The 70,168-nt window shown below is 32.0% G+C and overlaps 12 protein-coding genes across 13 annotated transcripts in view; 4 read left to right on the top strand and 8 right to left on the bottom strand.

Moving 5' to 3' along the window:
* The first annotated feature begins 1,061 nt into the window (after window positions 1-1,061).
* LOC106775595 (probable F-box protein At4g22030) lies at window positions 1,062-2,819 on the top strand. The gene has a single exon (XM_014662742.2). The coding sequence runs from the start codon at window positions 1,415-1,417 to the stop codon at window positions 2,714-2,716; it is 1,302 nt and encodes a 433-aa protein (XP_014518228.2). The 5' UTR covers window positions 1,062-1,414; the 3' UTR covers window positions 2,717-2,819.
* Window positions 2,820-4,424: 1,605 nt separating this feature from the next.
* LOC106774591 (B-cell receptor-associated protein 29) lies at window positions 4,425-6,867 on the top strand. Its single transcript, XM_014661629.2, has 2 exons — window positions 4,425-4,961; window positions 6,144-6,867. The coding sequence occupies exons 1-2, from the start codon at window positions 4,676-4,678 to the stop codon at window positions 6,524-6,526; spliced, it is 669 nt and encodes a 222-aa protein (XP_014517115.1). The 5' UTR covers window positions 4,425-4,675; the 3' UTR covers window positions 6,527-6,867.
* Window positions 6,868-8,885: 2,018 nt separating this feature from the next.
* On the bottom strand, window positions 8,886-11,029 carry LOC106774896 (mitogen-activated protein kinase kinase kinase 17-like). The gene has a single exon (XM_014661922.2). The coding sequence runs from the start codon at window positions 10,191-10,193 to the stop codon at window positions 8,886-8,888; it is 1,308 nt and encodes a 435-aa protein (XP_014517408.1). The 5' UTR covers window positions 10,194-11,029.
* Window positions 11,030-15,434: 4,405 nt separating this feature from the next.
* On the bottom strand, window positions 15,435-20,081 carry LOC106776241 (aspartic proteinase A1). 2 transcript variants are annotated; one of them, XM_022787064.1, is made up of 14 exons: window positions 19,977-20,081; window positions 19,468-19,815; window positions 19,309-19,369; window positions 18,693-18,785; window positions 18,441-18,555; window positions 18,186-18,354; window positions 17,807-17,846; window positions 17,613-17,677; window positions 17,299-17,412; window positions 17,129-17,193; window positions 16,871-17,048; window positions 16,659-16,778; window positions 15,963-16,051; window positions 15,435-15,854 (listed from the first exon to the last, which is right to left on the bottom strand). In XM_022787064.1, the coding sequence occupies exons 2-14, from the start codon at window positions 19,804-19,806 to the stop codon at window positions 15,770-15,772; spliced, it is 1,533 nt and encodes a 510-aa protein (XP_022642785.1). In that variant the 5' UTR covers window positions 19,807-19,815; window positions 19,977-20,081; the 3' UTR covers window positions 15,435-15,769. The 2 variants fall into 2 exon arrangements, with proteins under 2 accessions (XP_022642785.1, XP_022642786.1); XM_022787065.1 differs by having other exon boundaries at window positions 16,871-17,027; window positions 19,977-20,080.
* A 9,029-nt stretch (window positions 20,082-29,110) lies between these two features.
* LOC106776203 (probable WRKY transcription factor 31) lies at window positions 29,111-31,877 on the bottom strand. The gene is made up of 6 exons (XM_014663581.2): window positions 31,452-31,877; window positions 31,240-31,341; window positions 30,969-31,124; window positions 30,415-30,786; window positions 30,181-30,294; window positions 29,111-30,063 (listed from the first exon to the last, which is right to left on the bottom strand). Exons 1-6 carry the CDS (start codon window positions 31,755-31,757, stop codon window positions 29,404-29,406), a joined length of 1,710 nt encoding a protein of 569 aa, XP_014519067.1. The 5' UTR covers window positions 31,758-31,877; the 3' UTR covers window positions 29,111-29,403.
* An 11,759-nt stretch (window positions 31,878-43,636) lies between these two features.
* On the top strand, window positions 43,637-45,192 carry LOC106775467. The gene is made up of 3 exons (XM_014662591.2): window positions 43,637-44,545; window positions 44,809-44,853; window positions 44,944-45,192. The coding sequence occupies exons 1-3, from the start codon at window positions 43,741-43,743 to the stop codon at window positions 45,069-45,071; spliced, it is 978 nt and encodes a 325-aa protein (XP_014518077.1). The 5' UTR covers window positions 43,637-43,740; the 3' UTR covers window positions 45,072-45,192.
* Window positions 45,193-45,299: 107 nt separating this feature from the next.
* LOC106775459 (putative pectate lyase 2) lies at window positions 45,300-47,131 on the bottom strand. The gene is made up of 4 exons (XM_014662583.2): window positions 46,436-47,131; window positions 45,997-46,100; window positions 45,780-45,918; window positions 45,300-45,686 (listed from the first exon to the last, which is right to left on the bottom strand). The coding sequence occupies exons 1-4, from the start codon at window positions 47,093-47,095 to the stop codon at window positions 45,468-45,470; spliced, it is 1,122 nt and encodes a 373-aa protein (XP_014518069.1). The 5' UTR covers window positions 47,096-47,131; the 3' UTR covers window positions 45,300-45,467.
* Window positions 47,132-49,672: 2,541 nt separating this feature from the next.
* LOC106774895 (putative pectate lyase 2) lies at window positions 49,673-51,617 on the bottom strand. Its single transcript, XM_014661920.2, has 4 exons — window positions 50,662-51,617; window positions 50,369-50,472; window positions 50,143-50,281; window positions 49,673-50,043 (listed from the first exon to the last, which is right to left on the bottom strand). The coding sequence occupies exons 1-4, from the start codon at window positions 51,397-51,399 to the stop codon at window positions 49,825-49,827; spliced, it is 1,200 nt and encodes a 399-aa protein (XP_014517406.1). The 5' UTR covers window positions 51,400-51,617; the 3' UTR covers window positions 49,673-49,824.
* Window positions 51,618-54,320: 2,703 nt separating this feature from the next.
* On the bottom strand, window positions 54,321-57,616 carry LOC106774563 (pre-mRNA cleavage factor Im 25 kDa subunit 2). Its single transcript, XM_014661595.2, has 7 exons — window positions 57,296-57,616; window positions 57,004-57,049; window positions 55,825-55,918; window positions 55,652-55,725; window positions 55,450-55,536; window positions 55,232-55,342; window positions 54,321-54,929 (listed from the first exon to the last, which is right to left on the bottom strand). Exons 1-7 carry the CDS (start codon window positions 57,412-57,414, stop codon window positions 54,858-54,860), a joined length of 603 nt encoding a protein of 200 aa, XP_014517081.1. The 5' UTR covers window positions 57,415-57,616; the 3' UTR covers window positions 54,321-54,857.
* Window positions 57,617-60,693: 3,077 nt separating this feature from the next.
* LOC106774894 (stigma-specific STIG1-like protein 1) lies at window positions 60,694-61,271 on the bottom strand. Its single transcript, XM_014661919.2, has one exon. It carries the CDS (start codon window positions 61,257-61,259, stop codon window positions 60,786-60,788), a length of 474 nt encoding a protein of 157 aa, XP_014517405.1. The 5' UTR covers window positions 61,260-61,271; the 3' UTR covers window positions 60,694-60,785.
* Window positions 61,272-64,630: 3,359 nt separating this feature from the next.
* Window positions 64,631-65,054, bottom strand: LOC106775648 (stigma-specific STIG1-like protein 1). Its single transcript, XM_014662790.2, has one exon. It carries the CDS (start codon window positions 65,030-65,032, stop codon window positions 64,631-64,633), a length of 402 nt encoding a protein of 133 aa, XP_014518276.1. The 5' UTR covers window positions 65,033-65,054.
* A 2,528-nt stretch (window positions 65,055-67,582) lies between these two features.
* Window positions 67,583-70,168, top strand: part of LOC106775314 (pyridoxal phosphate homeostasis protein) — a 2,910-nt gene continuing 324 nt past the window's right edge. The window contains exons 1-7 of the mRNA XM_014662423.2: window positions 67,583-67,842; window positions 67,916-67,982; window positions 68,310-68,356; window positions 69,071-69,158; window positions 69,568-69,698; window positions 69,803-69,901; window positions 70,006-70,168. The exon at window positions 70,006-70,168 is cut by the window's right edge and continues 324 nt beyond it. Coding sequence (XP_014517909.1) covers window positions 67,636-67,842; window positions 67,916-67,982; window positions 68,310-68,356; window positions 69,071-69,158; window positions 69,568-69,698; window positions 69,803-69,901; window positions 70,006-70,086 — 720 coding nt within the window. The 5' untranslated portion in view covers window positions 67,583-67,635 and the 3' untranslated portion in view covers window positions 70,087-70,168. The remainder of the gene's footprint in view (window positions 67,843-67,915; window positions 67,983-68,309; window positions 68,357-69,070; window positions 69,159-69,567; window positions 69,699-69,802; window positions 69,902-70,005) is intronic.

The following is a 70,168-nucleotide window of genomic DNA, read 5'->3' as shown; positions in this document are numbered from 1 at the left end:
TCCACCTGCTTTTCATGGATGTTAGGAAGTACATATACCCAAAATAAGGGGTCATTGACCTGGCTTATAAATTTGAAACTTGAGTTAGTATGTACTAATATACTTATCATATTTTTATACGACAATTTCAACAAAACAATTAAGAAAGACCATGAGACACGATATGAATACTAATATACATACACTTGTCTTATATAACTTTTTCTACACAAAACTGTTTCTACCGGAAACTTTAGAAAATAGAAAGAGTATGACATGATACGAGTATTATTATTATTATTATTTTTGTTGAAGTTGTGATTAAATACAATATCCATCCTTTCATTTCCGTTGTCATCAAAATTTAATTGATGCGAAATAGTTCCAATTGATTAAACATTTTCAACATGTGAATTTCAGTATAACCAAAATTTGATTTTAAATCACACTACATTTTTAATGCCTTTATTATTAAATTTTGAATTTTAGACTAGTATAGTAAATATTTTTTATATGTTGGGCAACATATGAAATTATAACAAGTATAGCTGGTAAAATACTTCCTGAAAAACTGAGGTACAGTATTCAACTTGAAAAGGGTGAAGGATATGTGAACACGAGAGAAATATTTGCCTTATTTTACTGAAGTTAATCAAAAGTTATTATAATCACAATGCGTAAGGATTTTGTGAGGAACTGGTCAGAAAATGAAACCTCTGACCCTATTGAGTTATACCTGACAAATATGTACAGGCATTAATTTCAAAGTGATAGTATCTTGTGAACAACCGCGGCACTCTACAGTCATCAATTATGGAAAATCAAATTTACTCAACCCACGTGAAAGAATGCAAATAATATGAAAAAAAAGAAATGGACTTTGAGTTACACGTTCTTAAACTCTGTCAAAATGTTTTGATCAAGTAAATGCATGGGAATGCACTAAAATATTTAACCTTAACCATGTGTCTTAGTTTATTGTGGAGGCTTATGTATGTTTTATTATAGCAGATATTATTATCATATTATGGTTGTTGGTTGTCAAAAAAGAAAGTTAAAACATTTAACTAGATTTCGCAGGGTCATTAGCTAAACTCTTCTTCAGGGCACGATTTATTTTATTTAACAATTTCTTTTTTGTTGGTATTACAGGTTTGCAGGGTTTACTCGTTATTTCTGTTGAAAGTCAGCATAGGAGGGAGAAAAGCAGAAATAGCCAAAGTGAAAGGACAAGTAGTTTTCAATGCTCAGAACATTGTTCAACCATGTTGTGAAACTTCTCAGTTACATTCCACATGCTTATATATATGCATGTGCTGTAAGAGAAATTGGCACAATTCAATCCCCAACGTGTCTTCAATCATATACAATTACTGGTTAAGGCCTTCATAAACATAAAAAATACTGAATATTGATAAACTGGTGGTAGTAGCACATGGGAACCAATATGCTTTCAAGCAAATGTTCTTCTTTCTCATATTTCAGTGCAAGAAGGATAGCTTTATCAATCGATGTTCCGAAGATCAAGGTAACCAAGATCTCCACTGCAAGGCTTCCTAACAGAAGTTTGGTGGCAGAATTGGATTATCTACATAAATACATTCCAACCACCACCACAACTCATACAAAAGAAGATCCTTACTACTCCAAAATCAACACTGACGGTTCTACAACATCTGGAACAAGCACACCAAATTCCATGGAGGAGGTCAAGCTTCGTTTGATTATGGAGGTAGTAGCAGATAGAATAGAGATGCACAAGAATATTGGAGCACAGCGTGACAACTGGAACCGCCTTCTAATGACATCTGTTAATATGATCACTCTTTCTGCTTCGGCTATGGTTGGGCTTGCAGCTGCTAGTCCAAGTGGAGCACCTATTGTGGCCTTGAAGGTGTCCTCCACAATTCTTTATATGGCAGCCACAGGGTTGATTTTGGTGATGAACAAAATTCAGCCATCACAGCTTGCAGAGGAGCAGAGAAATGCTGCTAGGTTGTTCAAGCAGCTTCATGGAGAACTCAGAACAAGGCTTTCTCTAGGGAATCCTAGTGAGAATGATGTTGAAGAAGCAATGGAGAAAGTGCTTGCATTGGACGGGGCATACCCTCTTCCTCTATTGGGCTCAATGCTCGAAAAACTCCCTCGAACTGTGGAGCCAGCAGTGTGGTGGCCTAGACAGAAGCAAAGGAGTCGAAGAAAGGAAGAGTTGGGTGGGAAACTGAAAGGGAAAAATGGATGGGATGCAAGGTCAGAGGGTGAAATGAGAAAGATTGGGATGATTTTGAGAAAGAAGGACATGGCAGAGTACTTGAGGTTGGGTAAACAAGTTTTGAACTTCAACAAGGTATTAGCAGTTTCTGGTCCTCTACTATCTGGGCTTGCAGCATTGGGTTCTTGCTTTTTGGGTTCTGTTAGTTCATCTTGGCCGGTGATGGTTGGGGTTATCGGAGGAGCTTTGGCAAGTGTTGTCAACACATTAGAGCATGGGGGGCAAGTGGGGATGGTGTTTGAGATGTATAGGGCAAATTGTGGTTTCTTTAAGCTCATGGAAGAGAGCATTGAACTGAATATTACTGAAGAAGATCCTCATAAAAGAGAAAATGGGGAATTGTTTGAAATCAAAGTAGCTTTACAGCTAGGTAGGAGTCTCTCAGAACTCAGGCAATTTGCTGCTGCAGTTTCATCATCACATGAGGAGAGGGATTTTGAAGAGTTTGCAAGCAAGCTTTTCTAGTATTATTACCAATTTTCTTGTTAGTTGTAATTGTCAAGCTTTCTTTTGTAAATATTCTCATAGCTAGAGAATGCTTGTGAATAGTTTGTAGCAAGAATTATTTTATAACTATTAAGATTTCTTTTTTCAAACAAAATTTCTACAGATTAACGTTGCTCCTATTATTCATTAGCCAGATCCACAGCAAATCAGTTTTTGATTTAATCATTTGCATCGCCTGAGAGCGCCGGAAACAACCAGTGCAGTATACATTTGGCATCACGACAAAGATGAATGTGACTTAACAAGTATGCTTCCCATTTCGACAGCGTGGAATTTCAGACGTGTTGAATACTAAATATTAAATCAGAATGGTTATATCTGTTTATGTCGAATGGTTCTTCTTCTGGAAAGCTCTTGAAGCTATCTGCAATGATGCATAATGGTAAAGATAAAATAATTTGAAAATATTAAAATAAATACCTGGTTTGATTCTTATTTTAACATGTAAATGAGTGAAATACGACCTGTGTAGTTATCTACTGGGATCAGGGATGACATTCACGGATAAACTTCTAATCGCAGGTATTATCTTGATTTATCTTTATAAATGACAGAAAATATGCAAATTATTCGGCAATAAAAGACTAATCAAAAATAATATTGGGCAATGAGGGTTGTAAATTATGACTCTTCGGTCAGTTCTGGAAGGGATGTTATAAACCGTTAAACATGATTACCAATTATTTCTACAAAGAACCTCTTATACGGATAAACGACAAAAATGAATTATAACGTAAAAATAATACTTAAACCCATTGCAACTCATTACAATGAATCGTTGACCTCAACAAGATTAAGAACCCTAATTAGAGATTTTCTGAAAAAGTATAATAATTTCAAGAAAGAGTCTGTGTAAGATGGCCGGAGTTCAACCTTTCAGGCTTTGAAGTGTAGCTCATCCTTGTTTTCCCACGACAGTAACGTCATCATCTACTTCAAATTTATCCCTAGGTTTGAAACTGCTGCTGACTTTTCCGGATTGGTAATGTTTGCTTTAAAGAGAGAACATAATCTTAGACACTTTGTGTTCCTTACACAAAAGGGACAAAAATGAATTTTTTTTAAAAGTTGAAAGTGCATGATGAGATTGGTGAAATGCAGGAGAATAGCTAGCTCAATGGTGATTCCCACGAAACATGATTGGTTAATAGTACCTCATCTTTAGTTTAGGTGTCTGTGTCTCGCTTCAAATTCATACAGTTACTTCAGTGTAACTCTCCTAACTGAACTGAATTCTTGTCAAATTATGGTCATGCTACTTTTCTACTTTTCTTTAGAAAATGAGAAAAATTATGCATTAATTCTCTAACTGCATAAGCAAAGTAAAAACATTTTAGTTCTTTAGAAATTACATGCTTGGAATCCAGTTCTCATTTCATTTTTGTGTACGCTACTCTTCATCCAACATAACATCAATTAAAAGCAAGGGGAAACAAATGTGAATAATAAGTTCCAGGAATAAGTACGATAAAGGTAATAGAAAATCATTTAATTTGTAATGCAAACTATTAGGGACATAATAAAAATAATTAAATTTATTGATTTTTGTGAAAAAAACTCACTCTGTACACGAATTGATCTATGCATGTAAATATAAGATAATACCATGGAAGTGATGCAAAATCAGAAAAGTTAAAAACCTTAAAAAAGGGAAACTACGAGGACTTAGTGACAAAACAAAATGTTTTTGAAGGTCCATGCCTTGGAATTCAATTGTCGTTCTCCTTTTGAAAGGGTCTCGCTTCTCTTCTCTCTGTCTGTCACTTTTTTCTTTTTTAATTTTTATGATTCTCCAATCTGCTGTGATTGAATATTGATGACAGTTACGCACAACCTCTCACGGGGCCCATAAATTTGTTATTTTTCTCTGATCCCCTTTGAATTGTGCGGGTGAAGTGAAAGATCTGAATTACCAAGATGATTCAGCTTCTGTTCACGTTGATATTTTCGGAGGGTGCGATGATAGCTTTGCTGCTGTTCAAGACCCCGTTGAGGAAGCTTGTGATAATGGGGTTGGATCGGTTGAAGCGGGGTCGTGGACCCTTGGTTGTGAAGACCGTTGCAGGGACCATTCTCGTGGTGCTCTTGTCGAGTGTGTACAGTATGGTCAACATTCAGAAGCATGAGATCGAGGATGGCGGTGCCATTAATCCCACCGATCAGGTTCTCATGGCCAAGCACCTCCTTGAAACAACACTAATGGGTATTTGTCTTCCCTTTTTCTTATTTTTCTATCATTTGATTTGTTCTCTCAATTCCTGATCTGACTCCTTTGTGTATAATTACTTGCATGGATAATTAAATCGATTTATTCCCTGCGTTAGGTTTCTTATATGTTTTGTTGGGTCCTTATTGGAATGTCTAGGTTTCTATTTATATGCTACTTGTTGAATTCTTTTCTTCTCTAGTTTTTATGTTGGAGCAACTTGAGTAATGTGACTTTGAGAAAAGGATGACTTCTTTTGTGGGTATTTTAACTAGATATGTGTATGGTTTTCTATGTTGGGGATTTTTTTTCTATCACAACTAGAAAGCATTTAGCTGTGCCGTTGTCTGTAGTGTTAAATTTTTCTGTTCAGGATTGCTGTTGATTATGAATGTGAGCTTGTATGGTCTTATTGTCTGGGAAATGTTAACAAACGAGTCTTTGTTTTGTTGACTCCTTTTCTGAGGCATTGGAGTCAAATCCATGGAGAAATTACTTTTCTTCCTTCATTTTCTTTTGTCCACAAGGAACAAATTGTTTTCACTTGCACTGTGCTAAGTTGGATCAACATTTTTCAAGCCATCTCAGTCAATGAATCGGAATCATCGGATGTAGATCAAATGATTCAATCTATCTAGGTAAATCAGACTAAAGATACTGATTCTAGATATAATCCCTCTCATTTCATCCGACAGTTCAATTCACTGACTGCATGAACGCGTGAAAAGGGGATCCAATTTGGCCACATGGATGTAAATGAAGCTCAGCTATCCTACTGGTTTCACAGTGCTCAATTCTAGTGGCTTCTTCTATGGGGTTTTTCTGGCTTCCTGTAATCCTCTTTTGTAGCCAAAAATTCTTACAATGTGCTCTTTCTTTATACAATATTTTCAGAAACGAGTTACTCCTGTTCAAGAAGCCCCCGGAAGTATGTTATATGAATTATATCACGGTTAACATAATTTTCTTTGCTGTCTTCGAAAGAAGTTTTATGCCATTGATTTATCATAACCCTGGTCACAGCTTAAAAGCATCATGACTAGAGTGAAAATGCAGCTTCAATCCAACCAGATCATACAGTTCTGATTTTCTGGACCTATTTTCTCTGTAATGTTTCTGAAATATTATACCTGCTCTTTGGCTGCTGGTCGTCATTCATCTTTGGTCAATTATTTGCAGGCGGTATACTTTTTCTTGGGCTTATGATAGATAGACTACATCATTACATAAGAGAACTGCGGATTCGAAGAAAGGGCATGGAAGCTGTCAAGAAACAAACCAGAGGGTCTGAAGATGGGAAATTTACCTTTTCAGAAGAAATGAAAAGCGTGGAGGAAGAAAGAACTAGATTGAGAGCAGAACTTAGGCGCCTAGAATCTGAACTACAGTCAAAAACTAAAGACGCAGATGTTGCAGAAGCCAATGTATCTGCTCTGAGAAAACAATCTGAGGGGTTCCTTCTTGAGTATGATCGCTTACTTGAGGAAAACCAGAACCTCCGCAACAAACTACAGTCCTTGGACAGGAAATTGTCACATTCAGGTTCTAAGAAGAATATTTAAGTAACATTGCTGGTAGGAATTGCTTCTTCTTGTATACTCTCTTCCGGAGTTCCATGGCAGTTTGTTCACAACAGCTTGTCAATCCTTGCATGCTTGTTCCTCAAGGAATACGATTTTCACTTCTAGTTGAACTTGGATCAATTTTGTCCTGATAAATTGTGAATTTTTTGAGTGATGACAAGAAATATAGTGCTGATTTGTTGTTTCTGCACATATGTAACTTTTGTAACAGATGTTTTCACTATTCAAGATTCGACAAACTGATGGAATGTGCCCACTAATAGTGTTTGATGGTATTAAAGTTATCTCTTAGTACTTAATTTTGATTGTCATTTATCCTATCTTGGTCCAGAGAGAAATCTCTTCTTGGCTGTTCACTTATTACTTCTCCATTTCTGGTGTCATGCATTTGTTCTAAATCCTCTATACACCCACCATATGATGTACTAGTTTTAAAGGCTCTCCCCCCCAAAATTGCCTCAACAAATTTTCTCAGACATCATTATTTTTTTTTTTGGATTTGGATAATTTTCTTATGAAAAAGCATTATGTTGTACCTTGTAAATGGAAAAGACACATTATTTCTGAGCAAGGTATATTCACCATAGTATATTATGAATGGTGAGTTCTACACAAGAAAGATTATCCTTTGTTCTCATAACAGGATAAACGTTATGATTTTGAAGAAAGGAAATGGTTCAAATCTTTATTCACTTTTTACATTTATTCTTCTGTGGCGTAGAGGATTTGGCATGAAAATGAAGGTTGGGATCTATGTATTCATACAAATGGAGAAGAATACAGGGTTATTGAAGCTGCTTCAGCATATCATGACGTATGTCTTATTTGGATTGGCTTTTAACCTGAGGGAACGTTTGAATTGGAATAATGGAGTGGGTGTTGCTTTCGGTTGGAATAAAAATGTGGTTAAATATTAAAAAAAAGAAGTAAATAACTAAAATGGGCCAAGTCTAAAAATAGTAAGTAATAGAAGAGTCCTGAGAAGTGTGCAGTTCTAAGAATATGAGAAAGGAGATTACACAACCATACATCGGACATTTGGCCATTTGTCCTCTTCTATGTTCATAAACAATTTTATTGTATAGTAGTTTCAATGTCTGAATGGAATGAAATTTAGCTCTCATTTGAAGAATGAAATGAAATGATTGAAAATGGAATAAATGTCATAAAACGCTTCCACACACAAAATAAATTTAAATAAGGAATTATTTATACAGATAGCCAGCTCGTTTAGGCACACAAAAGTAAAGGAAGTTCCCTAGGGTTGGTGACTTTTGCTATTTTGGATAAAGGGGAGGATCTTCTCACTTTCTGAAAGCATAGGTAGGCATATTGCTTTAACATTCATAATGTTAATTGTGTGTTTGCATCAATGTCAATGATCCATGTAGTCTTTCAAATTCACATCAAAACAAGTATAACATTAAGTATACACATCTCATGAAACACAATGTCTAACCAAATAATAACTATATAATTTAAATTATGATCATATTTCGTCTCATTGATTGATTTTAGATACTTAAAGGTGGTATATTTTTTAATTGAGAAAATGGTTGTTATATTTTCAACGATAAATGAATTTTGAATAAAAAAATTATATTGTAAATACATACATACATACATATATATATATATATATATATATATATATATATATATATATATATATATATATATATATATATATAGACACACTTACATGTATATGTATATATTGCATTGATATGTTAAGATAATTAGTTAAGTAACCTTACTTTTGCAGTAAAATTAAAAAAAAATGTCATTAAGAGCTTTGTAATTAGATAACATATAGGTTATTGGAGAGTTTCATTGTATTTTACAATAGGCCACAACAATACTTTTCGTTTTGCGGTGAAAGTTGTGGGAACTAAAAGAAGCAAACGGAAGTGGTGATGCATACAAGAAAAGAATTAATAGAACCAAAAATAAGAAAGATCCTAGCTCAGTGCTTTTGAACAAGTTAGGATAGGGTCGAATAACTTGCTGTCACCATCGGAGGAGCCTATGACTATCAATGAAGTGCCAATATTTTGAATGAATTAGAGATAACAAGCCTTCTTGTTGTAGCAATTAATTCTAGATAGAATGCTCGTGTCTACATTTAACAACAGAAATTTTAAGGAAATACCTGTTGCTCTTTTAATGAAAAGACCAAATTAATAACATTTAAAAAATTATCTGATATGCATTAATAGAGCTCACTGTGCGTGATGATTCACAAAACCAGGCGCAGGCTATTGTTAATAATGGATGGGATTAAGGTAATACTGTCTATATATATATATTAATTATGTGGCGCGCACATTATCCCGTATTATATTATAGTGATGAAAATGAAAAGCGTTGAAATAGAGAGAGACAGAGAGAACAGTAACAGAAAGCAATGCATGATAAAAATAAAAATTCCCATCTGAGGAGAATCGAATTTTTCATGGAGAACAATCACTACAGACACACAAACTGACAATAATGATTCTCTGCAGCGACAATCACAGTTTCTGCCTCTAAGATAACAATCATCACAAGTGATAGCATTCCATCTACTAAATTCTACTACAATTTTAGGTTCACATAAAGTAACGAATCCGGTTTCCTCATCACTAACCATATTAAAAGTAGTGTCTGTTTTGTGAAAGGATAATTCTTCATGGAACTCATTGCTCCTCACCGTCACCCATTGCTCATCATCATTATCATCATCGTTTTTCCATACCCAAAGGGGTTCATCCGAAAACAAACTACGAATTCTGTCCGTAGGAGAGGGACAATCACGTGCTCCATGCTCGGTTGTCTCCAAGGAATCCCAAAATCCTCGTTCCAACACACCAGTGGGAGTGTCTGAATCCAACAAAAGCAACTTCAATTCCGTGCATTCCTTAACAAAACCGTGTCCAAGAAGCTCCTCCACCGACCACCTCTCATTCGGGTCCCTCCTCAAACACTTTCCCAAAAAGTCCCTCCCCTGCTCTGACACACAGCTAGGAATCTCAGGCAACTCATCGGAGAATCCGATCCTGTAAACCACTCCCGCCGGGTCTCCGCCGCCGTGCCACGGTGGCTTCCCGGTGATCATCTCCAGCACTGTGCACCCCAGAGCCCACACGTCAGCAGGGAACCCCTGCTGCTCCCCACGCGCTACCTCAGGAGACATGAACGCCGGCGTGCCGGCGATGACCGACACCTCCCCCACCCTCCGAGCACAGCCCAAGTCCGCAATTTTCACTCCCTTCTCCGTCACCAACACATTCTGCCCCTTCACGTCGCAATGCACTATCCCACTGGAGTGGAGGTAGTGCAGCCCCTGCAGAATTTGGCGGGTATAGGATCCCACCACCGCTTCGTCCATGCCACCACCGCGCTCTGCCAGCGTCCCGTGAGGCGCGTATTCCATGAACATGTTGAACCAGTAAACACCGTTCTCAAACGTGGTGTCAAAACCTTGGTACGCAACAATATGAGGACACTTGAGAGTGGAAAGAATCATCTCCTCCCTTTGGAGGAATTCCGACCGGTGTAGCTCTGCCGACTTGACGGCAAAGACTTGACCGGATCGGCGGGACTCGGCGATGTAGACGGCCGCGGTGGAACCACGGCCGAGCATGTGGCCTCGAGTCCAGTCCATGAAGATGTCGAAAAGTTTAATCTTTAACTTGTGACAGTATAGCTGTGAGGGAGTTTAAGATGAGAAGGGAGTGAATGATGTTAATTATAGTATTATAGTGTGGTTTGAAGTGGGATGTAGTTGGGAGATAAGTTTCTGAAATTGAAGATTTATATATATATATATATATATATATACATATATTTGTGGGAAGGTTAAGGTAAAGGGGTTTGGTGTGTTGTGGTTGGCTTAACGCAGAGGGTAAGAAAAGAAGTAATGATGATGTGGAAAGGGTTTAATTTTTGTTTGCATTGCACTTTTTTGCTTGTGTCCAATGGACGGCCGCCGTCTTGTCCTTTCACGATCTTGTGATGGGAGAGGTCCACGTGTCAAAGGGATGGTGTTGTTGGCCGGCCAGGCTATGGCTGTGGCTGTGTGTTACCTGGCTTTAGACAGGCATGAATAGATGAATGATGAGTTGATGGATGAGTTAGCTAGGTTTTAAGGTGGCGGTGCACATGCTGGCACGTGCTTCATGGTGAGCCAGAGATTGCGGTGTTAGTGAGTGAGCGTGCTTGGTGAATGATGAGGTGGTTTAGGGCCATTGTTAAAAATGTTTTGTTATATCTTTGAGGACCCACCAAGGAAAGATAAAAAGATGCGCCTCAATTTCTGTGTGAAGCTCCATCTGTCGCTAGTAAACATTAAACAATGTAATGGTCCCTGCTGTCAAATATAGATGGCTTGTGTTGTGCCGAACAATGCTTCAATCCTTGGATTGATACCAGCATCTGGAATATACTGTATGAAACGGAAAGCATTAGATATGGTGAATTGGTTATTGCGAATTATATTGACTATAGAAGTGGAGGATTAATTCTTTCTTCCATCCTAATATGAACCACATGCGTCTTCTGGATTAGTTTTGAAGTCAAAGGAAGTAGATGAGTTAGGTGGATTGTATGGGAAGCAAATGAAAGAAACCGTAACAGTGAAAGTGAATTTAAAGGCAAAAAGGCTTAGTAAGAGAAAGAAGTTAATTTGTGATGATGAGTGTAAAGTGGAAGGATATTGGACAGTTGGAATGCGGATAAAGGAGAAAAGGCCAAATCCAACTAACTGGCTGCACCACTAACTAAGCCTAATGAAAGCAGGAACCAACCAGGCTGTCCAATCACATTCACATTAACATTCAAATTTACATTCACATTGGTACAAGTGTTGTTGTTGAAAGGAATAAGGTGAAAGTGGGAGAGGTTGACGCTTTGCGTGCGTAATGTGAGGGCATCGGAGGAAGAGTCAATACGAAGGAAACCAATGATTAAAGTTTGAATCGTATGATCACATCACATGCCGCCAACCATTTTTATACCCAAAACCATCCATCCTGCTTTGATTCCTCCGTTTCTCAGTCTGCAATTCAATTCAATGCAATGCATGCATCGGATCACGCTGCATGCTGTACGCTGCATAATCCACTCTATCCGCTTTACCTTTCCAAATTAATTTAAGGAAAAGGTTTAATATATAATTTTGCTCCTTCTTTTGGGGTTTTGGTTTAAAATGATCTCTTCAGAGGTCTCATATTTTATTAAAAAATGTTCAAAATGATTCTTTTGGCAGATGGCGTTAAAATTCTAACGGTGCAGATACTAGCGTGATAGAACATTAGTGAGTTGTTTCAAATGAAGCTTACGTGGCTATCTGAAGCCATTTAAAATATATTAAATTAAAAAAATAGGTTAAATTAAAAAAAACCCTAACCCCAATTTGATTACTCCATTTCTGCCGCCATCATCAGTTCCGACCTCCTTCTGCTCCAATCGCCACCAATTCTCGTTCCTTTTCTCTGGTTCGTATCTTCATTTTTCCTTCTATCATTCATTCTATTTGATTAGATTCACAATTCACCATCATACACACAAACAGACTGTCACCAATGAAGCGCTTAATGTTATGTTTTTGGGGTTCCCGCTTCTGGCAAAGGCACCCAGTCCCACCTGGTTTGGTGCATATTGCTGCTAGAGATTTACTTAGGGCAGAAATTGTCACAGTAAGTGAAAATGGAAAGCGAGTCAAGCAGTATTTGGAGAAGGGGCAGTTGGTCCTTGACGAATTGGGGTTAGGGTTTTTTTAATTTAACCTATTTTTTAATTTAACCTTTTTTTAATTTATTTTTTTTAATTTAACCTATTTTAATTGGATTCCCATGGCGGAGGAGAAGAGGGCGTCGTCGTCGTCATGAAGAAAGGTGACTGGCAAATGTTCATGGTGGAGCTCCGGCCTGGTGAGACGACCATAGTTTCGTGGAAGAAGCTGATGAAGGACTCCAGCAAGCCTAACGGATCCAATTCGGCACCGCAACAAGTCGCAATCACTCCGGGTGAACCTGTTGATGTTGAAGAAAATGATCCCTCTCAGCCAAACCGTTTCAGTGCTGTAATAGAGAAGATTGAACGCCTTTACATGAGCAAGGATAGTAGTGATGATGAGGATCTGCTTGATGTTCCTGACGATGATCAATATGATACCGAAAACTCTTTTATAGATGATGTTGAACTGGATGAATATTTTGAGGTTGATAACTCTGCAATCAAACATGATGGATTCTTTGTAAATAGGGGGAAACTGGAATGCATAAATGAACCTGCTGCACCGCCTAACCAGCAACCAAAGAAAAGGCACATAAAAGATATAATGAAGAATGGTGAAAACAATTATGGACAGTCACGTAAGATAAGTTTTAAACACCTCACTAAAAGTTTGCCACGCTAACATATGCTCCGTTAAAAATTTAACGACGTCTGCCAAAAGACTATTTTGAACATTTTTTAATGAAATATGAGACCTTAGTGTTTTTTTCCAAAGGTGAGATCATTTTGAACCAAAATCCCAAAAGAAGGGACCAAATGATATATTAAATCTAAGGAAAATGATATTTTGACAACACTTTTTAACAATTATTTTGATAATAGAATACATATCATCATTTTATTGGTTTATTTAAATTTATATTAAAAAAATATTTAAAAAATCTAATCACAAACTAACACATATACATTGTAAAAAAGTTATTAAAACAATGTTGTTAAAAGAAATTTTCGCTTAATTTAATTCATTATTTCTTTACCTTCCATCCCAAACGGACCCATGCTTCCCTCATGCAAACCTCACCTTCTAAACACCACTGCATCACTCCATTAATAATAATAATAATTTTTTTTTTTGTAAAAACTAAAAGTTTATTTATATAAAAGGACTATATAACAAATTACTTGTTATAGCAAACCTCCTTATTATAAAAATTTCAATAAATCAATGGAAATAAAGTCAAGAGTATGATTGGTGCGGCTTGGCTCATGATAAAGGAAAGGCCTTATAACATTATTTAAAATAAACTTCCCCCTTAGATGCACACTGTGCCTTGGAAGAAAACAAGAAAGAAAAGACTTTATTTATTCGCAAATTGTATTTCTTTCATTGACCTTTCATAAACATTTTATAATAGTAATATATTAACATCTACTCATTCTTATTTGTAAAGTAAAATGGTTAATAATAAATTCATCGAATATTGATTCTATTATCTTATACACAACTTGAATTTCGGGTTTGATAGATTTTTTTTTTTCTCTTGGTGTTAAGAATCTGGCTTATCTTAATGGGACAACCAAATGTATGAGCTCAAATTGATTTGATTTTTCCTAACACTACCCCCTTTAAATTGAGTTTTAATCATTTTAAGCATTTTTTAAACTTGTAAAATAGTTCAACTTTTACTGACTTGTTAAAACTATTTCTTTTTCTTTTGTCAACTCTTGAATCCAGAGAAATTAAATATCAATGTGTTTGCAATGTCTCTGAAATACTATGCTTTTTTTTGTAACACAATTGTGAATTTGTTGACGAAAAATATTTTTGTTTGCTTGAAGCTTTACTTTCAAAATTACTATTAAACATATTGTTTGAGTTTCAAAATTAGTTTTTATGTATTCTTTATTAATGCTGTAACTATATTTACTTTTGTAAGACCATAATATTGCACTACTCTTCTTTTTTTATTTATGCATCTCTTCTCCAATTACTAAAATCATTATTTTTAGTGTAAAAAAATTCAGTCAAAGTTCCTTTATATCTGGAAATTCTTTTTACACCATGTGACTCTCCGTTCATATACTAATAATTCCAACTCTAAATAAAATAATTAGGTCAAACAACACGATAATTGAGGTTTCCCCGTCACTTTCTCTTCAACTGTTGTAGAACCTGCCCTTGAAATTTCCATTTTGAATCTCTTTAACATATCTAAGGTATACTTATTACTTAACAATTTTAACATGTAAAACCTCTAAAGTAAACTAAAAATAACAAGACTTTTATCTAAAACAAACCTCCATAATTATATCCTAAACAAAAGTTGGAATACAATATTTCTTCTCTCCACATTACAATATTTCACTGTATCACATCCATTTTAAATCCAAAACAGACAAATATTGTATAAGACTTATGGTCTTAAATTTTATATTATGTCAATATACTATCATGAAATTTTTTATAATACTTCAATTTTAAATTTATTATTATTGGAAATATAAGTATTGAGACACCTTTACTAACTATAGAAACTCTTTTTAAGATGTGCTCTTCTTTATGTGACTTCAAATATCAAGATGATATCCGTCTGGTTTTTCTAGAATTACGTGTTACATTATAGAAAAAACCAATCACTACCCATTTTCGAAAAATTATTTCTGCCACCATCTCATTGTCATCAATAATATACTTTGGTCCTCTCTTTACCATACCAACTACAAAGATCAGGTTAAGGATAAAGAAGTGCTTGCTGTTATTTGATATAATTAAGAAGATCCAATCTATTAATTATAATATACAAAATAACTTCCTTGATGCAACTTCAAAAAGAAAATAAAAAATCGGAATTGTTGTTGATTCCTTTTCTTCTTTTAAAAAGATTTACCGTTTGCTTAATAAAATTAAAAAGTTCTTATATCATCACTACACACTTAGCTATTAGAGAATGGTGTACCATTGAGCTGTGAACAAATTGACATTATTAGTGTAAAATAACTTCCAACGTCATAATTGTAACATAGTTTGAAGCATCTAAATCTGACACTCGTTCCTTTTTTAATCTTTTTTATATGCATTGTTCTCTTTATTTATAGCAGTACTATTTATATGCAGTTTGAACTTTGAAGCATCTAACATATGATACAAAGCATAAAGAACTGAGAGAAATTAAAATAAGAAACACAAAAGTCACATTTACACCATTCAAGAAGCAAACATACATAGCAGAATCCCTACATGGCCACAGCTCAAGAGCCCCACTACCCCCCGACAGACATATGTTAATGTGTTTAATACATATGGGGAGGGATTAAGATAATCTTAATATATATACAGCCATAGCTTTAGGCCCATTTTGATTGCAAAGGTATACAAACTATAAGCTGATGATGGTTGCAAATATTCAATATAACGAGGTAGTTTCAGTTTTTTTTAACACGAGAAAAAGAAAATAAAAAAAACAAGACAACTACTGTTGCCATTGTGCGAGACACGAGAATTCTCTATGCTGCTTCAGCAAACCCGACTCTCTGCTGACCATAATCAAAGATGGTGTGATAGGGCCCCATGAAGATATCTCCAAGGATCCTGTGTTTATGATGCCATGCGTAATGAAGTGAGAATCATATCAAACGCATCACAATAAAAAGGAAAAATCTACAATGTGCGTCTCAAGCAAATTAAAGTTTAATGTACCATAGAGGGCCACGAGGAGGAGGCACATCCAAAGCAATGAAGCCACTGATGCATTGGGCTTGGGGACCTTCTCCCACCTTCAGTATATACTGAAGAAACCAAATACAAAATTGAAACAGGGAGACAAAATACATGAAACATGGAAATCATTCATTCATAGAAATTGCCATATTAAGTGTAATTATCACTATTGTAGCAGTTTAAAACTCTGCTTCTCTATGCTTTAGTTCTGCCTGCTGCTCCACCTTTTATTTTATTCTAATTTTATTTTCACCAATTTATAAAGCAACAAATAGAAAATATTATTCAACCAACAAATTCAAAAGGTTATTGGGTCTTTCTGGATTAGTCCCCCACCCCATTGAATCAATAAACACTAGTCACTGCGCGTATTTAAGGGAAACTAAGGAAAACGATGTTTTTCTAATGGGCTTCAAAGGATAAGGTTGTCTTTGTTTGATTTAAACCCTTGCGATTCATCCCATTATTTCAGCAGTGAATTGTTATTGCAAATTGAGGACTTTTCAAAGCAGAATTTAGCTTCACAAACTCAGTTTATCTTTTCCAGTTCGTTCTTCTTTACCTACAACAATTAAATTCCTTTTTTCTAGTTACAAACTCTTACACAAAATTAAGCACAGTCAATGATCGGGCATTGCAAAAGTAACTAAAAACTAATATGGTCTGAAACTATACCTCATTTGGGGAAAGGTCAAAAACTTTTCCACCAATAGTAAAGGAAACAATAGGCATTGAAGAGATTTGTCCACAATCAACGGATGATTGTCCCATTGGGCTGGGCAACTTATCACAAAGCTGAAATATTATCACCAAATGGCATTAACCATTAACGCTGGAATCAAATGCAGGATTTGAGTACTCAAATAACAGAATTAAGACTAACTCACCCCATTGACATAATCTATTATCTGCTCTTCTGTCTGGTTCTGCCTCAGCTGGTTTTGAATCCAAATAACAGCCATCTCACATGTTGAACAAGCAGCACCCCGAATGCCACCAGATGATTCTCTTTCGACCTTATCCAACACACTCTCAATGCCCATGCTAGAGGGAAAATTGGAACCCCTTAGTAAAATGTCAATCAGAAAACATTAAATATACTTGTCTCTGAGCTAATGAGATGGTTTATTATCTTTGGGGCATACCTAACAGAACGAGTCCCATCAAAGGAACACAATCCAATTTGTGAGCAGATCTTTTTGGGCTTTTCCTATAGGATCAAGAGAAAACCATAAGAAAACTCATTCTAAAGGATAACCACATCACAATACCATCAACCAAGATATGCAAAGGATGAATTAAAAATGATACTTACTTCAGCCAAGAGCAATTCCAAGATTGTTTGTCCATACTGTTCCACAACAGACTTGCACTGTTTGCTTACAACTCCAGATGCTCCGATTGCTTGATTTATCTCAGTAATTATAGTCTACAGTGACAAAAACCATGTAAGACATTTTTTTTTTCATTTGTATTGTTAAAAGGGCAATCAGAAAAATGGGCCTCAGTCTACAATTTTTAGACCCGCCCATCAGTTAAAAACGACCTTTAAAAATTACCAAATCATGAAACTCTAAATGGAAATGAAAATCTATATAGCAGCCTGCATTTACAAGCTTTTATTCATACCGTTGGACCAGCCAACAAAGAAGTTCCAGAGTCCGCAATGGCAGAACAGTCACTAGCACAGAACCCTGGAGGACAATATGATAAATAAAGTCAGTACCAATGAAATTAAAAACTGAACCATTTATGGCAGTGCTATCAATATCATGCCATAGAAGAAACAAATAGCTATTTCGGCTAACTTGTTTTCTACCTACCAGTGGGTTTACCGGCAATAAGCACCTCTCCCATGTCAAACTGTTCAGGAAAAAAAGTTAACAAAGAAAAACTATAGTAAACAAAACAAAAACACGTGTTGCATAAGCTATGGAAATACTGTTATGAGTCTCTGTTTTGCTTTGCTACAAAACATTAGGAGATATACCGTATAGAAATATAAAAACAAAAACAAAAAAGTACAAAGATTACAATGTTATGCATGAACTAAAAGGTACTTGATTGATAGGTATTGGGTACAAAACCATGTATACCCAGTTAATACCGGTATATAGTTAAAACCAGGTATNCCAACTATTTAAGGTTACTATACATCAGAAAGAACAAGTATACTATAAAAACAAATATGTTGATACTGACCTGCCAGTATCCTTTTCTTGTCACTGGCACATAAGTATGTTTGCCCCTGTAGTGAGCAGAATCAGCACCACCAAAAACAATCTCACCCNCATTCTCTTCTTCTGGTTTACGATTTANCCAAAATGAAAATANTGGATCCTTTACAAGACCTTGTTCAACCATATTGTACCTATGACATGAATATGCCTCATAATGACAACGAAAATAAAAATAATAACAGAAATGATAGCTTAAAGTTAAAATGTGAACTCATACCACACTGGAACAGCATTTCCCACTNAGATCTCTTGAAATCCAAGTCCTAGTATACCATCAAACTTAGCTGCCACAAATGTAACTCCAGGTTCTCTAGTTGCNTCAATAAATGCCTAATGGAAATTAAAGAGTAATATATATTAATTGATGATTAATCAACATATTATGAAAGAAGCCAACACAACTGACATCATACTATGTTGGTGTGAAGGAAAAGAAAAAGAAAATAGGGATTGATAATCANCATTANCTGNTTATTTACAACTACGTCTCCAACTCTGACATTGTCATTGCTAAAGAAACCAGAAATACTTCCACTACCGTATTGAATTGCAGCAGAAGTCCCTAAATAACAGGATGACAAACCCGAGTTTAGAATAAGGACAACATCTTGGCATCACTTCTTTAAATGTCAAGTTACCCAAAGTAAAAGAAAAATGACATTTGACTTCGTAAGTTATGAATTATGTTATGAAATCCAAATTAGATATATTCAAGAAAGAAAAAGAACTTCTAAACACTGCTATTGCCAATAATTTAAAAAAAAAAATTGTAATGCTTTGTGTAATTCTATGAGGTGAAAAGGCTAGACGGTAGAAAGCTCTCAATTAGATCCTTTATATGATAGAAGCACGGTATTCAGACCACCCCCCCTCCAAAACCAATTTTCAATCGTCTGAAAGGGTACGTAGTTTTTTGTCTTGAAATTACATAAATCTTGAGAATTAATCAGATAGAAACTTCACAAGATAATCAAACACTTGCACAACGCATTGTCGAATTAAAGAACTACAAACCCTCCATAAATTCTGAACAAGAAAAAAAAGGTAAAGCCTCATAATCAGAAAAGGAAAAAAATGAGACAAACCATTTTCCGTGTAGGTACTGGATTTGCTGGACTTGTACTTAGCATGCGTGTAACATGCAAGCTGCACCGTCATGCAAAACATCAGGATTAACAAGTTTCCATAAAGAAGGAGAAAAGAACGGACACGCCTTCATATGACGGTTACGAAAACAAGCTCACCGAGAGGTAACATTTAGAAGACGGCACCCACAAATTAGAGCTACCGGTGTCAAAAATCACAGTGAACGTCTGAGGAGGGGTGCCAATGGCTATTTCACCATAGTACTGAGCATCCAAGTAGTTCTTCAGCGCAACAATATCGGCGCCGTCAGCGCCGCGAAGAATGTTCTGAAGAACGTTCTTTCTCAATTCCTTAAACCGCATAACGTCATCGCCATCCAATTTGATCTTTTTCAGTCCAATCCGGCGCAAGCCATCGTTGGGTGCAGACGACGCCAGATAAAAGAAGAGGGTCCAGAGACAGAAACAGAAGACGATCACATTTGACATGCTTCCCATTTTGACTACCTGTTCAACCATAATGAAACCAAAAAAGTTACGATAGTTAGGACAAGAATGCAGATGTTTCATAAAACGCATCGATTAGAGATGAGAGAAAACAGAGACAGATGAGATATGGAAGAATGCATGCATGCAAAAAGTGAAAAGAAGATGAAGAATGGGATTACCAAAGGAAACGAAAGCAGAGAAAGAAGTTATGGAATTGAAATGAGGAAGAGAAGGGGAATTTAAAGGTGGGAAGAAGAGAAAGTGAGTATCTGGGTTTGGGTGGCAGTATGGTGGGGCCAGCTGAGGTTTTAAGCTAATCTCGTACTCATTGTGGGTCCCGCATCTTTAACCGTTCATCAAACTAAGATCAGGAATTGGGAGAGTGGGTTTTCTCGTGACCCTCCGATGTAACGGATTCGCTTTCGTACCTCAAAAGTTAATTATGGTTAGTTTCCTTAACACGCCACACAACACAACTCATCCTCCTTAATTATCCCCATTTTCTCTTTATCCAGCTTCGTTTAAAACCTAAATATAAATTATCGTTAAACATGTTAAATATATATAATAAAATTATTTCATATTTTACTTATTTTTAATTAGTAATTATTTATCAGTTAAAATTAAATGAGTATGAATAAACCGAATTCAATCTATTCACACTTTGTCACTCTTGCCGTTGCTGGTGCTAAGGATCTAATTTAACGCAAGATTTTCTTTTTTTTATATATGTTTCAGCTTTCAGTTTCAGCTGATCAATTTAATGTTCTTTAACGATTAAATATATGAATTTTTAATTATGCTTAAGGACTATACACAGAACAGATTTTTATAATATTTGAGATGTAACTTTTGAGGTGCTTAAAAAAATGTGATATTCTCTCTTTACGTGATGGAATAAATGTATAAACGTGAGGATTCCTTTTCAAATTTAAACACCATAATTTCTTTCGAATTGTTATCAATTTCGTATATTTGATTTTTTTAAACTACCTTTTAATCCGTTCTTTTATATTTATGTCTAAATTAGTTTTTTTAAAAAAATCATTAAATAGTTAAAAATATCTTTATTTCAATATATAAATTATTTATTGTAAATATAAATATAATCTATGTATATAAATAACTATATGTTGTGAATTTGATTAAATTAACTAATGCATAGTTTAAAACTAAAAATTGAAGAAATCAGGCGTAAACTAATTTTAATTTGTAAAAGACATGATTATATATTTTTTTCTTTATATTTGTCTTTATTGAAAGTTTTATTAAAAAGTTAGTTGAATCGTATTTATATTTTAAAACATTTAATGTTATACATTTTAGTTATATAAAAAAATATTTACACTACGAATATACTGACAAGACAATGATAAAATTAATTTTCACAACTTTAAACTTGCCTATTTTAGTTAAAATTTACATTAAAAGTAAAGCTTAGAATAAGAAACTTAAACATAAATAGAAGCTATTTGATAAAAACTTGCTAGAATGAAAATTTAGGATATCTCTATGTCGTATTAGTTAATTTAATATATATAAAAAAAATAGGATAACTATAGTGTATCTGTATATGATCGGGAAACTGAGTTAATTTGTAGAAACTTTTTCATTTAATTTATCTGAATTTTTGTTTTTAACTTTTGCTTAAACTAATTTTAGTATATGAGATTTCTTTTTTTTTAAAAAAAAAAAATATTTATGGAGAATTTTGTATAGACAAATCCTTAACTATATGTACATATTCTCACATTTTCGATTTATTTATCCAAAAACTGCTTTAATTTTTATTAGTTCCTCGTCTTCTTTTTTTTTTTTTAAATAAGCTTCCAAAATTTACACAAGTACATAATTGATTTTCATATTTAGAATAAGATTCTTAGCATCTACAAGTTATATCACATTTTAATCAATTGAATTAAAGTACATAGTTGATTATTTAAGAAGATCCTAGAAAGCAAAGCACTAATGAAACAGGGGCAAGAGATTAAAATTATTATGTTTATAAGCGAAACAATAATTTAGAGTTGTTTTTCCTAGAAGCATTGATGAGTGGTGCTTGCAAGCATCAACAGAATCATTAATTATCAAATTAAGAAAAACTAAGGAAGGTGTCAAATCAATGTTTTCTTTTATGGGATGAACATCACTAGCTTACCTTTAATATGTCAAGAAATAATACAAGAATAGAGGAAAGAATGAAAGGGAAGTTGAAGAAAGAGTGGAAAAAACGAAAGAGCAAAAAAAGCAAGGATGGTTGAAGACATTGCCAAGAAGCAAAGACAGTGTGTCAAGTTGCACATAAATAGAACCCACTTTACTCAGCTTCCCATAACAAACAAATTCTTTTAAAGTTTACCAATCATTTATGCAACAATTTTACTTTTAATGCCAATAAATCATATTAATTAACCATGTTATTTTTAGCAAAATCACTAATGAAGGAAAATATATTGTTAATAGGTTATTTCTCATAAAGAGCTGGCCATTATAATTAATGCTATTCATTTCCATCTTTTCTTTTAATTCTAAAAAAAATGTTTCCGCTGTCATACCTAATTTCAGTTTTCTAATTTAAATTCTTAAATATGTTGTCGAATCTCCATGTCAAATAACTCGTTAGACTCTTATGATTTTGTTTATATCTATTTAAAACTCATAAATCTCATTTTATCCGTATTTAAAAAGTTAATAAAAACCTTAAAATGCTGTCCTCTCTTCACTGGGAATCAGAAACTATAATAAAATACAACAACTATTTAATAATTAGAAGAGCAAATCAGATGACAATGGAAAAGACAACATGCTTGGAGGCCCTTTAATGCAAAAGTGGGGAGAGCCTCCACTGCCAATGGCCTCCATTCTATGTTCTGAACTATAAAATTTGGGTTTAGAAAATTTTCATAGAAACTAAATTTTAGATTCACCGATTTGGAATATTTTCTTTTTAAAGTCGTTTCTGTAATTTGGAAATGTTTTATAAAATATTCAACTCAAAATGTATTCTTTAAATATATTTCTGAATTTAAAAATTTGTTTCAGAATCAAAATTTCAAAATATACTTTTAGAATGCATTTCAGAAAACATATTTATGAATTTGAAAATATCTTTCGAATTATGTATTTCAGGATGTAATTTTTTTTTTCAAAATGCATTTTAAATTATACAATTAAAAGATATTTTCTCCAAAACGTATTCTCAATTCTGAAATACCTTTTGATTGCAGAATTTGAAAAATAATAAAAAATTGAGGAGCAGATGTAACTTTTACATTTTTATTGTGGTTTTAATAAAGGGTAATTTGGAGTTTAAGAGTTTTACGAGGATTCAGGAAGAAAAAAGCGAGGTGCAGCTAGAAATAGCCTTAAAGTTTTGGGTTAAATTAATAGGCCCTCTAAAGATAGATTGTGTAATGGGCTGGCAAAGATGCATAAGGTTTATAGTGGTTGAAGTTAATACTTTCGGAAATCGGGATATGAAAGTTTTTATTTTGTAAGTTTCTTAGATTGTGTAATGGACAGAAAAACTTGATTCAGATTGCCTCCGTTACTGCCCTGCCGGATAATATATGATACATAAGATATTTAGATCAAAATAAGATCTAAGTTTTAGGTGGAAAAGATAAACAATTTTATGAGTTTGACGTCATAAAACAATGCTCTAGTTTAATCAAACAAACAAATCACATTAGCCATCTTGAAAGGTACAGAGGCCAGTAATTTGTCAATATGAAATCAGACTTCATTCTATTATGACAGTTTCTCTTCATAATAAATCTCAGCATGACTAAACTTTCCCAAGTGCACAGAAATCACATCCTCAATTTATGTCACACCATTATAGGACAATGAGCAACAACAATTCCATTAGATTTGAAACAAAATCCACATTAGAGAAGGAAAAGTTAGTGAAAACAGGGGTGCAGTTCATATAGTAAAAAAATGGTGGTGTTCTTCTGCATCTCACCAATCTCGGCATATTTCACATTTTTACCCTTTATTTTTAACTTTTATTATTTGTTAATATATTTCTGTTTTCTATTTGTTATTTAGTTTTAAATATTTTTTTTGTTATTTTGGTGAACAGGAAAGTCCTCGTTAGTGCGTGGACCCGATTTTGGTAAATGGGAAAGTTTTACATTGGGATGTAAGTCCGGTTTAGGTGAACAGGTCGTGTGTGCTGGAGTACAAAAAAAACATATGATAATAGTGATTGAGAGTGAGGAGTATGGTTTTTATGGGTTGGAGTTGGATTAATAATGTGTTATTGTGTTGTGAATTTGATTTAATTAAGAGTGTTATGAGGTTATACTTCAATTGATAATTGTATTATTATAATTATATCATTATAATTATAGCTCACCCTTGCAATTATTGTGGTTGTATTTCCACCTGCAGTGATCGTATTGTCATACGGAAGTACATAATGATACAGGTAGTCAAGTTGATTAATGTCTTAAGTTGTTCTAATTAGTTGTTTGAGTTTTAGTTACTTATATTCAAAAAATTTGAATTAATATTTAAAAAACATTTAGTTTTAAGCTGTTCTAATTAGTTGTCTGAGTTTTAGTTATTTATATTCGAAAATTTCGAATTAATATTTACAAAAACATTTAATGATATATATCAGTTATACAATAAAAATGTTTCCTCGAAATGTCCGAGAATGGAATGTTATAGAAACAAACTCAAAAAAAAAAATACATAATAATTAATATTTAAATAAATAAAAAATATCAATTAGAGATTCAAAAACAAATTAAGAAACAAATAAAAAAACAAAATAATTACATAATAAATAATATTTAAATAACTATATATTATAAAAAAAATTACAAATTAAAATTAAATTAACAAACAAATAAAAAGGTCAAAAAATACAACAAATAATTAAATAATAATTAATGTTTAAATAAATAAAATATATCAATAAATAATTACAGATTAAAAAAATAACAAACAAATAAAAAAATTAAAATAAACAAAAATTAGTTACATAATAATTAATATTCAAATAAATATAAAAATATAAAAAATATAAAAAAACATTACAAATTAAAAATAAAATACGAAACAAATAAAAAAGTTAATAATAGCAAAAAATATTTATATAATAAGTAATATTCAAATATATAAAAATATAATAAAACCTTGTAAATTAAAAATAAAATAACAAACAAATAAAAATATTAAAAAAAAGAATTACATGATAAATAATATTTAAATTAATATAAAATATAAAAAACATTACAAATTAAAAGTAAAATAATAAAAAATAAAAAAAAGTATAAAAAAAACAAAAAAAATTACAAAATAAATAATATTTAAGCATAAAACAAAAATAATAATAATAAATAGAAAGATAATAAAATTCTTCTGATATAAAAAAGTAAATATAAATTATTATCAGAATACTTAAAGCATATATTTTTTAAAATAAATTTTATATATAAATAAATATCTAATATCTAATAATATAAAAAGGTTCAAAATTTAAACATATAAATACAAATTAAAAACAAATCAAATTAAAAATAATAAAAACACAAAAATAAAATAAAAAACAAAAAAAATATAACAGCATCATGAAACATAAGGAGACCTCAATCGAAATTCGTTCGACAAAACTTTAACTTCACTTTAAAATACTAATAAGGATTCATCAGTAGACGTGAATTGAGACCTTGTTGTATTTTAAACTATGATGAGTCCTCAACCGACGTTCGAACGCCGACGGACCATTAACTATGTTTGGAAATGCGATTAAGGCGTTCGAGATTAGTCTCCAAATCCATCATTTTCATAAAACAGTTTTATTCCCAAATCCTCAACAATCTTACAAATCTATCGTACTAACCTAATTTACAAATCATGATCTACCAATTTCATACAATCAACCATGTACAACATCTTCAAACATTAAATAATGAATTAACTTGGATTCCAACCTTATGCACACGAAAAGAAAACATGAAAAGAAAAACATGAAAGAAGCACCAATGCATATCATAGAAGAACCTCGTCACCATTAGATTGAATATGATCACGAGGGAGAAGTGGGAGAAGAGAGAGCTCGAGAAGGAGAACTCAAATTACAGGAAATTGAAAATGAAGTACAAAATCAAAATGAACGCAAAGAGAGAGGAGAGGTGGATGGGGTATAGGATTTTAAAAATTGGAAGTGCAGTCTAAGAACATAAATCAAAATTGAGCTTTTCATTATTTCTTATTGATGATTTTTTTTTAATTAAAGATAAATTTATCTTTTGGAAGTGCAGGACGAAATTATTGAAGCGCGGAAGAACTCTTGGAAGGGAAAGAAAAGACGCACAACAGATGCAAAAAGCCAAATTGAAATGCAGACAGAGAGTATAGATAAAACCGAAGGCGTATGGTATAGGAGATAAAGACAAAGAATGTTGAACGAATTTGCTACCTATAAACAATTATAATAATTCATATGCAATGAACATGGAATACGATGACATGTTTGGGAGCATCACGAGACTAAGGTGACTTTATTTGATGCATCACATGAAACTTATGAATCCACACACTAACAACACGCTTTCATCCATCGTCATTCTAATTACTATTAAAATTTGTTTCCAATATCAATTTATATAATTGTTTCTTTCCTTCTTTTTTTACCTAAGAGAATAACTTTATTTAAGTATATCAACAATTTTTCTTCTCATCGTTACTTTTCTTTTTCTTCAAGAATTTAATTAGAATAGTTTTGATAATTTATTTAAATATACAAGTGATAAATTAAATTCACTATCAAAATGTACTAAATAATAAGATAGGGTTAACTTCATAAAATATTGAATAGATATTCTCAAACAAATTTCACTTAACGTGAAATGTTGTCAAACACAAAATATATAATAGTATATAATATTTTGAATTAAATTAAATTTTTATTTTTATAATATTATTGGTTCCCATTGATATTTAGAAACTCTTTTTGTTTTCATTTTTACCAAACTAAAGTTACGACAAGATATTTAATAATATATATATATTTTTTACCTGTTTAACAATTTTTAATTCTTTTCTACTTTTTAAATAATTTTTTTTGCCATATCTTTTACTCTTTGATTTTGAAGAAAATTGAAAAAATATCTATTTTTATTTTCATCTTTACCGTCTATGTGCAATGACATTTATTCATCACACAACAGGTGATAAAACAAATATAAAAATATTTATGACAATCTTGATGTCATGCATAATACTACTAAAATCCTCCATTGTCAAGGTCAAAAGAAGAACAACACATAGAGATGATTATTACAATGATAATTGTTATACATGTCTTTCTACATTTATTGCAAATAAAAATTGAAGTAAAAAGGTCATTTTAAGCTTAATCTTTTGCTACTTATTTTTGTCTCATTACATTAGCCTGTGTTTTATTAGATATCAATAAAATTATCATTGGGTCTAAAATTGATGTAAAATGCTAAAAGTGTTTTATTTTATAACTTTTGTTTTAATAATATGAGTGTATATAAATTAGAAATGATAAAATAGATTACAGGATGACCAATTTACTAAACTTTGATAGTGTAAATTTTTAACTCACTAGTTCACTTTAACTCGATTAATCCATCAAATTGGTGAACCAAACTAGAAATAATATACACTGACCTATTTTACCATCTTTAATATAAGTCTGATAAATCTTTTAAAAGATAATTAATATATGTATTGTCATTAAATTTACTCTTTGAAGTGCAATACAATAACACATAATATATGAAGTTGAACTACAACTTATACTCACTCTATATTTTCTATTATGTTTTTTTTCCCTTACCAACTCAGTGCGGAAATGTCATTCACAAAGTGAATTTAATTTAGTCTTTAATTACAATACTTTATACTCAACAAAAGTCTATAATTTTTTTTTTCACAAAAACTAAATGTTATACCTCATTAAGTATTCTGTGAAATACATTTTAAATGGTATAATACAGACACGCATATGTATATATATATTAATTATTTTAATTAGTGTGCACTAAATATTCAAAATAAAACATCATTTTTGTTTTGTTTTATTACGTGTTTTTTTTTATCTGTGCTTCACTTCGCATGTAATGACAATGATGTGTTTTTTTTTCATTGATTCTAACAATAATGTATTAGTCAACGTAACTCTTCCTTTAAAATAAAAGTAAACTATAATTTAAGAAATATAAAATTTACACCGTGACACGTCATAATTTATAACACATACTTTGAAAGGAAGTCATTGTTGTGTAGTTAATTTTTTTTATCAAATCCAAATATTTTTTAAAATACATTCATATCACTGGCATAAATCATTGAACCACGCATGATTAAAAAATCTTATCCTGAACAGTCATTGAAATTGACTCAAATGCTCCAGCCACGTTACGCTCAGTATGTTCTCTATACCAAAAAATGGTATCCGTTATAGTTAGTTATACAGAAAGAAACGTTTGAAAGTATGTGAATATGAACACTTTGAATCAGCATGCAGTGCGTCTTTCTGAAACACGTAGTTTTCTTGCATCCGTGATAAGGTTGGGGAAGGAAAAGGAGTTGATCGGAAATCGAAAAATAGTCTCCTCCTTCACATGGAAGCACATGGTGGTATATTTGAAGTGTATGATAGAAAAGAAAATATTATCTATGGGTGATTCACCAATCACGCAAGTCACCCGTTGGTTTGGATAGAGTCAAATAAAAGGTGATGAAGACCCATTTGTACGGTGTGTGAAGTACGGTGCGTGCAAGTGCTCAAACACAGAAACAAGGTGACATGTCTGGCTCCATTCCTAGTTTTAAATATCTATAGATATCATCGTTCGTCCAATGGCCTTAACGTGGACGCGACGTCCATCTACTCAAAGTCAAAAATTGTATCCAACTTTCTCCAATCAATGTCCACACTCTCTCTCACTTTTCCATTTCCACCACATACATTACTATTAAGTTGACCCCATTCTTAATTTATTACTCACTTCATTATTTCAATTACTCTCGTCTACACGTACACCCAGGCCACACGAAGTTGCCTAGAAACTCACTTGCGTTTGCTAAAGTCCACCTATCCATTACTACTTCCTATCCAACAACCAGTCATTTACGTGTCATATCAAGAGTAATGGCCGTATTTCTTGACCAATGGGAAAATTCGAATATTCCTCGCAACACGTTCAATATTGGCTGTTAGCATATCAGTTTTTTTCTTTTCATTCTTTTCTTTTTTGTTTTTTCGTATGGGTTACCATCTAGGTTGTTTTCGATATTGTCACAAACCATGCTGGCCAATATAGAAAAGAAAAGATAACCACATGACAAAGGAAGAAGATAAAAGACGATTCTTCTTTTGCCCTGTCTATTTACTCCCGAGAATTTTTGAATCAAATATACAACATTATTCAAAGGAAAAGAAATGGTACAAAAAAATTAAACATTTTCTGATCTAATATATCCCTCCCTCCCAAAACATGGTCTAATAAGAATATGAACATTTATGGTGTCATTTTCCCTTATACCCATGTACAAAAATACAAAGTTTAAGGAATAATAGTATTAACCAAAAAATGGAACGATGAGGAAAAAGGTTCAGTTTCCTGAAAAGCTGCTGATGGTAGTCCTGCTTGTGCTGTTGTTGTTATTGGTGTTATTGTTTGCATTATGAGCACCGCCTATGATAGAGGAGATGGCGGCGGCGAGGACGGCGGTGAAGTTTGGATCGGAGGTGATAGCGGCCGCGGCGGCACTGACTGTATCAGCCGACGAGGGTTGCTGGCTAGACTGTAAAGGTGGTCTAGGAGCTTGTGCGGCCAACTGGGAAGAACCTACTTCCTGAGATAGTTGAAGACCGGAGAATTTTGATTGATTATAAAGTGCTTGTGCTTGTGCAATTGGGGTGGCTCCGGATCCAAAGTTCTGAGGCTGTCCTTGGAGGAAGGGCACTTGGAATGGGGTAGCTGGTCTCTGAAACTGCAACGGGTTCGGGTTATGTGTGAGGTCCAAAGTCACAGTTGGAAATGGTGCTGAAGCTGATAGTGTTGCCATGCTAGAATTGCAAGGAATGATTGCTCTGGCTAGCAAATTGGGGTTCATAATTCCATCTGCACTGGACATTGACCCTGACAGTAACATGCTAGCAGCAGCTGTAGTGGTTGACGCCATGGCCATAGCGGCAGGTGGCAGTGGATGGTTATGTGTACCTTCATAAGTTGTAACCAAAATTGTTCTATCCTCAGCACAACGTTGAACCTAATAAAGACCAAGAAATTTCAATTAGCCTTGGCCGCAATGCTTGACACACTTAATACATGGTTAATAGATCTTGTTGATAGTACTAATATAAATTGATCAATCAGAAAAACTCACTTGTTTGCGAACTGGGCAACCAACTGCCATAGTGCATCTATAATATGCTCGAGGACATGGGTTCCCCTTGGCCATTTTTTGTCCATATTTTCGCCATTGGCACCCATCGCTTATCTGCAACAACGATCCATTGAGTTAGAGAAGCAATTTACTAGTCATCGCTGGCTTTAATAGTTTGTAAATTAATTAACAAACTGATAAAAACATACTATATAAATATAGTATCATACGTACCATGGGAGCTTCTGATCGGGCACGAACTGAGACACGAGCTTTTCTCATCGTGGCTTCTGTAGTGGACTGATCGATAGCATTGGAAGGGTTAACTTTCTGAAGCTTATTAGGACCCCAACCTTGGGATTCTGAGTCTGGGCTCTCTTCCCTACCCAACTCTCTTTTGGCATTAACATTTCTCGCACCGTCTCTTGTTCCAACTTCAATGTTATTGTTCTGAGGTGTGCTCGATCGTGTTCTCTCATCGGAAGAAGAGTCAGACACTTGGTCATCTGCTTCGGCTGCGCCACTGGGACCTATATCAAGGAACTGTCTTGGAACCTTTCCTCCACCAACAGCATGATTTTTATCCTCCGCCTTTCCCTGAACAACCTGAATTTCAACATTATTATTAACATGTTTCAAATCCAATCCAGATCGTTTACGTAAACAAAATAAAATCATATTATTCAGTGTATGCAAAGCAATTTAAGTCTCTTCACTATAATTATAAAAAAAAAAAAAAAAGGTAGGGCAATTCAAGAAAAGTATTTGTAAACTTAATTTATAAGCACCTCATTTTCTGTGTTCACTGTGCGCTGGTTCTGATGCATTAATGTCATGAGATGCATCTGCAAGGCCGTGTAGTTACCGGTCACATGGCTTAGCATCTCTTTCAGCTTCTTGTTCTCTTCGTTCATGCGTTGAAGCTCCACTTGCATCTGTGCAAGCTGGATAAAAAAACAAATACTTATCAATTTCACAATTTTAAGGTTAATAAAAACTTAAATAACCACAAACCCGACATATATTAGTTGGATTTATAAATTAAATAAAAATATGCACCTCGGTGGTTTTGGCTCGCTTATCTTCTGCATCCGATGAAACCCCATCATCGACGGTCGATTGGTCACTTCCGGTGTTTGCAGTAAGGAGTTGTAAACCAGTCTAGAGAGAGAGAGAAAGAGAGAAAAGGTAATTTAGAAGCAGAAAATAATAAATAATCCGGGAAAAAAATAAAAAGAGAAAGAAATAAGGAGTTTAGGGAGGTTAATTACATTAACGTGGAGAGGTGTTTCAACAATTTCCTTCTTGACGATGTTGGGTTTAACGTGTTGGTCGTGGGAGGGTGGGGAGGTTGGTTTGGTGATTCTATCAGAGAAGAAGTCGACTTCACCGACGACTTTGCGGTTGTGTTCGTCGTCCTTGGCAGCTGGACGGCTAAGGTTGACGGGGAATCCGAGGAGAGGGAACATGGTGTCGCTGGTGAGTTTGGAGAAAGAAGTGGAAGTGTGTTTGGAAGGGAATAATGAGAGAGATTGAGAGGAAGAGGTATCAAGGGTGAGTCCCCATCCTTTGTCCATAAAACAAGCAGAAGAAGGGAGAAAGAGTTGAAAGAGGTAGATGAATATAGAAATGAAGGGAAACTGGAGAGAAAGAGAAAGAGAGGGGTGGGAATGGTATCAGGAAATGAAGTCTTTGTCCAGTGCAATGGGGTTGGGTATAAAAAGGAAGGAGCGTGGACCAAATGGAAATCGAAATTGGACATTTGTGAAAAATTGAACAAATTATTGCGCCAGATGGTGCGTCATCCTGGACAATGTCTAACTCTCCAACATGTACCCGCCCACAGTTCATACCCAGTCCACCTACCCAGTTCACACCTCACAACCCGACCCGGATTTCATCTCTTCTCTTTCAAACCTAAACCATTTCCAACCAAAATTACTAATCCTTTTCTTTTTCTTCTTATGTTACTGTATGACAAACATAATTAATATTATTTCTTAATTAAAAGCACCGTTATTAATTTTTTACTGCTTACTATTTTTATCTTCTTGTTTAAGAGAAAAAAAGTTACAATAATATGTTCCCAAGAAATCCGTACTTTAAGACCGTAGTCACGTATAGGAGTACGTGATGGAAATGCAATCCCGAGGCAATATGGTAATTGAATAGATTGTGGAAGTTGTTGGATGAAGGTGGATCCATTAAAAAAAAAACCCGACCCGAGGAGTGAATTAATTGGATAGTAGTGTGAGCAGCAGTCTTGGTCTCCTGATTTAAAAAAGGGATAAAAGAATCGACGTGCGGGGGGTTTCGTCTGGGTTTCGTGAAGAAAGGATTTGACTGACTCATAAATAAGGAAGAAAAAGAGCCACCGCCCCCGAATAGTGCGCGAACATACACGTGATGAAAATAATCCATTTCTCTTTTTCTCTCTCAGCATACACAAATTCAACAAGAAAACACAATAAAGGAAAAGCCAAGTCAACCAATTTGACGGCCCGGCTCTCTCTCTCTCTGTCGTAGGGTGACTGAAGACTGGTTGCCCAAGTAACTTAGTCTTTGCATGGCCCCACCCACCTCCTTTCAGATCCCAACCCCCGGGTACCTTGTTGACTCTTTACTTCTGGGACCCTCCTCTTCTCCCATTATTTTTTTATCTATAATCTCTTCATTTCTATAATTATATTCTCCTTCCTTTACTACAACCTTCCACTTATTTCAATTTCAAGTACTCTTCTACAGCTGAACTGGATTTTTAGTTTAGTAACACAAAACCCAAAAATAATTATGCAGCTACCGGATCAAAATAAATGTATATATTTTAATAAATTCATGTCTTTAATTCGGTCCAAGTCATCCCTTTAGGTTGTAGCATTTTAAAAAAGAAAAACTGTCCTCCAATTTCAAGAAATTGACATTTTCACAATTTGAAGGCGTAACCAAGCACCTAATCTTAGATAACATAGTATTTGCTTATATTTCAAAATATTGATGCAACAAACAACATTATCACGTTTTCTTATTTTGGATGGATCATTATAGACTTTTACGAGGATTCTTCTGTGCATAATTAAGTGGTTAATTTCTATTCAACCTGACTCTTTCTTCCAATGACCATACAAAATAAATAAAACAACTATTTACTATTTATGGATAAAAATACCACACAAACATTAGTGTCCAATCTTATAATTAGTAAAAGGGATTTGTTACAAAGTGAATCAGTAATAGAAAAATCGAAGACTTCTCAACAAGGAAACTCTCTTAATGATGTCAGACATCCATGCCAAATATAGGTATATAACTTCATCTTTCACTGCAACAAAATAATGTCAAAATTATTAAAAAAAATGTTGGTCACTACAAATCCCTTTTAACAAATAAAATTTATAGTGTCTTATAATATATTTATTTCCATTCACTAATCTAATTGGATTAAATACATATATGTATTATGATTTAATGTCATTAGTTTATTTTTGTATTTTTGTGGTCTGTGATTTTCATCTACGTTAATTAATTATATATATATATATATATATATATATATATATATATATGAGTAGATATTTCATAAATAGTATATTAACAAAAACATTGTAATGTTTTAAATGAAAATGTACATATGTATATATTTATGTGTTCATGTTCTGATAATTCTCTTCGTTAATAAAAAAATATTTTTAATGAAAAAATTACTTATAATTTTGGAGAATTATGAATACATAGTATATAAATTTACGATTTTGTACTTAATATTATTATTTAGTAATAATCTTATTCGAGTCGTTATATCTTTTGCATGATATTTATTCTAACAGTAACACGTAACATTTTCACGGTCACATTATCACTATCATGACTGAATTTCTCATTTAACATGCTATAATTTTTTTTAAAAAAAACTACAAAGTTAAACGTGACAAATATAATTTAATATCGCTAATATAATACTATCATAAAGAACTAAATTGTATCACATTTTAAAAACTAAAGACCAAATTGAGATAAATTAAAATTTGATAACTTAATTGAAATTTTATATATAAAATGAAGACTAATAGAGTGTTTAAACTAAAAACAAAAGAAAAAAAATAATCTCTTAATAAAATAAAACTTTAAAGAAAATCATTTCACAGCAAGACACACTTCGTTAAAATGGTAGACTAATATAAAAAATTTTAAAATTTTAAAATTATTCCATATCTTTATATATCATACTTGTTTAAATCATCATTCAAATAAATAAAAGTTTTTGACATTATTATTATTCTTTGAAGAATCGAGAAAATTTTGACACCAATAAATCATAAATAAACTCATGGAAAAGATCTTCACTCCAAAATCTTAAAACATCATATTTGTGAATTATTATATATTAATTTTTTTTCTTTATAATTATATGCATATTTATTTCTTCTTGTAGTTTAAATATTTTACATATTTTAGCGTTCAATATGAGTTACGAACGTTCTAAGTTAGAGTTTTTATTTTATATCCTTTTTATACAATATTTTTCTTTATGTGTTAAATTTTATAATATGAGGTGTCTTCCAATATTTATAATTTTAGTAGATATCTTCTTAAATTTTAATTTTGTCATGTTATGATAAAATTGTGCGTAAACTTTTTTTAAATATGATTACTTTTAATTTTAACCGTTAAAAACATTATTTAATTTTCATAATTTTTAAATTTTTAAAATAAGTTTACACGATTGAATTGAATTACTCTAAAATAACCACAGAGTAATATGATCCCGTGATAAATGACAATAGGAGTCATTTTAAAAACATGTGATTTTGCGCAATAAAAATAATGAAAGTTAAGATTATTAAAATGAATTTCATTTGATTTTATAAAGATTAAAAACGATTAGATGAATATTTTTTTAAAATTCAAATGGAAATTAAAATCTATAAATCGTGAGAGAGGAAACTATTAACTCAAGGTTACCTTCTGAGCCGTTCTATTCCCCAAAGTCGTGAATGGTAATTAGAAGGAGAAAATACGAGGGAAATACTAGTTTAATATACAGTATCCGTACATACAACTTTTTCTTGCTTCCATGCATCAACGAATTTCAATTCGTGGCGACGTTGTTCTTTGGCTTTGGTCTCTTTCAAATTGCCTTTAATACTTCTTTTGAAAAATGGCTAAAGTTGAAGGGGAAAAGGCAATTCTTGATGTTACCAGACAAAGAAAAAAGAGCACGCACGAGCCAAGCTTCCTTTCTTTACCTTGACTACACACACTCCTTCTTTGAAACAAAAACTTCCATTTTACCCCCAAACCATTGAACATAACCACATTAATGGAAACACAACGTCCATTGAACGTTGACTAACCACTTTCAACACTTCATCTCATTTTTTATAACATATTTTCCCACTCATTATCTCATCATATTTTCATATCACTTCTAACCAAGAAAATAAAACAAGTTTGAAAACTAATTTTGTTTCTGCTGTAATGGGATGAGGACGATGTCTGTGTGATGTTTTTGTCTCTGTGTATAGGGAGTGACCTGCATAATATATTCTCACGCTCAAGTCATAATTTTTCTTTAGAGGTATAAAGTAATTCAATGATGAATAAAATGAGTTTATCTCGAAATTAAACCTATATTTATAGAGTTTATAAGAATCTAATCAATTAATTTACTTTTTAATAATCATTTAATGCAAACCTTAATCACTCAGTAGCCGTTATAATATTCATTGTGTTTTAACTCTGTTAACTGTTGTCTGGACTGAGCGATTGCAAAGCTCTTTACTGCACACCTACCACTCGATCCTTTCGAGCCAGTAGGTCACCGTACCTCATCACCCAACTATAAGTCCAAAGTAACACATTTATTATTCATTTGAGAGAAAAGTTGATGAGTTCTTCCTCAAACTAAGTTGGGTCGAAATAAAAAGATAAAACTATAAAAATGAAGTTGACTCGAAAATAAAGGATGGATGGTGGTGACTACTATTGGTTTTGGTGTGTTTGTGGTAGAACAAAGGTGTTTGATGACTCCATTAAAATGTTAACCCTATTTTAAAAAGATGATCCAATATGATTTAAGAGATAGTCTAAATCTTTGAGAGAGAATATTTCAATTTTTCTTAAGCGTATTTGATCATAACGAGAGGATATGTCATCAAAACTAAAATAAAAGAATTAAAAGGATTTCTTTTTATTTGAATGTGACCAATGAAAAGTAATATAATATGTATTTGTTGACGAATAAAGAAAATCCTTCTTTTCTCATCGCGTAAGTTACTTTTCTACTTTGCATTTTCTCTGTGAAGGTATGTTTAACGCATAAAGCAGAAAATTATTTCCAGACACCCGTAACACGTAGATCTTACATAAAAGTGTAGCTGTTTATGATTTAACAGCATCTTTCTTTTCTTTCTTTATCAAATAAAGTATATGAAATAATAAAAATTAAAGAAGATAAAAGTTAACACCCCAGATCATGTAACATTATTTAAGGAATTAATAAAAACTGCTTATAAGTTGTCTGTTTTGGATAATAATTTAAATTTAAAAAAATAAATCTTTTCTGAATCAGAAAATTTGTAATTAATATATATATATATATATATATATATATATATATATATATATATATATATATATATATTCAACCTACTCCCCATTAAGACGAAGATTCCTAAAACAAACAACGTACATGCGTATAAAATAAAAATTGCTTACCCTCAGACTCAGTTCACATGGAGTTATGGCCTTTTTCTATATTTTGACTGATAATTTGATTTTTTGTTTTCTATTGATTGCTGTCCGGGAAATTCTCAACCGCTACCAAGTTACATCGTGGGACAAATTTTAATTAATTGATTAAGTCATTACCATTGTAATCGTTTTGATTTTTTTTATCTGCATTGTAATTGTTTTAATAATTTTTTCATCTTAACTTAATTATTCTTTGATTAACGCTGTTTTATGCGTTGATCTGTTTATAAAAATATATGTAGTTGTATTATTAAAAGTGACAGCTCAAAGAATTTCTTTTTTTCATTCTTGAAGAAAAGAACAACAGTAATTCTTCATCTTTTACTCACTCCTGCCATTAGCTTAATCTTTCACTATAAGTTTCTACACCTCCATATCATTCTTTTAACTATATAAAGTATTTATATTTACTTAACAACTAAACTTTAAGCAATTATTTATAGTGGGTCAAAAGTTCAGAAAGCAAAAGTTTACTATAATTAATCAAAGTGTTGGATTTATTTTGACTTTGAAAGGAGAGTGTTATTTTAAATTGATTTTTAATGTTTAAAGCCACATTAATAAATCGTTGTATAATCTCATCTAAATAAAATATGTTTATAAACTATATATATATATCTGAAAAAAATAATTGTAGTTAAGCTAACTATAATTTACTCAAATTTGAAGTTATAAGTTAAGTTAAAATAATAATATCGAAACTACTTTATAAGTTTCATTAAATCTTCGAGATATACTTTAAGTATTTGTAAGTTGCATTAAAGGTTATGGATATCTTTTAAGTGTTCTACTTATATAAGGTCATATTTGTAGAGTGTTTTAGATTTAAGGTTTTGTTTCAACCTGGAAAGGAGTAAAAAAAGGAGAAAAAAAAGAAAGAAAGATTAAGAAAGTAAAAAAAAAAAATGTACTTAATTTGATTCATATGATAAAATAAAATAATCAAATAATAATAATTTAAATTACTAAAATATCCTTAATTATATTTAAGAAAAATTCGTACAAATTAAAATTAAAATATAACACTGATTATGAAGCAGCCATTTTATAAATTAGAAATAATATCATAAAATTTTATTTTGAATTTATTTCAATAATGGTTTTCTGTATAATAATAAAAACTGACAAATGGAAAATGGAAAATACACATTAATTGAACTGCATAAAAATATTTTTTAACTAATTTACATTTAAATAACGGTATATTTAAGTCATGTTTAATAAAATTCTAATTATAGTATCTGAATTTATATATTTTTATTCAACACATTTCTGTTTTTTTTTTGGTTAATAGAATATTTTAGATGTGTGAAGAAAAAAAGACAGTCAGGTTATTTTTAAGATATATACTCCTTTTCTTTATTGAAGATTCGAAGCGTCAATGTTTTTTTTTTCATGTACAGGATAATTGAGTTGATAGTTGATCGTTGATGAATACACCCTTGAAGGAGGTATTCTAAATTGATTGAATTTAAAATTTCTTATAAAATTATTTGTTAAACAATATAAATGTATATATCATTATTCATATTTTATTTTATTAATCCAAATAATTTTTTTTTTATAAATTATGTAAAAATTGCCTTAATAAAGTAAGAGGTCAAAATTGTTACAAGAAAATCATATAATATCCATTAATTAAATTTTGGTTTTATTATAGTATTAATACATTGTTAGAGTACATGCATACTCATTCAATCATAGCAACCATTCAATGACTTCAAAAAATTTTATAATTAAAGCTCATTTCAAAACACATGAAACAAGCAATATTGGATTGAAAAGGTAAATTGGTCAAATTTCTGTCTCCAGCTGGCTTTCTAGGTAGATCACCTCACATGAGAAGGGACAAGGGAGCCATTGTCGTAGTGGATCCCACAACAATTTTCTCTACAGATTCACACAAAATCCAAAAAGAAAAATAAACAAACTATATCCCCGCCTTTCAAATTTGTTTGAAGGATGTCATATACATAAACAAACACAATGTGAGTATTAAGGTTATATATTAGTAGAAAAAAATATACAGTAAAATAATAAGCTTCACTGAAATCATTCAAATATTATCGAAATTCAAATCATATAAAATAATACTTATTATACCACATGACACCTTGCCCATACCGGGAGGACGGGAACTATCAGACAACCCTGCAACCACCTGCACCATTGTTAGCCGCACCTTAACCATAGGGTCACGGTTTGCCCACCAGACACGTGTTAGAGCTTAGAGCTTAAGGACGTAGAGGAGCGAACCTATAGAACAAATCCTGTTTGGGTAAGGCCGTTCAGACATGGCATGTCACCGAATAAACGGAGCGACCGGTTAGTTCGTTCGGCAACGTATCGAGACCCTTGGACCTTCCCGTATTCCATAAAACATAACCGACTGACGAAGGACGTCCGGTTAAGGAATGGTTCGAAGTGACAGGGTAAGATTAAGATAATAAACCTAATTAATGAAATTGGGCAAGTATTGGGTCGAGATTAGGGTTTTGCTAATCATGATTCATGCCAAAAACTATAAATAGAGGTTAAAGGTAAGAGGTAGTTGGGTTGCACATTTACCCTGAACTTTCTCTTTCTATCTCTATCATGGAACCAGAGACTAACTTGAGCGTCAGAGCGTCTTTGGCAGGTACCTCCGGCCGGTTGTTATCGAAAGGGAATTAAAGGATCGAAACAAGACAACTCAGATTACTCGTGAAATAGAACCAAACGGCTAAGAGGAACTAAGAGAGAAATTGTATAGGTGTTAGAGTCATACCGACCGTACAACCGAAACATTTATATTTAAATTATATAAAGTTTTAAACTCAAATATACAATATAGAGAACAAGTGGTATGTCCATCGCTCTGTTAATATAATCAAATTTTTAAATATTCAATAAATGTAACTATTTATCTTTTTATTTTATTTTAATTATGTATTTTTAGATTTTAAAGTGAAATTTTGATCAAAACTCACTCAACTGCGGCCAATATTTTTTAAATATATTTTTACTTTGTTAATAAAAAATAAAATCGTCTTTTAGAATTGGAGTTGGACCATTCAATTTACCGAGTTGCAATTTTTATGAGAGTTTACTTTTCTGTATGGTAAACCGAATGGTGAGCATAGTCCATACAATACAATATACATAAAAAAGCTATATATCCAATTCGAAACATTAACAGTAATGTAATTTTATTTGAAGGAAAAGAAAATAAAATGAAAAAACAACAACGTAGGAACGTCGTTTGTTTGAAAATAATTTTTAGCAGTCATATTAAAGTATAATAATTGGTGTTTTATTTGTTATTTTGTTTGGTTAATTATAATTGAATAGGAAAACTCGTGGTTTGGACCGTGAAGCCAACAGCGGATAATTGTCCACGCATCGATTTGCAGACAGTAGCAGAGTGAAATGTCTGCGTTCAAATAATTTCCAACGCCCAAAGAAAAGTATCCATGAGGCTGCTGAGGGAGAAAATAGAATCCCGTGAAGAAATTGTTTTCTAACCCATCTGAAAAAAGTTAACAACGAAACCAGATGTTAGGCACATGGTTATATTATATATATGAGTGGCCGATGCCGACGTAGAAAAAAAGAACACCTTAACAAATTTACAACTTCCATAGATAGAGAGTATACTACTCGAGGAGGCTCATTAAAAGCAGCAGAAGGCAAGTTCAAACAACTACACGTAATAATTCTTGAATTTAAAGCGTTAAATTTGAGGGACCTCATAAGCTCACAACTTGATCAGTGGAAAAATTGTTGTGATGAGCATAATTAGTCAGACAGGGTTGGTCGTTGGTCAGCAAATGCAGGTAATATATAGGTTTTATTTTCCGAGAAATATAGACAGTCTTATAATAAGGGAAATAGTCAATGACGTACGTATCGCACATTGATACATAATTATTACTAGTTCACTATATACCTCACCGTCAGGTCAAACTGAAATCTTAAATTTCAAAAATTGTATAAAGAAGCATAAAGAGGAATTATTTAAAGAGTAATTTGAGTTGAATTATTGATGGTGAGAGAGATGTTAGTAATAAAAAGGAGAAAGAGAAGAGAGGAGAAAAAGGTTAGGGTTGACTAGGATATTGGTTGACGATTAGATCCTGCCCCACGTGGCTTACTTCTGTTGAAATAGAAATATGGTGAGAGGTTAGGTTATGACAGCAGGGATTGTAGAAAATAAGCAGACCAAATTGCATTCAGAGCCATGCGGCGAACGGCATCATGACAGCTATTTCTTGCGTACGCTCTTTAGACACCTTTTGATACCTTTCACATTACAATTATTAATTATCATCATTTTTTCTTCCTTAAATACCTCTTTGCATGCTCTTCAACTTCCTTCAGATTCACCTCTTCCCTCTCTTCTATAACTCATTACTTTTATCAATTTAAATATTAAACGTTCTTTCAAATTTTAACTGTAAATAGCTTCAGTGTACCCCCTCACTAGGATGGACTCCAATCATAGCTTTGATATCATGTTAGAAGTGAACCTTAAACCTAACTCAACCCTACAAAACCAATTTGTAGGGTAAGGATTGCACCCACTTATATACACTTAAATGACCTCATTTCTAGTCGATGTAGGACTTCCAACGTAATTATAACTTGAAAGTCTGGATATACAATAATTTGATTTTATTTAGGGATGATAGATCTAGATCATACAATCACTTATTAATAGTTTGATCAGGACTCATTTTTACAAAAATCATATGCAATTTTTTAGTTATTTTAATTATTTAATATATAGTAAGATTCGGTGGTCTGTATATTTATTGTTCACACTTGTTAATAAATTTATAAGTGTTTTCACTTAAGTAATGCATTATCATGTTTTGACTACTTTATTTATAATAAATGGAAAATTTGTTTTATTTGTCATCTAAATATAATTTTATCGAATTTCAATAGAAATTATCCAAATATGGGTTTCATTGATTTACTTGGTTTTGTTGGCTAGCTTTGATGTCACGTAGTTTCGTGTGTTTGATGAGTTTTTTGGTCTCTTTTCTCAGCCGCAAGGGAGAAAATGTCGTGAACTAATAATATAGTTTTCAGTGACATTGAATGCATGGCACTGCCATTGCCACAATTATATAAATATATATATACACATACTACATGATACCACTTAAATAGTTTAGACCTGTTCATTTTTTAATATTTGATATATTAATAAAATAATTAATAGCTGGGATTCATGGCCGAATTTTTTAATGGTTTTGTAGTTTAATTCCAACATGAAATTATCATTTTTTGGTTCAAAACCCAGTGAAGTGAGTGATGATGACGGTGTCTCTGTTGATGTGGAAATAGAGGTGGTGAATAGTAAGATAGACGGTGTGTGATGATATCTCTCATCACTGTTTTTTTTCTTCAGCAACCATTAAACTATTTTTCCAGTGGGCTTGGAGTTTTATTTTGCGTTCTCCAAAATCGTTGAAAGCCCATTTGCTTTCATCTGTCTCCAGTGACTTCAAATTGCTTTTGTTATTTCCTTTATCTTTGGGCTTATTCCATTATTTCCCCCGTCGCAGTCCAGTTCAATTTCCTAATCTGGGCCAGATTTCTATTTCGAGCTCTGTACTTGGACTATTATACTTTTGGATCCAAAAGAAATTGTAGCCTCAACAGTTTTTTAAGTTTCGGTTTTTAAAAACTTCTTTACGGATTAATGAAAGGAAAATGATATTTATTTGAACACTAATTTTTGACACCATTTTGATATTGTATACTGTTTTGGATGAGGACCAAGACACCGATCGCCTATGGATTACAATGACGAACTGGACTTCTCTGCTCGAGTGTTTGAAGATTCTTATCTCACTTTACCCGAACGGCTGCAACCTGCACGTTAGTACTCCGACGATCAAGTCAGCCAGGTTACAGCTATGTTATCAAAGTAATGAGTAAAAATCTAACCCTTTACCTGACTGCTTACCCTCCTATTTATAGGTGATAAGTTTGGATATGGACTGTAAGATATGGGCTGTAACTGCCTGCATAGTGGCCCACGATCCATGAGATTCTCCTGTAACTGTCCGTGTTCAGAGGTCCATGATCCCATGGAACTCGCCCCACAACACGACTGCTAATCACACGCCCTGGTATTTCGGCGGGACTTTCGCCCTAATTTGTGCTCACATCTCTACATTTCAGCGTTGCATCACTTCTTCTGTTATAGTAGACTCCTTTCTCCTGCCCCGATCGTACTGTCGGCTGTCCCGACCATTCAGTCGGTGTGACCGATCTTCTCAGCTGTTCTAACTCTTTCATTGCTAACGCGCTCATTGCTAACGCCTTCTCCCACCGCACTAGGAAACCCGATTACACTGCCGGTATGACCGATCATACTACTGGTATGACCGATCACTCCAATATGTCTGGTTACCCTATCGTACCGCACTAGGGAACCCGATCACACTACCGGTATGACCGATCATACTACCGGTATGACCGATCACTCCAATATGTCTGGTTACCCTATCGTACATATACTGTGTATTACTGAATCAAGTAATCAAGTAATCGTGAGATTAAACAATTTCACGATGAATTGTTTAATCTGACGATAATTACTGATCGAGTAATGGATAGCTTAAGAATGCAGAAAGCAAAAGCAAAAGCAAGAAGCAGGCAGAAGAAAACCAAAAGGGAATAAAAGCAAAAGAACACTATAAAAGCAACTCTTCACTAATATTCTTATTTTCTTCCGCTCTCACCACCACCTATACTTCTTACTTGTGTCTACTTCTGATTCGAAAAACCATCAAGTGATTCAGAAAGTCTCTCATGGCTATGCTTCTCATTCACACAATCTCATTATCACTACTCATTTTCTCATCATCTTTCACTCTCACAACATCTCAGTCCAGCGTGTGCAGAACATCCTGCGGGGACATCCCCATCAAGTACCCCTTCGGCATCGACGACGGATGCGGAAGCCCATACTACAGACACCTTTTTGCATGTTCCAACTCGGGAAAACTCGAACTCAGAACCCCTTCGGGAAGATACCCGGTTCGCAACGTTAGCTACGCTGATCCACACGTTGTGCTGACCGATCCCTTCATGTGGAGCTGCGAGGATGGTGAGAGGTTTCGTCCCACCAGACCCTTCAGCTTGGATAGCAGCACCCACTTCAAGCTCTCTCCTCAGAACGAGTACATGTTCTTCAACTGCAGTGAGGACAACGTCATCATTCAGCCCAAGCCCATGTTCTGCGAGCACTTCCCTGAACACTGTGACTCTTCCTGTGACAGTGCTAGCTATCTGTGCAGACACTTGCCTGGGTGCTCCTTTGCGCTCCCTCGCAGTACTTGTTGTTCGTACTATCCCAAAGCCACCGAGTCTCTTAGGTTGATGCTTAAGTATTGCACCAGTTACGCTAGCGTTTATTGGAAGAACGTCGGTGCTCCTATGTCTGATGATCAGGTTCCGGAATATGGTATCAGAATTGATTTTGATATACCTGTTACAACGCGCTGCCTTCAGTGCCAGGATCCGTTGAAAGGAGCTGGGATTTGTGGATTTGACACGCGGAACCAGAGTTTCACGTGTCTTTGTAAGGATGGAAACTCCACAACTCATTGCAAAGGTATGTTCAAGTTCAATAATATTTTAAGATTATACTCATTATTTGTTTCTTCACTATTATACAGCACAAAACCACCGCCTGTTATCAAATTAACTACCAAGTTTTAGTCCTCAAATGGCCTTATTAATACACATCGATTGGCTGTTAATTTGTCATGTTTTTGTCTCAAATGTTCATGTTTTAAACTTTTTACAGACAAATGATTGGTTTTTAAGTGTTTAAATTTTACTTTAGTGTGTAATAGACTATTGGTTGTATGACAGATTTTGACATTGCAAGGCACAATAAGAGGGTCCATGTAATAGCAGGTACAGAGATTAAATACGGTTGATAGAGATATAATTAATGTGAGATTTTGAAGTGGATGATTAGGCTTATGGTTGGAATTGCGGCTGCAGGGACAGTTACGGGCGTTTCCGTTGCCAGTGCATTTGGAATTGGAGCTGCTGTTTGGTACTTGAAGAAAGTGAGAGCTAAAGCACCAGTCACATGTGGTGTCCAAAGCAACGAAAATAGGCTATTCTGAAGAACACCAAATGATGTGAACCACACACAAATCTTTCTTTTGTTACTTTTTCATTGTGTTTATTTATTTATATATACCACAATGATACAGTCATAGAGTTGGGTCCCAATTTTTCCGAATTTGATATGCTCTTCTTTACTAATGTCGGTTTTATGTATATATATAGTCTATCAGAGAGAAAGTACTCTGCTGGAGAATCATATCCTTTACACTTTTTCTTACAACAATCCTTACGAAACGAATCTAACATGTGTCACAATTCTGTAAAGGAGTTAATTGCCCTACTCTGATACATGACTCCAAATCGAGTCTTCGGGAATCAACCAAAACAAGAAAAGCGAGAGAGAGAGAGAGAGAGAGAGAGAGAAACATACAAATGCAGCATGCAAGACAAAACTAGCATGGTTTACCAAAAACACAAGTTAGGGGACCTGCGTTTAGAGTTATAGAAGGCACCAATGAAGCAGGTGCAGCAGTAAAAGATTGAGAAGGTGAATAGTTTGGGTCACAACTTCCATAGCCTGATGGAACAAAATAAGCACCGTTTAGGAATGCATCCTTAGAAGACCTCCATTTCCAACTCTTCAATTTTCCATTCATTTCCCTTTTCGTAACCTGTCATCCAAAGCCAATTCAATTTGTACTGGCATGTATTGATGGGATAGGGTGTTTCATTTCATGTTACTTTTATTATATCCTTTTCCTTACCTGTTTTGAAGAAGGGTTATTCGGAGCTACATAGTAGTTTGCTTCACTTAGAATGGTTGGGTTAGAACTCCCCCCTATGGCATACATCTTCCACCCATCATATTTGTTGTTCACCACATGGGCATAACCAAATCTCACCCTGCATGAATACATACAAGTTAATAGATATACTTTTTTTAAACCTGTTCTTTGGAAATTCAATCTATAAAATACACACCTTGGCATCCTCTCAATTAGACCACTACCAAATCGGTTGAATGCTATTGTTACTTTCATTATTTTATCTGCTGAGTATTCATCGCTGTGTCCTAGCAGCATAACCTGCAGTCAAGGAACAATACCATCCAAAAAAATAGAATGAGTCCAAATAGCGTATTTGGTTACGTACTGGTCCTGGCCATAGTTTCACAGTTATTGTTTAGTCAACAATACGTACATAAGAAAAAGATATATACTATGATGATATCGGATGTTACTAATAACGTTTTAAGGTTAATCTACCTAGATTAAGGGACATTGATAACAGTGTAGCGTTGAATTTGTAAAACACTAATAATTTTGAAAAAACAACTAATGTTATGGACCAAAAGTGATAGTTACGAGGAATGATAGATATTGTTTTTTTTTTTTTTTTTGGTAAGAATGGCAATGCTTACTTTGTCATGCTGGGTAAAGTAATTGTTAGAAACGGTAATCGCAGTTGAGGCATGAATAATATCAATCAAGCCATCAACACAACGACCCAAAAAACAGTGATCAATCCAAACATTTGAGGAGGCAAATATGCTAATGGCATCTCCATCAGAGCCTCGGCGATGGCCAACATGAGACGGGGTGCTCATTACAAGGCCAGCTTTGCTTGGTCTGCAATCATGGATGCTAATGCCATGTATGATAACATGGCTAACACCTTGTATTGTAATGCAGGGGCCATTTGCAATCTCCACTTTAGCACCTCTTCCATCAATGGTCTTGTAGCTATTCATGATAAGCTCGTTCTTGAGCTGAATAGTCATATCTTTGGCAAAAATGATCCAAAGGGGTTGTGTTTGGACCACAGCATGACGAAGTGTGCCTGGTTTTGGTTTTATGGGATCATCAGAGGGATCTGTGACTTGATATATTGCTCCATACTTGCCTCCAATGGCATAAGTTCCAAAGCCAATGGCACAATCAGCCAAGGCTTGGCGATTTGATGCCCAATTGGATTTGGCAAGCCTGCATGAGTCTATCTTGTTGAGGACAGCAGTTTGTGATGAAGATGCAAGGTTTAGTATGAAGCATGAAAGCAAGAGGAGTAAAGAAGAGGTAGCCATGCTTGAAAGCTTGAGCCAACCAATATTGGAGTGAGTTCATTTAATAGATGTTTGATGAGGTTCTGCATTCACTTTAGAGCTTTGACTTTTAATTTCTCTGCTTTTGTTAATTGAGCTAACCAAAACGTGGATGCACGAGTGCTGCTTCTTTGACTCTGCTAATTGCCGATTACCATCTAAAATGATCACAAAAATGCTTTAAATTTTATTCTACACTGATTAAATTTCTTAATTTACCAAATTATTTACTCTTTGACTTTCACAAATATTTTTCAATTTAGTATATCTTAACGAGTTTGCTCGTTTAGTTTAGTTCCACCACTAACATTATAAAAACTAATTTCTCTCGGAAAACTTTGTAAAACTGATTATCCTAATCACTAATTTCATTATAATTAATTATTAATTGGGTTTTGAATTTGACGAATATAATTAAAATAGGGAGCAATGCAAATTCAGTGATGATGAAGCACCATTGGGCACTAAATTTAATAATATACACCAAAGCGTAACCAAAAGCACTAATAGTTTGTAAAAGAACTTCAAGATAATATATTAATTAAGGCTTCGGTTTGTAAACTATTATAAATATTTGTTTTATTTTTAAAATAAATCATAAAGTGTTTAATTTCTGTATAATGCCAAAATTATGTAAAGTGTTTTTTTTTAAATAAATATCGTATAAAAATTATATTACAGTGAACTGTTAAATTTCAAGATTTAAATAAATATATAATAGCATCACTAAATGTAACACATTTACTTAAAAAATAATAAATAATTTGGATTTTCTTCTAAAGAAAAATAAATATACTGTACTAAAAAAGTTGACTTTAATCTTTTGTTTAATAATTTAAATGGTTTTTCTTTAGACTAATTGTTTTAGCCAGACACTTATTGGCTCTCTCTCTCTTTTTTTTTTATCTGATAGTCCAGTTGGATTCAATTTTCAGATTATTAATACAAGCTAGTAAGTTATAACGTGTAACCTGAAAAGAACAAGTTATAAATTGATTCAACACTATATATATAGAGAGAGAGAAAGAGGAAGAGAGATAAAGGTTTGCTAAGTTATGTAATTTCTCATATTAAATTTTAGTTGAGAAAAATATACATTTGTGAAAATGTATTGATATTTCAACTAGTTACTAAATCTATACACAATTTCTTTTCTATTCAAATGTTTAGGTTTACTATTAGAAAAAATCTTATTAATACTTGTTTTAGGTGTAAGGTAGAATATTTTCATAAATATTTTCATAAAACACACTTTCACAATTTATTAAAATACATGTAAAAAAACTATGTCAATAATTAGTTCTAATAATAATCAAAATAAAATCTTAAATTCACAATAAATAAAATTACTTATCTCTTATCTTTAATTTCTATTTACAATTTTTTAGATAGACTTAAAAATAATAAAATCCTACCACCTAATCTTAATCCATTAGTGACCTTTTCTATCCAGTCCTAGTTACATGTCATAATACACTACAATATCCTCTTTCAACAATATTAATGTTTTCAAACTTATTTATAGAACCCCTTCTTTCTTCTTGGTTATTCTGTTTTTTTACATCCAATTAAATTACTTATGTTTTTGGAGGAGTATCTTAATAAAAGGAGTTTCTTCATAAATTATAATTAATTTATACATAACTTTATAAAAGTTCTTTCGTTTAAATTATTAAAATTTTTATTTTTAATTAACATTTTTTTAAAATTAATTTATATGCAAACTAATTTGTAAGAAAAAATATATATAATTTTTCTCAATTTATATTATTAATTATGCATACTCTAATTTTAACTTATACAAAATTCATTTCATTTTATTGTTTTTATTTATTAAAAAGTTTTTCCGTGCCCACAAACATGCACTAAACCTTATATAACAATGTTTTCTTCATTTTCTCTTGTTATTCACTGTATTGGTTTTGATACTAAAAGACTACTTCAACCAACAACAAAGAAGATTATACACTGATAAAAATCCGTACAAATTTTGGGGAATTAATAAAATTATTTATATTTGGGCACGCCTAATTTAATCAAAGTTTAAGAAAATGACACACAAAAAAAATCGAGAAGGGCCTGTAGCATTTTTTTTAAGAGTCTTGTACCACTTTTTAATTAAAAAAAATAGGAAAAGAAAAACAAAGAACGGCAAAACTTTCAATTTATACCAAAGACGTGAACAAGAAAAGTCTACATGATACATGATACGAGGGCTATAATTTTTATAATAATTTACGCTTAAATAAAATTAATGGACAACTTTATTTTTATGTTACTTTTAACAGTAGCTATAATAATACAGTTGTAAATATATTTTTGTTCAGTAAATTTTATCAAGTTAGTTTTAATTTAAATTATTTACTTACCCGCGCTCTAAAATCTATTAATTAGGAATTATTGTTTCAATGTATTTACATCTTATAATCTTGTTTTGGAAACTGCAAAAGTTTGAATGGCTTCCACGAGCTATTAGTTTATTATATGGTAGGAATTATAGCACTAAATAAATTGATGAAATTAAGACTATAATATAAAATTATTTAAATAAAGAGCATAAGTTAATTATAATAATAGAAGATGATGAAGATGCAGCATGCTAGGGTTGTACCAATATTTTCACACTCTGCTGCTATGTATAAGAATGACTGAATTGAAGAAAGAAAATCATGAAAATAAATAAAGAAAAGAGGTGAAAAAGTTAAAGGAAATTAACAAGGTTTGTGAAGAACACAGTTGAGTGGCCCTGCATTGAGAGTTAACAAGGGCACCATGGATGCCTGGGTGGCTGTGAAAGTTTGAGCAGATGAATACAATGGGCTGCAACTTCCATACCCAGATGGCACAAAATAAGCACCATTTAAGAATTCATCTCCATAACTCCTCCATTTCCAATTCTTCCACTTTTCACTACTTTCCCTCTTCGTAACCTATTATCAACGGATCAACTGTTACTTTCAAATAAACCTTAAGATGTCATTCACTTGCTACAAGATTCCGTGAGAAGTGCTGGTGGCTTTCTTTGTTACCTGTTTTGCAGAAGAATCATCTGAAGCCGTAAAGTAGTTGCCTTCACTGAAAATGGTAGGGTCGGCACTGCCACCAATGGCATACATCAGCCACTCGTCATACCGGTTGTTCACCACATGAGCATAACCAAATCTCACCCTGCATGAATTTCATCATCCAGATAACTAAATATATGAATATTAATTTGAGGAAATGAAAAGAAAAATAAAATTCAAACCATTTTACCTTGGCATTCTTTCTATTAAGTCACTGGCAAAGTGGTTAAAAGCTACTGTTACTTTCATTACTTTATCCGCGCTGTATTCATCGCTGTGCCCTAGCAGCATCACCTGCAAGGAGTGCATAGAACAAATGATCCGGATACAAATTATACAAGTTTCTTAAGTGGAAAAACTCTATTTTCAACACAAAAAACTGTTAGAAATTCTTCTATTAACTCTTTCTATGTTATTGGTAAAGTAGTTATTAGTTATATATACATGATGAAAAGGAAAAGATGTTTTTCATATATTTCTTACTTTGTCGTGGTGGGTGAAGTAATTGTTAGAGATGGTGACTGCAGTGGAGGCATGAATAACATCAATGAGACCATCGGTGCAACGAGCCAAAAAGCAATGGTCAATCCACACATTGGAGGAGGCAAATATGCTGATGGCATCTCCATCAGAGCCTTCACGATACCCAACATGCTCAGGAGTGCTCCTAACCATGCCACCATCACCAGGCTTACAATCATGAATGCTAATTCCATGTATGATTACATGGCTAACACCTTGTATCGTAATGCAAGCCCCGTTTGCAATCTCCACTTTGGCTCCTCTCCCATCAATGCTTTTGTAGCTATTCACCATGAGCTCATTCTTTAGCGAGATGACCATGTCCTCGGCGAAAGTTATCCAAAGGGGTTCTGTTTGGATTGCACCATAACGAAGTGTGCCAGGTTTTGGGTCTACAGGGTCATCAGAAGGATCGGTGACTTCATATACATCACCAAACTTTCCTCCTATGGCATCTTTGCCAAAGCCAATTGCACAATCCGCCAAGGATTGGCGATTAGAAGCCCAATTTGTTTTGGCTCGCCAACATGAATCTATTGTGTTCATCACAACATTCTTAGGGCTACTCTGGGTGATATAGCTTGGAATGGGAGAGAGGGCATCGAACTCCTTTGTTGAATCTCTGTTATTCAATGTTGAAGCTAAGGTGGATAGAGAGCATGCTGAGAGTACTAGGAGAATAATGGTTAAAGTGGCCATAGCTTGAGAATTTGATCGCTGGAAAAAAGGGTGATGGATATATATATATATATGGATGGCAAATTAAGAAGGTGGTGCACACGATTTGAAGAAGGTCATGCATGCTGTGAATTGCTTGATTTGAGAGTTACTCGTAGGAATTGATTGGTGTAGAATTAGCCAACAAAAACGTGGGTCGGTTGACTAATGATTACAATCTATGGTTATATAGCTGCGAAACAGTGACTGGATGTATAAACAGATTCATGAATCTTGTGTATCTATGATTGTAAAACCAAAATTACCAATTCAACGGATGGGGTTATGTTGGAAATATAATAAGTTAGTAGTGGACTGTGTTCAATCAAACATGCTCGCCATATACACAATAATTTAATAAACAAGATACATTGACAGATTAACATATCCTTGTGACAAGATCAAATGAAACTTTAGGTGTCAATCTTAGTAAACAGATTTTTTATTTACTTTTTACAACAAATAATTTTAACCAATGTAAACATTCTTCCATATGTGTGTATATATATAATCATTGAATACTTTTAGATTGTCTTACCGATCATCTTCGTTAAATTTTATATAAATTACATATCTATAGTAGATTAATGTTTGGTAAAGTTCACTTATAATTAGAAAATTATCATATACAATAACTTAAATTTAATATAGTATCAAATACTTTTCAATAAAATATTTTATTTTAACGGTTAGATCGTTGTAATTTAACATTTGCGAACTTATTACAAGACTCCAGTTAGAAGTAATGATATATGTTCTATTTTATAAGACTCAATCCATAATATCTCTTGTATTAATTACTTTTTGTAAAATTAGTTATGAGATAAACTTCAATAAATATTAAATTAAATATATTTATGTATGAAAGTATAGCTTCTTTTCTATCAAATTTATTTTTGAAAAGATTATGTGAACAATTTCTATCCACAGTCACCAAATACACCAAACTTCAACAATTGGATTGATGGAATTAGCCTTTTTATTAAAAAAAAAAGGGTTAAATATGTTTTTAGTCCCTATTTTGGTTTTAGTCCCTCTTCCAAACTAAGGTACAATTTAGTCCTTCAACTTTAAAAGACTCTGGTTTTAGTCCTTTTTACCAAATTTTTTTAACTTTATTTGTTGTTTCAAACGCGTTTCTCAATTAACATTGAAACAAAAATGTGTCAAACAGTGTAAACAATCCAAATGCTATAATGAAACGTGCTTGAAACAAAAAATAAAGTTAAAAAAATTTGATAAAAATGACTAAAACCAGAGTTTTCTAAAGTTGAAGGACTAAATTGTACCTTAGTTTGAAAGAGAGACTAAAACCAAAATCGCCACAAAGTATAGGGACTAAAAACGTATTTAACCCAAAAAAAAAAATAGTAAATATTTAATTTGACCAAGTTTTACGTTTGGTCTAAACAGGTCCTAGCTCTCCATATATTATGGTAAAAATAATTAAAAATTAAGATTTGTTTCGTTTGTCACAATTATTTATAGCAATACTTACCAAGTTTCATTGAAAGTAAAAAGTAAAATGGTATTTCTACTATAAATTTTAACTATTTATCGCAATATGTGAACAAATAAGAGTAGTGCGATATTTTTATCACATTGATATTTTTTAATTTCAAAAAGTAAGATTTCAACTTCCCATGAGAACAATTTTGTAAAAGACTTGATTTTCTCAAAAAGGTTATTTTAAAATATAAACAAAACATTAGAAATTTCAACTTTAGATTCCTCGAAAACTAAAATGTTTGTGTACCAGGCATCCATAAATATATATATATATATATATATATATATATATATATATATATATATATANATATATATATATATATATATATATATATATATATATATATATATATATATATATATATATATATATATATATATATATATATATATATATAGAGAGAGAGAGAGAGAGAGAGAGAGAGAGAGAGAGCGGAGGCTTATTAAATAATTTGTGCCATGGATGATGAACACTATTTTATAATATGTTAAATTAGAAATTGTGGAAATTAAAAACAATTAATAATAAAAAAAAAGGTTACACAACACAGTGCTAGTTAAAGGAAAAAACGGTACAATTGGTAGCATTCAAAATTTGAAAATTATGAAGAATCTAATTGTTGCTTCTAGGTGATGAATGTATGAATTGTGGTTATAATGTCAAAATGGTAAGATATGTTTCACCTTGTATTATTCCCTCGAGTATGGCACAATATTTTGCAAGTGCCGAATTGTTTTACATAAATAATATTTGATTGTCTTCAAGAAGTGTTTCGACATGTACGAGGGTGTCAAAAAGTGATGTTAAACTCGCATTTGCTCTCATTGCAAAGCAATTCAAGCGACTCCAGTCCCTAAATTTCGAGTACATTAACCAATACTTTGATTTTTACTAGTAAATATCACGGTCTTAATGGTCATTCTATGATTATATGAAACTAATGTATTATTTTTAGGGATCTCATTTAGAAACTAATAAAACAAAGATAAAACTTGAAAAATATTTTAAAAAAAATGTCGAGAGAGAACAATGGGCTGCAGAGCCATGGTGAGAGTGCCTTGGACATGGGAAGCCAAACAGCTAAAGGGTGAGACGAATAGAAGATTATTATATCCAATCCATGGCCATAATATATATATATATATATATATATATATATATATATATATATATATATATATATATATATATATATATATATATATATATAAATAATTACAACCCTTTCCCAAAATACAGCACTACTATTATGTACATTGTCATTGGGAATGCTTCCTTCCACCTCTAATACTATTTTCTATTTTCGGTCTTATTGACGTTTAATCGTTATTATCAATAGAAGAAATCACACCAGACCCTTGGACTTTAAATAGGTGAAGGAAACCATAAGGAAGAAAATGAACTATCAATATTCGAATCAAGTGCTACTCCACCAAGCGTGCACAGGCAGCAACTTCAGAAATAGGATATGCTAAAACTGTCTATAATAAGTCAAAGAGGCATTTAAATTTTTGTCATTCTTGTATAAATTATGCCACGAGGATTATATTTGAATTTCAAATGCATACTTTTTGCCATTCAATGCCTTTCACCAGAAAAACATGCCCCTTTGCACACCAATATTGGCAACCTGAGGAGGGCAGAAGCAACAGACATGAACAGAAGGCACTTCTTTATCTCCTTGACTTCTACAGGGGTATTAGGCATAAACCTACAAGTTGAATACTTGATTGCATCTTTTCTGTTGATGGTTGATAATCGAGATCTACCCATAGTGCAAGGAATAAATACAGACAAAGCATGTCACTAAATAACTATTCTACTTAGAAACTCAGTTCTCTCTACGCAACAATGATAATGGCAGTCCTGGTAACGAAAATAAAAAAGACAGTAGTAATTTATCAGCATGTAAGCTTCAAATTTACGTTCAATTAGTGATCATTTTAAACTGGAATCTGGATAGCTGCTGAGGAATGGTGGATATAACTGGACCGTATCTCTGCAAACAAATGATACACAAAATTCATAAGACACGGAAAAAAGTTTAACATATTTTGACTGACAAGCATACCTATGTGGATAAGTTTAAAAATTAATACCACGATCAGTCTGTAGATGAAAACTTCTAACATATTCCCAAAAAAATGAAACATTTGAGATGGGTCCCATAATCTCCCAAATCAATTGAAAGCATCCCCTTACGTTGTTTTCCATTGGACAACCAATGATAATGAAGAATTCTTCAAATTATAAAGAGTTCATTCAACAATCCAGTAACGGAAAAGAACTATAATACCATACCTGAACATTGTCATAGAGTTCAAACAATGGCACAGCAAGTAGTTTTAAATTTTTGGGCACTGCAAAGTATTCCCTTTCAGATAAGTGAACAAGGAAAAGTTTTTTGCACTCCTGCATACAAGATATTGTATGGCATTATTGTAAGCATAGACCAATTAACCAACTAACCAAGGGAACCAGGAATACAATGTATTAATGTCATTCTTTCCCCAAATTACCTTGGGTTTTGTGATATGAGGAGGGCAGTATGGATACATTATGGTTTCAAAATTTGGCCTCCACCAGATTGCAACACACTCACCTATCTGAAGTTTTCAAGAAATAAATGTAAATGAGCAACAAAAAACATGTGGATTGTCACATAATGGAAAATTTAACATGTGTCTCCAAAGTTCATTAGTAAAAAGTAAGTAATAATACCTGCCAGTCAGGCACAAGAGCTGGTGAATTAGCACCAAGCTTGCTAGTCAACTTTCTCTTCAAGCCCTCAATTTCTGTAAACAGCATTAAATAACCCCAAAAACAAGTAAATAAGCATAATCACAGACTTCTATTTTCAAACTATCCAGTTCATAATACAGAAGATTGCTTACCATTCTCTCCTGGTTTGAGACGACCACCCGGGAGTTTGCAAAACGTGTTTCCAATTTGCAGAAGAAGTATATGTGGATGATTATGTTCTTGAACCTGCCACGTTGAAGGCATAAAGATGAGATAGGACAAACACGACCTTAAAGGAAATTAGATTAAACTCTTTTCTTATGAAAGTAATGCCATAGATGAGAAAATTAACAACATATTATAGGAATAAGTAATTGAAAAAGTAAAAATCTAAGTGTAGATGATGAGTTCAACCCAGAACTAATCTGCTGTAAGTAAAGAATCCCACCAAAAGGGGATCCATTTTTTCTCCACCTAGATGGACCTTTATGGTCTTAGTGAGCCAAAGTTCCAAAGAGGGGGTGGTCTGGTACATGAAACTCCCATAATGTGGGGTTGGGGAAGGTCAAATATGTACACAACTTCATCCTCGTGGCCAGAGAGGATGTTCCCATGATTAGACCTAATGACTACCAGGTCAATTAGAGAAACACTTAAATGCAATTTTATAGATCTACTGATATAGTCAATTAGCTTCAAATGTTCAACAATATTAAAGTTGCACAGGGGGAGTAGATTATATAACAGTGGAACATCTCTTCACTTTAGAAAATTACGCATCCAATTATTGACATACTAATTTTACTAATCTCATAATTTCACCTGAGTTATTGAAATCAATTAACACACTTCACAACTATAATCAAATCCAACCAACATTAGCTCCACCAATAGAACACTGTAAAAAGATCTAAACATCTATATTGTCCTGTACCTACTGCACAATCTCTCCCCCACCCAAAAAAATCTTAAATAAAAACCCCTAAAACCTGGTAGAAGAAGACACCATATGTCATACACTGTTTTTCAATTTAATAGAAATAATTTCGTGAACAACCATAGTAGCCAACTTGAAAAGATGAGTACCATGCATATGCTATTGTCACTTTCAATTTAAACAATTGCCTTCAACTTGGCCCCTATACTGAAAGTAAATCTCATGGTGTGATAATAACAGATAATTAGAAGAAAGCAGGAAAACATTGCACAAATATGACCAAAATGATTTTCTTCTCACACAATAACCAGATAAAAAATGAGTGTCTCCACCACCTACACTGATAAAAAAAATAGAAAAAGAGAAAGAAAAAAAAAAAGGTTAACATACATACCAGTAAAATCCCTTCCACACTGGTCCTCATTCCTTCCTTCATATAGCTGAAACAAAGGAAATGATAATATTTGAGAAGCTTTAGGGTATGTAACTAATTTGAGCAGCACATAGGGCAAAGAACAGGTCAAATTATAACAGGAGAAGGTTATCATCTCTTTTCTATTCTTCGGTTTTAAAGCAGAAGGGAAGATTAGTCAAGATTTCATATCATGTCTAGAAGAAAGTAAAAGTAAAAGGGGCTGTTTAATCTAGGGTTTGGAAAAGAAGAAGAAAAGAAAGAAGATACGCACTTGACTTTCATGCGAGCGAGACGATCGGCGACGGAGGTGTCCTTCTCCATCTTGGGCTCCTTTGTGCCAAACGTGTAGCTCGACAACGGGTATGTATTCACAACTTGGGACGACACCATTTGTTCTTCTCTTTTCTTTTCGATTTGAATCGAATTAAACTGAATGCTGAGAAGACAGATTCAAGAGAAGAAAAAGAGACACAACACTTCACTGCGCTTTTGAATTAGGTCTGTAATATTTTTGAGATTCGGATTTGGATGTTCATTCTACTCTTGTCAAGTCTCATACTGTTAAATCTCAACACCGGGTCATGGGCCCTATCCCCACCCTCTCACATTGCCAAACTCGCATTAATTAATTCATTAATTGGATTACACTCTCATATGAGATTGATCATGTTTTTAAGAAAATAAATTCTACTAATGCATTATAAAGATATTATTATAAAAAATATGTGTATATATATATATATACCTCTTGTCATCATGATAATATATAATAGAATTTTTATATTTAGTTCACATAAATAACTTTTTTATTTTATAATAAATATGAATATTTTTATAATTTTATTATAGGAAATTTTATTTGTTTTATAGATATTTTTTTATTATAGATAATTATTTTAATTTATAAAATTAAAAAATTTGAAAAAACCTCAAATAGAAAAAGATTAAATATAAAAAATAAAAATTGAAATTAATAATGTAATTATTTTAGTTTAATGTTATGCGAATTATTTTTCAACTTTAATTTTAATTATATCTTAAAATTATAACTTTATTTTAATGGCAATAATGTTTGTATGTTTAATATTTTAAGATCTAAAATATAATTTAAGTCATTATTATTATATACATATACAATGTATAACCCATATATGGTATATATGGTATGTTAATACATTTATCTTAAAGATAGTAGGATATGATATATATATATATATATATATATATATATATATATATATATATTAAAAATTATGCAATAATTCTTAAAAATATGATAAATATATAATTACTGTTGTGTAAATCTAAATTAAAATATACATATAAAATTATTAGCATGACAATTTATAAATCATTATCATCTTAAAAATACTGTTATTTGATGCATTATATACTTTAATAAATACTGATAAAGAATTATTAAATATTATACAAAACTCAAATTAAAGTATTGATTTATTATAATTAGAAATTATATTAAAAATATATTCAACTTAACATTATATTGAACAAAAATCAATTCTCCTTATTAAAATTATAATACTGAATTTTTTTAATCCAATATGGGAAATACTATTTTACAAACATTGTTTTGAAATTATAAAATCAATACCACAAAAATTCATAAAATTATTGATCAAATTTTATCGAAGAAAATAGATTTGTCTATAAATTTGAATTATTAATAAATTTTATTAAAAGATTCATTGTAAAAAGAAAAATTTGTGAGTAAATCTATTAATAAATTAAATATGCATCATCGGCATACTTTTTCGTCGATCAAAATTATTGATAAATGATATATGTATTAATGACAAACATTTTTATTAGTTAAATCTGTCAATAAATAAAATATATATTATTGACGATTCTTATTAGAGAAATTTGTCGATAATTACTGACGAAATTGTTAAATTTGTCAGTAAATGAAATGTGTATTACTGACAAAAAAATTCGTCGATAATAAGAGCGTTAATTTTTTGTTCAAATTTCGTGTTCAGTGTCAATAAACATGCCAAATTTTGATGTTCTTTCTTGTGTGTTCATTTTTCTTAGTTGCCGCCATTGCAAGCTCTAAAGTCTAGTCACCATTGCTTCCTGTCGTCACTACAACTCAGAATCTCATCACCACTACCCTTCACAACCTATAACTTGCCACCATTGAAACCCACAACCACCATTGTTCGCATTTCAGCTTTTACAACAAGCCCTTACAATGTAGACGTGTGTGATTAGGAATATCATTGACATTGGTGACATCTTTCTCCCCTCTCTTTCTCTTACAGATTTTAGAGTCGTAAAAAAAATTCCACCTTACCAAGAATAAATCTATGAACGAAACTTCACCTTGTGGAAAAACCTCGTCTTTCATCTTCTTTTTTATTCCCTATGATTTTTATTATTAAAAATAAATTGATGGTTTGATTGTTTGAAAATGAACTGATTATTCATGTGTTGCTTTGTTCGTGAAAACAATAAAACAATGAAAAAAGAAAAAGAAGAAAAGAAACAAAAGATGAATTAAATTACGATGTCTACTGACAAATTTTATCAATAAATTTTTCAATCGATGATTACCAATAAAATTTTAACGTATTATCTTCTATTTGATAATTGTTAGATATAAGATTCTATCAATAAACATTACTTAGTGTAATATTATTGACAGAAGTCTCCAACTCAATCACAGACACCTTCAAAATCTTGCTTTTTAAAATGTAGTTGTAGGATGTAGGCTTTGGTTATTTATTTAAAATTCGAAAAATCCAAAATTAAGTTTTATTCTTCATCTAATATGCTGTAGTGGAACTTTTAAGAGATTTTTATGTCATTAACTATTGAAGTGGTGGTTGTAATTAACTTATTATGATTGAAGTTGTCATCTTATTTATATCTTTCCAATTCTTAGTAGGTCTTGTATATCCTCTTTCACATAGTTTATAACGATTATCTAAATTTATAAAATATTAAGTTTTGATGAATAAGATAAAATATCAATTTTTATTTAATTACAATATAAATCAGTTGATCCAGTACCAAAATATTTATCTTTACGTTATGGCATAGCTAGCGTTATTAAAAAGAAAGATGAAAACATGAGAATATATAGCTTGTGAGACAAGAAAGCTAATAGGCGCAATTCACATAAATTTATAAATGCAAATTTAGAAGTAACAATTAGGATGAGTATATATATATATATATATAACATATTGCGATAACTCAGTAAGATGATAGAAGATAATAGTAATATGAGTCATATTATCTTATTAACAAAAAAATTAAAACAATACCAACTTGATTAAAAATATAAATAAATATATAAAATAAATTGAAAAAGTAAAACATTATTAAATGAAATAACCACCAATGTATTAATATAGTGTTGGATCAAATCAAATTATAAAAAAAAACGAGTTAAATTGAGGTGATATTTTTTAACTAATAGTGAACTAATGTGTGAAGTTTATCGATAGAAATTATTGTATGTCGTAAGAATCAAATTCTGAAAACTTTATAAGCGTTGGATACTCTTTTACTCAAGTTACCAGGAACACAAGCTATAACAAATATACCAAATCAATTAAATTTATTCAACCACAACAAATGAAAAAAATCATAGTTACATATCCAGCAAAGATCATCTATATAATCCTAAAATGATGAGTTTCGTCCGTTTATTCAGTCACATACAAATAATAGATTATATTTTTTGATGAAAAGTAATTAATTGAATATTGTCCTTCATTGGAATGAATCATTCACGCATAGCTACACAAACCAAAAACGCAGGAATCCCCTTTGGTGCACTTGTTGCCGCATTTTCCACAATGGTGCTTGTCAACCATAGGATTCACACATTTACCTTTGCAACACAATTGCGAGTACTTGCACTTCTTTCCACACATGCCACAGTTATTTCTGTCAGTTGACACATTCACACATTTCTTCTTGCAACAGTCAGGTCCTTCGCTGCCCTTAGTGCGACAAACTCTAGGATATTTATCACAAGTCATGGCTCCACGCACAGTTTTATGCCCATGGAGGCTTTTGGCTCCACGGAGAGAGGCTAATTCTTCACTTTCAGAAGATGGGGTAACTGGCTTTTTAGTAGAGTTCTGGCTTTTCATGGTGCTCAGGAATGCTGATTCTTTTTTCTTTACTGTTTGTGCATCAGCAATGACCAAAGCCATTAGCATCGCCACAAGGAAGACTATCTGAAGAAGGAACTTCATAGCTGAATCCAAAGGTTTTCTTGCAGTGGAATGAAGGGTTATTGGGTGGCTATATATACAGATGGAATGGAGTCAATTCAACGAGCTTCAAACAGTGTGCAAGTGGAGCGGTCTAATTCAACAGCTAGCTGTGCCGAATTAACGAAATTAGATAGATTTGTTTATTTTACGTATGAAATGTGAATGTGTAGCATATGTTGTTGTGTTTTGTTATGCAGATCGCGAGATTAACATGTGCCGTATGGAACATTTAAGTACAAAAGTATTAAGGAAACGCAGTCTTTCCTGAAATAAACCAGAAAAACCGTTACAGAGGCACTCATATGCTCTTTCTTCCTTCTGACCTTCTCATATAAAAAATAGAAATAACTAAATTACACACGGATAGTCAACAACCACCTTAACGTGTTTCATTTTAGATACCTTTTACTGGTTTTAAATATTTTCAAGATTACAAATTGTACTTTTGCTTTATTTTTATTTTCTTTTATTGTCTCATGTCTATTTCAAAATATATTTTATTCTATATTTTAATAAAAATATTGTATGATGTGGCATAAGGTTAATAATAAATGTACAATATGAAAAATATATTATAATTGAAAGTAAAGTAATTTATCTATGAATAAAATATTATAAGATTTAGGAAAATTAATTAAAAATTTAAATCATAAATACTTCCGAACTATATTTCACCAGTCAAAATGAAAATTGATATAAGAATGTCGTATAAATATAAGCAATTATTGTTCTTTATCTTCATAATTTCACTGAATATTTTAATAAATGAACTTAACAGTTGCCAATATTACCAACTTTATTTGGTTCTCCTTTTAATTAAATTTTGTTCATGTCAACAAAAGTCAAAAGTTAGTTCTGAAATAATTTTTTATAGATTACTTTATTTAAGTATATATATCATTAAATTGAATTTACCTTTATCATTTGCTAATTGAGGAGATTCTCTCAAAGAAAGTCGATGTTTACAAAACAAACTTTTCCTTGTGTAAAAAAAAAAAAAAAAAAAAAAAAAAAAAAAAAAAAAAAAACCAAACTTGTTATCCTTTTACATGAATGATAAAATATAAACCGTAGTCAACGTTTTCCAAAGACGGTTCTCTATATGAATGACAAAGTCTTATTATGTCCCCTATTTGCATGAAAAAAAATATATTAACCTTACTTTTTGAGGCAGGTATATTCCAACTAAATTACTCTTTAATTCAGAAAAAAAGTTTCAAAATCATTCAATTTTTTTACCAAACTTAATCAATTTTTAAATGAATGAAATAGCACTGTTATTAATATTTAATCAATTTTTGTTATAATATTTTGATATTAGATTTATTAATTTATTTAAAAGTGTAAATATGTTAGTCTACTACAAATGTTTTCCAAAGTTTGCTTAAATTACTAGTTGTGTTTTGCTGTAAAGTGCCTTCGTGGAAAAAAAGGTGTTTAAATATTATCATTCTTGGAAAAATAAACTTAGACTTTTCTTTATTCCAAATTTATCTTTTGACTATTGGTGTTAAACACCTTGGATTATATATTTTTGAGTATTTTGATTAAATTCAATTTATCAGCCAAACTGTTTAGCTTATAAAAATAACTCGTTCATGATATATTATATGTTTAATTTTAATTTATTACATGTATTTTTTATAAAAAAAATTGAGAAAAATTGGTACATTAAACATAATTTTCCTTCTTTCTTTTTATTTAAAAACGCTATCTACGTTTTACTTCAATTATAAATTCAACTTGTTTATTTCTATTTTTTTTAATCTTTATAAAAACACAATTTCTTTTATTTGTAAGGAATACAGATAAGAAATTATATAACGTCGAACTCAAATCGTAATATATATAAACTGAATTTTGGACATTTTCTCTAAAAGAAAGCTCTAACTTTTCACTTTCGCATCACTTTTTAAGTTTGAATTTTGATTTAGTAATTTTAAATGCATTTTTTAATCACAATATGTAGAATATAATTATTTAAAGGCTATATTAAACTAATTTGGTAAAAATCATAAAATAAAATTACTTTAGTGTCAACTCATTTGATTGGTTCATTCGCTTTTGATTTAATAGAAAAATGATTTATATCAGTCCAGTCAAATTATTTTAATTGAGTTGGTTAAGATAAATTTCTATTCAAGTTAGCAGTCGTTTTTAATTTTGTGTTTACTAGAGTTATTATATTTACTATACCTAAATATTATCTAGTTTGTAATTAGGTAATAGCATCACAGTTTATTTTGACCAAAAAGTGTTTACTTTGAGAGAAGAAAAATATCAGAAGTCTCACTTATATTTGTTAATTTGACTCTCATTTAGTCTCTATTTACATGAATTGATGCCAACAAAATTCATAGAATAAAAGATTTTCTATTAAAAAAGTTCATGCATCAAAATGTTTATAAAAGCCTTGCAAGTGTCATGAGCCTTTTTTTAAAAAAAAAATTATTTTGATTAATTTATGACAAATTTAAGTGTTTTTTAATTTATTAAAAATTATATATACACGGCAAAACATTCTTTTCACATGTTTTTATGATATTCTTAATTATTATTATTTTTTTTTACGAAAACTTAGTTTGTTTTGCTCAACTATTTTAAAATAACAACATTTTCGTTAATGTCCCTCTTTTAGGAGATTATATCATTTTGTACCCGTTGATTATAAACATATTGGACATGTTTTTATAGTTATTATTAGTATTATTATTCGTATTTTCTTTTTCTTTTTTTGATAAAATCTATTCAATAAAAGCTCAATCCAATTCATTGGTTTTTTTTAATAAATAAACTATCCATTCCATTCATAAAAAAATATTTTAAAAAACTCAAGAAAATTATGAAATGAATTTGAAAAAACTAAATAAAAAAACAAATTTACGGATGATTTAATGCTGAAAAATTTAATTAGATTAAATCGATTAATTTGGTTTCGATAGTACAATCCATTGAATTTTAGAAAACCAAAAGATTGAATCATTATTTTGAAAGGTAAATTTGATCCATCTATTTTCATTTCTTTATATTTTCTTAAAAAGATGAATAGTAATTAAATTTATTTGTAAACTAATGAATAATGCAACTGTGAGGTGTAATACTTACGCCCATGTGTAGAGCATTTTCGATTACATACAGCAAATATTTGAATTGAAAATTTTATCATATTTGATGAGAGAATTACATAATAAACATTTCAATATAAAATAAAGAACATACATAATTGTTTCAGCAATTACAAACTATTTTGAAAACAATGATAAGGACATTAAAGAAAATATATATAATTGGTAAAAAGCAAGTAATTAAGCATTGCAAAGAATAATAATAATGTTTGAGTGTTGTAAACTCTATGCATAGTTGCACATCCCAAAAACACAAGAAGCTTTGGTGTTGCACTTGTTGCCACATTTGCCACAATGTTTCTTGTTAGTGTTAGGGTTGACGCACTTCCCTTCGCAACATATCTTTCCGAAACTGCATTTCTTTCCACACCTCCCACAGTTGAGTCGATCTGTCGAAAATTTCACACACTTGTTGTTGCAGCAATCAGGCCCTGCACTACCTTTAACAAGACATATCTTCGGATTCTTTTCACATGTCAATGCCACCCTTCCATTCTCGGAAAGGAACCGCCTTCTTCCCTGATGAGACTTTACCTCTTCATTCCAATCTAAGGATGTTCCTGACAGAGTAGTAATGGCCAAAGCCATTATCAACACCACACCAAAGAGGCTCTTCGACAACTTCATTGTTGTTTTTTCGTTTCCGTTAATGTCTAGAAAATTTAAGTAATGGATGAAGGTGGATGTCTTGGATCAGAATGCTGATCAGGTATTTATAGAGAGGAGGTTCATGAGTTTTGCTTTTGCATAGATTACGTGCATGAGCTGATAGCCTACGTGGAGTGGTCTAAATCAATGGCCAAATTTTAATGTGAGAAAGTTAGGCTTAATTTTTGGCAGGAACTTCTTCGACATAACTAATAAGTTGAAAATGGAAAGATTATTCAAGAACAACTAAATTCTAACAGCTACTCTTTTAATTATGTGCAGTCTAAGGAAACTAAAAATTCGTTACAGAACCATACTATGCAGACATTATCCGATCGCCTAGTTTGACCTTTGTTTTCTACAGCTATATATTTTGACTTCGCATTTTTTTTCACGCCAATATTGTAAATAACAAAATAATTAGGTCACAAAATTCTTATATATGATTCATTTTTTTAATTTTTTTGCTTGATTGAATTAATAGTTTTAAATAAGGTTTAAACCTCTTTTTGGTCCCTAAGTTATGAGCGGATGTTCAGCTTAGGACTCATTTGATACATTTTTTATAACTTAGGGACCAAAGATTTACATTTTTAAAAACGGAGACTAAACTGAACATCCGCTTATAACTTAGGGACCAAAAATAGGTTTAAACCTTTAAATAAAGTCAATTTTAATCCTTCTTTAACTTGACATAGTTTGAAAAGAGACACTTGTTAAACCAAAAGATATTAAATTAAAAAATTGTTCAGATTTTAGTACGTGATATTTATCGAGAGTGACGTTAATTTAATGAAAATAGTTAACTTAATTTATTTAAAAGATATTAAGATTAAATTTATTTAAAAAATAAAAACTAAAATAAATTATAAATGTAATAGTCAAATTAAATAAGCTTATATAAAAATATGAATTCTTATTTGAACTTTATTTTTCCATTGTACGTAGCTCATGTCAATTCACACGATACTATTATTAGGAGGATGACACACAAAAATATTAATAAGTATTGAAAGTGATTTATGTTACAAACCTTCTATTTTATAAAAAAATTTAATCTACTAATAATTTATATATATATATATATATATATATATATAATTTGCTTACTTATATAATCTCTCTGTCAAATTTTAATTGACAAAAAAAAATTTATTCATAAAAAAGAACATACTTTAAATACATAGATAATTTATTAATTTTTATTTTTAATTTAAAATAAAAAAAATCAGAAATTATTCAAATATTTTTAAGTTTAAAGTGAAAATATTTTTATCAATTAAAATCTGATTCACTTTAAAAATTACATAAATTAGCAAACTATATATATATATATATATATATATATATATATATATATATATATAATTTTATTGTCTAAAGAATATGATTAAAATAAATTATATTATCTTAATAAATAGAATTTAACTCTAATTCAGCTTTATAAATCTATCTTGGAATAAAATTACCCATTAACCAAAATATATGCAAAATTAACGTATATATTTATGAAAAAAAAATTATTACTTAATTGTCATGGTGCATACAATATAATTTAACATTATTTCATACAGTCAGCCCAAGTTACTGTCATCTCTTCATCTATCAACAGCAAGAATATGAAGTCTAAATCTTAGAAAACATGTTCAGCATATTACTGATTGAGACTAAGGCTGTATTTGCATCAGCAAATTTTACTTTCCAAGAGGAAAAAAGACTAGCAGTGATTTGGAAGATGCATCTTTTCAGTACATATTAAAAAATGAATTTAAGTGAATTTGTGAGATATTTGTTTTTTTTTTATCACCCGTTAATACGGATTTGGAATGAATTTATTTGAAATCTGAGTTTTGTTTTTCATAATTTATAAAACATCACGCAAAAATATTAAATATGATTTTATTCTTCAAACTAACATGTGAAATTGTAATAGATTCATATTTCAAATATTAATGCATTTCCGCTACAAAAATTATATTAATTTATTTTTAAAATTTGAACACCAAAATAAATGAAAAGTACAAAAAAAAACTAATTGTTATTTTTTTATTCAATTTAAGACTTAAAATATATTTAATTTTATTTGAAAAATTATCAGTTATATTTTTATACAATAAAACCTAAAGGTTAAAATATAATTTAAATTTTATGATTGTTTAATTATGTTTTAAATATACCATAAATTTATATTTTTTTAATTTATTTTTATTAAAAAAATTCATTTGTTTAAAATGTTTTTTTTTCTATCTAAGTACCCACTTACTTAATTATTATTATTAACAAGACGATGACGTAATGGTTACTTTTATTTATTCATATCTATAATGATTTCGTTTTAATAAAAATTCAATTAAAAAATATCAAAATTTATAATATAATTTAAACTCGATTGAAGTTTAACTATTTTTTTTTTCTTCGAGGTTTTCATAGCCTTGAACAAACACGTGGATTAAAAAATATAAAATCAGGTAGTATTAAAAAAAAACAAGTACCTGGGCCCACGTCCAATATTCCAAATCACCATGTCCTTTTACATACGCTGAAGATCGGTGGTGACTGGTGAGTGAGAAGGGCCAAGGCCAATGGCATCATCAGCAGCGCCGTCGCTGAAAGCGGTACTGGACCGCGTCCAAGGGGCTACTGAGCGCTCTGGCCGGAATTTACAAGAGATCCGTGTTGTGGCGGCTAGCAAGACCAAGTCAGTTTCTGCTCTCCGTCAGGTATACGACGCGGGCCATAGATTCTTCGGCGAGAACTACGTTCAGGAACTCCTTCAAAAAGCTCCTCAGGTTAGTTAGCTCTTTCCCTTTCATGCTTTTTGGTTTCAGTTCTCAAAACTTACATTTCCTTTCCCAATCACAGCTTCCCGATGACATCGAGTGGCATCTCATTGGCAATTTGCAGAGTAACAAAGTCAAGCCTCTTATCGGTATCTACTGTTCACTATCCCAGCTTCCATTGCTGCAATGAAAACGACGTTGTTTCATTATTATTGTCTCAGTTTCGATTAATGTAAGATTAAGACGTGTTAGTTCATTCTCAAACTTGATTTTAAAAAAATATGGGCACTTGTAAAATAACTTTGCCTAATTGTTGATCGTTTGTTGATTAAGAAACATGAGGACAATTTTTGCTAAATGGTGGATTTTGGAAATTTTGTTTTGTGGAGATGAGTTCATATTTACCACATTAATAAATGGGTTCAATGTTGAGGTGATGATTGGGGATTCTAATGCTTTTCTTTTATGTTTCACAGCTGGTGTTCCCAACCTTGCTTGTGTAGAAACTGTTGATGACGAGAAGGTACTTTTTTTTTCTTCACAATTTGTTTTGGTTGTCGAGGTAGTATGCTTTCACGTATATGAGTACACAGATAAGGAGCTAAATCCTGAGTAAATTTTAAATTCTGAGAGGGGACGGAATGTGGAAAATTCGTCATAGAACCTGGAAATTAGGTATAATATGATAACGAGTTTCAGACAAAAGTTTTGGGTTTCACTTGCAGTCTTTAGCATTGGAGCATCTGAAAATGGTAATTTTGAAGATGGGCCTCACATTCTAGAATTAATTTGTGGCGCCACCTCTTAGCCAATGAATTATCTGGATTTGTGCAAATAAAAGGCTTGTTTGGATGAACTTCTCTCTAAGCTCTTTCTAAAAGAGTAAAATAAGAAGAAAACTTGAAATTAGCTTTTTCATAAACTATTATCAGCTTATGTATAAGTTAGTTTATAGAAATAATGTCATAGAGTTTGTCTATTTTTCTTTAATTTTTGGATAAGCTAATTTTAATTTGTAAATTTCAAAATCATTTTTTCTTCTTATTTTCTTTCTTAAAAGGGCTTATTGAGAAACTCATCCAAGGAGAACTTAAATGTCCGATATCAATTTCTTTACAATTCTGTTCCGTAAAGTAAAAATTAATTTCAATTTTGAAATGATACAGAAAATAGTTTACTCTAAAATGTGCTGTTAGACAAATGGTATAACAGTTATTGGTATTCCATTGTCTGACAGATAGCAAATCTTCTTGATCGTGCTGTAGCGACTGTTGGCAGGAAACCGTTAAAGGTTTTTGTTCAAGTGAATACGAGCGGAGAAACCTGTAAGTTGCACTTGACTGATTAGCCAACCAATTCACTAATTACTATCTGCAGTACGGTATCTTAATAATGTTGACTTGGTTGTGTTAGATTATTAACCCAATTTTTTTTAACACAGCTTCTCTATAATAGATTTCATGTGAAAATACCATCAAAATCACAAGAAAATGTTGCTTCTAATTCTCTTATGGAAAGTATGTTTGGAAAATCATTGATGATAACTCATAGATCTCTATACCTAAATATGTAAATGCAGCGAATATTTATTAGAATGATTACTTGACTTTTGGTTTATAATCTATGCCCTACATCTTTGTTTTTCATTTGTTCCATTTTAAAACATAGTTGTTGTAAAAGTTTTCAGTTTATTATTGGTATCAAGAATGATATGTGACTGCTATTTCTTGCCAGCCAAATTTGGCGTTGAACCAGCTGTGTGTGTGGATCTTGTAAAGCACATCACAAACTGCCCAAACCTTGAGTTTTCTGGTCTAATGACAATTGGCATGCTGGATTATTCATCCACCCCTGAAAATTTTAAGGTGGCAATACATTTTGGACATAGTTTATTGGTCTTTTTGGGTCTTCCTATTTGTTTACTTTTGTAGATAATTCTCCAAACTGAATATTCTTCTGCACTATCAAGATGTTGTCCAATTGCAGAAGTGAAGTTTGTAAAGCACTTGGAATACCAGAAACGCAATGTGAGCTATCAATGGGCATGACTGGGGATTTTGAGCAAGCTGTAAGGAGTCATACTTTCCCCTTAATAGAGATGGCTTAAACAGGAAGAGATACGTATCTGATTTGTGATTATATTTTTTTAACCATCTAACTCTAATTTTGCAGATCGAGATGGGAAGTACAAATGTCAGGATTGGGACTGCCATATTTGGAGCCAGAGAATATCCAACGAAAGACGAGAAGTAGCAATCCTAATTTTGCAGTCTCTTAGTGGGTTGGTATATTGGCGCTGACATTCACATATCAAACTCAGAACAGCACGAGCAAA

This window comes from Vigna radiata, chromosome 10 (assembly GCF_000741045.1).
Source record: "Vigna radiata var. radiata cultivar VC1973A chromosome 10, Vradiata_ver6, whole genome shotgun sequence".
Lineage (NCBI taxonomy): Eukaryota > Viridiplantae > Streptophyta > Magnoliopsida > Fabales > Fabaceae > Vigna > Vigna radiata.
The sequence above is the reverse complement of the archived record's forward strand: the minus strand, read 5'-3'. Positions and strand labels throughout refer to the sequence as shown.

Bases quoted from the DNA above. Each gene is read 5' to 3' on its own strand.
- LOC106776203 (XM_014663581.2), bottom strand. From the start codon at position 31,757: ATGGACAAAGGATGGGGACTCACCCTTGATACCTCTTCCTCTCAATCT. The intron at 30,787-30,968 runs GTGCTTATAAAT...GTTGAAATTCAG, and splicing joins CAGTGAACACAGAAAATGAG to GTTGTTCAGGGAAAGGCGGA. The intron at 30,064-30,180 runs GTGAGTTTTTCT...GGTCTTTATTAG, and splicing joins GTTGCCCAGTTCGCAAACAA to GTTCAACGTTGTGCTGAGGA.
- LOC106774895 (XM_014661920.2), bottom strand. From the start codon at position 51,399: ATGGCCACTTTAACCATTATTCTCCTAGTACTCTCAGCATGCTCTCTA. The intron at 50,473-50,661 runs GTAAGAAATATA...CACTCCTTGCAG, and splicing joins ACTTCACCCACCACGACAAA to GTGATGCTGCTAGGGCACAG. The intron at 50,044-50,142 runs GTAACAAAGAAA...CGTTGATAATAG, and splicing joins ATGATTCTTCTGCAAAACAG to GTTACGAAGAGGGAAAGTAG.
- LOC106774896 (XM_014661922.2), bottom strand. From the start codon at position 10,193: ATGGACTGGACTCGAGGCCACATGCTCGGCCGTGGTTCCACCGCGGCC.
- LOC106775648 (XM_014662790.2), bottom strand. From the start codon at position 65,032: ATGAAGTTGTCGAAGAGCCTCTTTGGTGTGGTGTTGATAATGGCTTTG.
- LOC106775595 (XM_014662742.2), top strand. From the start codon at position 1,415: ATGGGAACCAATATGCTTTCAAGCAAATGTTCTTCTTTCTCATATTTC.
- LOC106775467 (XM_014662591.2), top strand. From the start codon at position 43,741: ATGGCTATGCTTCTCATTCACACAATCTCATTATCACTACTCATTTTC. The intron at 44,546-44,808 runs GTATGTTCAAGT...GTTGTATGACAG, and splicing joins CTCCACAACTCATTGCAAAG to ATTTTGACATTGCAAGGCAC. The intron at 44,854-44,943 runs GTACAGAGATTA...TTGCGGCTGCAG, and splicing joins GAGGGTCCATGTAATAGCAG to GGACAGTTACGGGCGTTTCC.
- LOC106774591 (XM_014661629.2), top strand. From the start codon at position 4,676: ATGATTCAGCTTCTGTTCACGTTGATATTTTCGGAGGGTGCGATGATA. The intron at 4,962-6,143 runs GTATTTGTCTTC...AATTATTTGCAG, and splicing joins CCTTGAAACAACACTAATGG to GCGGTATACTTTTTCTTGGG.
- LOC106775459 (XM_014662583.2), bottom strand. From the start codon at position 47,095: ATGGCTACCTCTTCTTTACTCCTCTTGCTTTCATGCTTCATACTAAAC. The intron at 46,101-46,435 runs GTAAGCATTGCC...CCTTGACTGCAG, and splicing joins ACTTTACCCAGCATGACAAA to GTTATGCTGCTAGGACACAG. The intron at 45,919-45,996 runs GTGTGTATTTTA...GTATTCATGCAG, and splicing joins CTAATTGAGAGGATGCCAAG to GGTGAGATTTGGTTATGCCC.
- LOC106774894 (XM_014661919.2), bottom strand. From the start codon at position 61,259: ATGAAGTTCCTTCTTCAGATAGTCTTCCTTGTGGCGATGCTAATGGCT.
- LOC106774563 (XM_014661595.2), bottom strand. From the start codon at position 57,414: ATGGTGTCGTCCCAAGTTGTGAATACATACCCGTTGTCGAGCTACACG. The intron at 57,050-57,295 runs GTGCGTATCTTC...CCTTTGTTTCAG, and splicing joins CTCGCTCGCATGAAAGTCAA to CTATATGAAGGAAGGAATGA. The intron at 55,919-57,003 runs GTATGTATGTTA...TCAACGTGGCAG, and splicing joins GTGTGGAAGGGATTTTACTG to GTTCAAGAACATAATCATCC.